Genomic DNA, 69,638 nt, shown 5'->3' with positions numbered 1-69,638 from the left:
GAGGGGGGCGAGGCCGGAGCCTGAGTCACGGTTTCCCGCTGCTGCCAGGCCAGGCGGGAAAGGGGAGGTGGGACGGGCGGAAGTGGGGAGCCTGGGCGTCCGGGAGGACAGAGCCCGGAGTTGTGGACAGTGTCGGGCGGAATGGACAGAAAGCTGCCTGTCCGAGGAGAAGGTCCCTGCAGTGTCAGGGGTCCCTACCCGCTCTGAGTTAGGGCGGCAGACTCAGTCTCTGCAATTTCTTTCTGGTTTATTTTGGTTTTGGTTTGGTTTGGTTTTGAGACAGGGTCTCACTGTGTGGCAATGCTGCTGTCACAGCCTCCCGAGGGCTGCGATTACCAGCATGAGTCACCGTCCCCTGTGCAGGAGGGCTTCCTGGGGGAGGCGGCCCTCCGGGCCCTGGCCCCAACCAGCGCTGGGGTGAGGCCTGGGAGGTGACCGTGGCAAGGGATGCACTGTGGCCAGCTGACGGTAAGACTAACCAGCCGAAGCCACCTGCCAGGGGAGAACAGCCTGGCCAGCGTCCCCAGCACACGCGCAGCCTTCGTGGTCAGCCCTGGCGGCCACGTCCCTGCCCCCGCCATGATGGGCCGTGGGATCCTGGTGGAGCCTGGCGGTGACTCAGCAGGAATCGCGGCAGACGGGAGCCAGCTGGGTGTCCAGACCAGAAACCAGCCCTTGACTGCTCGCTGGAGCCCTGGCCGGCCAGCTGGGCTGGGCTGTGCGGGTCGCCGCGGTGAATCAGCCTTTCCATTGCCTGGTTTCCGTTCCGTAGTGTGTGCTGGCCTATTCTAACACTGTCCCTTCTTTCTGCCCTAATGTGTCTCTGTACGCACTCATCAGTGTTTACTGAGCACCTACTGTGTGGCGGGCGGCATTCTGGGTACAGGTCACAATTTTGGATAAAACACCAAAAGCTAGTGAAAGGCCAGGGCAGCAGTTGCAAACAGCTGGCATGCAGAGCTGAACAGGAAGGTGGAGGAGGCTGGGAAGGACCTCTCTCAGAAGGTGACATCCCCAGCAGAGGGCTAAGGGCCTGTGGGAGGAGGCCTACAGTGCCAGAGTCTTGGAAAGGGTGGTCCTGGAGTCATAGCAAGAGGTACAGCAAGTGCAAAGGCCCTGAGGCTGAAATTACCTGGAAGGGTCAGAGAATGGCCATATAGTAGGATGGGAAGACACATTCCCTGTGTATTTTGGGCAGTTTAAGGGTTTCTAGGAATATTTTTGTCTTTCCAGCTAAGTTAACTCATGAAGCTGTGTCTGTGGCCTGGCCCTTTGAGGCTGCGTCTTGTCCATGGGACTTCAGGCTCCTCTGCTGAGCTGGGCCGCAGTCCACCACCCGGGCTGCTTCAGACGTTCCTTTCATCTGGGCATCCATCTGCCTCGTCCACACTCACACAGCTGGACTGTGGGGACTGAGCGGGCACTGTCCCTGCCTGAGTGGAACATGGGGGCCATTGGGGAGTCTGGAGGACGGCCTGGGCCAGCATCTAGAGGGCCGCTGCTCTGCGTCACAGGGGACGGGGGCCCGGCAGGGTCAATCCCGTTTGTGCCTGTGATGGGCTGGAGGGGGCCCAGGCGATGAGTGAAGCACATTCCTGGGCGAGGCGTGGTGGCCTGACCTGGACACTGTGTCTGGTCTGTGGTTGCTGTGCCTTGCTGTTGGGTTGTTCCCCTGCCATCTGCTCCCCAGATGCTTTGGGGCAAGCAGCTGTCCTCGACCAGGCTCTTCCTCCATGATGTCCCTGCCTGGAGCCCGCTGGCATGACAGAGACCTCTGTAACCATGGGCCAAGTGCACCTTTTCCCCTGGAAGCCGTGGATGCCAGGTCCTTGGTCGGAGCCACAGGTAGCCGGTCCGAACCATCCCTCTTCTGAAACTTTCCAGGAATGTTTGTTCACTTTCACGGTGCCCATTTCACAGATGGGGACACTGAGGCACAGGGACGTAAACAGCAGCTGGCAGAGCCAGCCTTGCTCCTGAGTGATTGGCTCTGGCTCTCCCTTCTCTGCACGGCCCCTGGGCTGCCTGTCAAGTGTGAAGAGGGGTTTGTTGCTCAGTTTTTCCTAGTGTTGGTATAAAAAATTGTCACAATGAACCACTGCAGACACGGTGTGTCACTGATTTGGGCCTCCGAGTTGGTGGTGTCTGTGTGTACAGTGCACATGTTTTGTGCGGGGCTGGCTGTGGCGTGTTTCTGTGGGCCCAGCGTGTCGTGGGGCTGGCCTTTGTGTCAGGCCCCAGATGTGTGCGCGTGTTGAGCCCTGAGTCTGCTGTGTGTCGGGGGTCCAGAGGGGAGCGGCGTAGGTGTCTGCTCCTGTGATTGGAACGAGAGAACGATTGGGACGGTTCCTGCAGTGGATGGCGCGGCTGGAGCCACCTGCAGACGCCCCAGGCCAGCAGCGGCCCTCTCCGTGCACCTGCTCCCCCTTCTGACGCCAGGTCCCGGGTGAGGCTGAGCGTGGGCCACGGTCCCCTCCCCGTCCATCACGCATTGGCCGGGGCAGCAGGAGGCGGGGGCCGTGGAGGGCGGGGCCCGGCTCATGCCTTCTGGCCTCTGCATGTGCACAGGGAACATGTGGGTGGGAAGATGTGTGTGTCAGGGCGGATACACGGGGCACAGAAGGACTCGGGCATGTGGGGACAGACAGACAGGTGCAGACTCATGTGCGTGGGCCGCGGGCAGACGGTGTGCATGTGGGTGGCAGGTGTGACGCCCTCTGTGCTCCCAGCTCTGCTCTCACACGCATGCACACATTCACACCGCTGCACACGAGGGTGTCAGCGATCACACGGGGCGGGGGCCGGGGCAGGGCTTGTCCGCTGGTGCAGGGCTCTGGGTTTGATCCCAGCACCCCCCAAAGCGATGCCAGGGCTAACACTAATCCGGTGTGTGCAGTCAGGGCGGGGCCCCAGGAGCCTGGTCCTCCGTGCCTCAGTTTCCTCTTCCTTCTGGGCATGTCGGGAGCAGCACACAAGCGCCAGGCTTTGTGTCCCGTGGGGAGGTGACTCTGGCTGTGTGCCCAGCCCCAGGCCTGCTTTATGGGTGAGACAACTGGGCCCCGGGAAGGGAAGGCCTCGGCCCGGGACTGTGCGGCCAGGAAACGGCAAGTACAGGATTCGAGTCTGGCACCCAGACACACATGGGCGCAAAGTACGGGGCTCAGCCTTAGGTCCACCCAGGAGGGGCTCGGATGGGGGTGCGCTCAAGGCAGGACCGGGGGGTCCGGGACCAGGGCCGGCCCGCAGAGCCCCGAGAGCCTGGGGGGTGCTGCTTCCAGCAGGGGTGCACCCGGCTCTGGGAGCTGCTTTGGGGGCCCAGACCCGCTCCCCTCTGACCCTTCTCGGAAGCCCCCATTCCTGTGCCTTGCTTCCTCCCCGCAGCCTGTGCGAGGAGCCAGGAGCGAGGGGTGAGCCCTCCACACGGAGCTCGGCTCTGCTGGTCCATCAGTCGGTTGACTGTCTTGCTAAGTTGCCCAGGCTGCCCTTGAACTCCGGTCTCCTGCCTCAGCCTCCCAAGTAGCGGGGATCCCAGGAGCACCGCCCCGCCCAGCCCTTCGTTGTCCTTTCCTTTAAGTGAGGACCGGAGACTCAATGCCCGACAGGCACTGGACAGGCCGGAGCTGGCAGGAGAGCGGGCTGTCGCCGTGGGGGGCGGCAAGTCCGAGCTTTGCTGCAGAGCCCGTGGCGAGGATGCTTCACCCCTGTGCGGCCCAGCGAGGCTCCTCTGTCCCTCCGCGGGCTCTGCCTGTGGGCCCAGGTCCGAGGCTGGGTGTTTGCTGTGTGCCCTAGAGAAGTCCCCGCCTCGCTGCACCCAGGAGGCCTCGCATGACGCAGAGCTGGGGCTGCCCGGGGGACAGAAGGGGACAGAAGGGAGGGAGCGTCCTGCCGTCTCGCCCTGCCTGCTCCATCTCACCCATCCTGAGACGGTGGCAGCTCCAGGCTGGCAGCTCCGGGCACCGTGGCGGAGCTGTACAGTGCCAGGGTCCACCTGCGTCCCAGAGTGAGGCCGGCACCGGGGCTGGGGTCACTGTGCAGGCTTCCTGGAGGAGGAGGCGGCACTGAGGCGGCTCTGGGCCGTCGTCCTGAAGGTCAGGGCCCTGGGCTCCATCATCTCGGTCACTTCCGGTCCCGGCTCCCAGAGCAGAGCCTGGTGCAGTCAGCGCTCAGTCTAGACTTATGAGGAAACAGGAGGCGGCTGAGAGAGCGCGTTCCAGAAATCAGTAAATAAATAAAATAGAATAAAAATAAATAAGAAGAGCTCGGAATGGGGCACCCTGGTGGCACCCAGGTGCTATGACTGTCTCCCCGTCTTACATCTGAGCGGATGCAGACACAGAGAGGTTGAGCGGTTTGCTCAAGGCCGCACAGCCAGCAGACGCAGGCCTGCCCGCCACGCTGGGCACGTTGGCCTCTGGAGCGGTTCACCGTGGTGTCTCCCAGAGGAGGCTGTCGGGGCGGGTTTTGGCCCCTGCTCATCTGTTCTGGCCTGGCACATGCTGGGTGCTGAGTAATAATTTCTTAAATGAATTACAAAAGCCCTGATGAGTTACTTGTCTGGGAGCCCATTTCCTCATCAGCACAATGGGCTTACTGGAAGCTCTGGGCTCCCCGGGCTTTCCAACGGTGACACCAAACTTGGGCAGAAAGAGCTGGATGGAGTTCACCAGGACTTGTCCCACCTGCCTTTCCAGCTGTGTGACCACAGGCAGGTGTCTTGCCCTCTCTGAACCCGTTTCCTCATCTGTGTGATGTGGCAGTTGGGATGCTGGGAATCTGAGTTCTCCCAGGCCCTGGGTGGGCGGTGGTCACCTGGAGGGTGCAGGTGTCTCTGGACCTCTCGCCCGGCAGGATCCCTGATGCAGGCTCAGCATCTTCTCACTGGGGCTGCACAGGTCTCTGCTTGCAGCCTTGGGCTGTGGCCTGGACAGTGCCCTGGGGAGACCAGAACCGTGAACCCTGAGTGCCAGCTGGAGAGGTGGGGAGCAGGGCTGAGCCCATTACAGCAGAAGCTGAGGCAACCTCGACTCCCCAGAGAAAGTCAGAGGAGCAAGAGAAACGCACAGTCGGGGGTTTGAATTCTGCTTGCTGTGTGACCTTGAGCAAGTGGCCTGCCCTCTCTGTTTCCGCACCTCTGTTGCTTCAGGTAGAATAAAGGATGCCCACAGCGGCTGCCTCCATGGCCACCCCAGAGGTGCTTGTTTGTGCGCCTCGAGCTGCCGTCTCCCACCTGCTGCCTCCTGGCCTGGGGAAGTAGGTGCCCCAGGCACTACTGGAGGACAAAGCTGTCTCTCGTGGTCCTGCAGGTCTTAGGGGATCTCGCATCTCTGTGGTGGAACGCAGGACTGGCATGGGGCAGGGGTCCACTCACCCCTGGGGAGACCCAGGGCCCACGACCAGCCTGACTGGAGCCAGCCCAGTGTGAGCCAGGGCGCAGCAGGGGCCGAGCAGGCACAAGGGAACCCGGGTAGGATCCCTGTCCCGCTCCTCGGGCTAGGCCGGGCGGTCACCTTTGTGGCCGTGTCCTTTTCTGGAGAGTGGGCCTGAACACCCAGAGTGCATCTCTCTCAGAGCGCCTGGGCCCGCTCAGGATGGACCAAGCTCCTGTGCTCTGGCAGAGTATGGCGTGTCCACCAGAGAAAGCGAGCTGGGTTCCAGACGGCGGTGAGGTAGCCCTAGAGTTGGGGTTGTCCTGGAGCGTGGATGGTGCCAATGGCCTATACAGCCTGCTTCAGCAAGAGAGCCACATGTTGGCCACCACTGCCCTGGAGGTGACAGCTCTGGTGTGCACGGAGGAGCCTGAGGGTCACAGGAAGGGCAGGGAGTGGGGCCAGGCTTCCCCACAGCAAGCGCAAAGGCCCTGGGGTGGGACCAAGCTTTGTTTGCATTTGGAGGCCTGGCTGGGCCTCCACCCCGTGCGGCAGGGTCTGCTGAGGGTGGCCTTGCTTTCTCCCCTCTCTGTGGCCAGGCAGAGCCTGGGGCATCCTGGAGGGCCAGAACTGGGACAGGACCTGGGGCAGACCCTCTGGGGACCACTAATATCCTGAGTGCCAGTGACGAGACCCAGTCCTGGGTGGCAGGGGTGGGGGCTGAGCTCTCCATAAACAGCCGTGGCTCATAAAGCCATCAAAGCGGAAGGCCTGGCCCAGCCCTGGCCACTTCCTGCGGAGCTGGGGTGGGGGTGGGGAGGCTTCTCAGCACAGGCTGCTTTCAGGTCTTGGTGCCATAGGGGCAGGTCCTTGAGCCTGCCAGGCCTCAGTTTCCCCATCTGTCTTGCCAGGGGAAACCTTGGATGCCTGCTTCGTGCCACATCTGTAAGAGCTCAGCCTGGATTGTAGGTCTGGGGGCTCCGGTCCAGGTCCACCTCTGTGTGACCCTGGGGAGAGGCTCGCCCTCCTCCACCTCCAAGTCTCAGCCCGATGTTGGTGGAGCCGCGGGAGCAGCCTCGGGCCGTGAGGTTTATCCCTGACGGACGGTCACTGTTTATTAATGGTCTAATGACAGTACAGCGCCCCACGGTCCCGACGGGCAGGCTGCAGGTGGAGACCGGCCGGGCTTGAGGGGCTCAGGGCTGGGGGTGGTGGGGAGCAGGCCTGGCCCAGGAGAGGCCCAGCGGTGTGAGATCTGCAGGTGGTAAGCCAAGGCCAGGCCAGGCCACTCTTCCAGGAACTCTGGGGCCCTGGGGGTCTCCCCAGCTCTCCCCAAGCCTCTGTTCCCTTAACCACTGCCTGGGGAAGATTTGGGGGACCAGGATTCACCCTGCTTCCCCTCTCCTTGTCCACCTGGCCTAGGGCTCTCCTCCCCCATGATGCACCCCAGATCTGCTCCCAGTCCCCCATGGCTCCTCCTTATCTGGAAAACCCAAGCCCCCGGAATCCCCCAGGCCTTCGGGGCCAACACCCCTCCCCGCACTGTCTCACGGCAAACACCGCACACAGGGCCTGGGCTTCGTTTCCAGCCAAACCCGAAGTTCCTGAGACAGTGGGTGCTTAGCACGCACTTGTAGAGGGTGCTCAGGATCTCCGTGGTGCCGATGAGGAAACTGAGGCCAGGGAATTAGGTCCTGAGCATTAGCAGCTTGGCGAAGGCTCCAGTGAACTGGATGCTCGATGCTGGCTTCACACTGTGCATTCCCGCAGCGCTGACAGAGACGGCTCCCTGGTCTGCCCAGAGAGTACCCAGCACCAGGGCCTGGCCTGGCCCAGACACACGAGTCTATCGCACATTTACCGCCTCCAAACAACCTGCCCCTGCCCCAGCGTGGACCTGACAGGGGCTTCCTTTCCATTCACACCTGCTACGCCCCTGCCCCAGTGCTGGCCACTCTGCTGTGTGACCTTAGCAAGTTGCCGTGCCTCTCTGATCTTCCAGGCTGCACCACCTGCAAGGGGTTGTGGCTCCAGGTGGGCGGGCATAAGACTCACACATCGCAGGCCTGGCAGAGGGAGTGGCCCTACTTCAATGTCCCACCCTGGCCCCCATGAGAACATTCCGCAAGCTCCAAAGAGGTGGGGTCCGGCCCCACCGCCCACCCTGACTGGCCCTGTGCTTTCTCCCAGGACTGAGGGTCACACACTCCAGGCCCCGTGCCTGTGCCACACCTCTGGCTACCCCGTCCCTGTCAACCGATCCCTGCAGGCAGGCATCCTGGTGCAGCCAGGCGGGGCCCCTCCTCTTGCACAGAGAGGGAGACTGAGGCACAGGAGGTGGCCAAGGCCCTGGCCCAGGGGTGTTTCCAGAGCTGGGCCTCTGGCTGTCCCTCCTGGGGTACCCACGGCATGGCCATGGCCCTGTTTCCCATTTTACAGAGAGAAATCTGCGCTTCCGAGGGGCACAGCCCCAGGAGGGCAGCTCGGCCCGTTGCCCACGACGAGGGACTGGCGGTGGGGAGGCCCCGGGAGGGGAAGGCCCTGCCCAAGGCCAGCAGTGCTGGGAGCCCCGCGGCCCCTGGCCCCTGTGACCTTGTGATGGGGACCGCCTGGCATTTCCTGTTTGTTTGGGACCCAGGCAGACTTGAGGGGTGTGAGACTTCCTGGGCTCCGCCCTCGAGCTGGCCGCGGCCCTGCGAGGTGCTCTGGGCGGCCAGGGAGTCCAGTCCCACTGTCCCCTGTCTGGGAGCCCCCCTTGCTCCCATCCCCACCCCAGCGAACTGTGTGAGGGCTCCCCACCCAGTATCCTGGCACGGGAGTCTCCATTCAATGAACGGACGGCGCTCGGACCCTCCGGAGGGCCACGGCCGTGATCCGGGCCACCGATTCCCTTCGCCATTCCTCAGTTTCCCCCTCTGTCAAGTGGGCTCATTAGGAGGACAATGAGAAGTCGCCTGCTTAGTACTGTGGAGCCACTGACCCGAGGGAGGGTCACCAGGCCTGACCCAACGTCACCTGTTATTTCCTGGACAGAGACCCAAAGCCCGGCAGGGCAGGGACTGTGAGAACCAGCTCTGCAGTGCTACGGCTGAGCCTGGAGCCCTGCATGTGCCGGGCAAGCCAGGGCTACCTTCCACCTTTTCTTTTCTTTCTTTCTTTGTTCCCCCCCCCCCCTTTTTTTTTGAGACAGAGTCTTGCTTTGAAGTTCAGACTGACCTTGAGCTCACTTTGTAGCCCAGGGTGGTCTCATATTTGCAAAGATCCTCCTGCCTCAGCCTCCTGCGTGCTGCTGTGTCCCGGCATGTCTCCTTCTTCTTGCTGACACCGGGCCCTAGTTTCCTGCTGTTGTGAACGAGGCCCACTGTCATTTCCTCCCAAGCTCCTCAAAGCCGGGAGCTGGGGTGTCTGTGTCACCCACCCTGTCAGAGAGGCTGATTTGGGGCTCAGGGTGGGGCAGGAGCAGAAGGCATTTCTGGGTCCCCAGGTGGGTCAGCACCGTCCCCACCTCACAGATGAGGAAGGAGGCTGGCGGCTCCCGGACACCATGGGTGCCACCCTCCAGGGCTACCTGCCGTGTGGACCAGAGAACCCCCGCGTCGCTTCCCATGGAAGAAGCCAAGGCCAGGGGGCGCCTGGCCGTGTCACCAGCTCCCGAGGGGCGGTGACAGCCTTCCTGCCCGTGCCCCGGCCGTGCCCTTGCCAGGAACACTCTTCCTCCCTGACCCGGAGGCCGGGACCCGCTCCAGGTGGGCTCGGCCAGCGTCACTTCCCCAGGAGCCCTCCTGGCTGCGCGGCCCTGGGTTTCCTCTCCATAACGCGTGTCCTGCTCCCCAGCGGGTCCCTGTGCTCTGGACTCGGCGTCAGGAGCTCTGCGGTGCTGCAGGGGGAGCCCCCACTGCCCTGGGCGAGGGCACCTGGCCTGCCCCGAACCTCCCAGCCGCGTCCACACCTGCTCTGCAGCCGCTTCCTCTGCAGCGCTGCCCGCTCAGCTCCCGGCCGGCCGGCAGGGTTTGGTCTCTGTTCACCGCCGAGCCCGCCACTTAGCACGGTGCCTGGAGCCTGGGGCGCAGGGCTGTTTGTGGAAAGGAAGGAGGAATGAACAATTTCAGCAAGGTGGGGGTGGGGCGCATGCCCGCAATCCCAGCACTCTGGGAGGCTGAGGCAAGAAAGTCACATGTTCAAGCCCAGCCTGGGCAGTTTAGAAACTTAGCAAAACTCTAGTCTCAGAATAAAACATAACATAGTTGCCGTTCATTTGTTCTGTTCCTCCAGGTCTCCATTGGCTGATTCTGCACACCCTGTACTCCCCACCCCCACACCCAACCTGGCACCCCCGGCCACTGTGCCTGCAGCCTGGCGCTGCCTTGAGTTCAAACCCAAGGCCCCTGGGTGTCCAGTAGGTGGGCAGGGTGTGGGGGTGCCCTGGCCAGGCCATGGGGGAGGGGGGGCGGTCCGGGTGGCAGAGGCTGGACAGCCCTGCCCGGCTGGCAGATTCGCAGGACTGTTGTAACTGTGGGAAGCCCAGGTTGCCAAATGCTACCACAGCTGCGTCACAGGGAGCTGGGGGGCCCAACGCTGGGGGGCTGCCCCTCCACAGCCAGCCTGGCTTCGGCCACGGAGCCGGCCAAAGTCCCACGGCACACTGTTAGTCACTGGGTGATGTGGTGACCTGGCCCCTCACAGTCAGACTATTTTAGCTCACACAAGGGCCCGAAACGGTGCTTGATTCCTTCGTCCCTGCCACCAAGGGAGGTCCTTGGGGACGCCCAAGCCTCCTCCTGGACCCCCGTGTGGTCCCCTCCCTCACAGGTTGGCTTCACCTTCCATCTGGACCCCGTGGCCGTGTGTGATCTCCTGGTGTCCCTTCCTGGATCTAGGCTGGCGTATGGCTGGGCAGGTCACACGCCAACTCTGAGCCTCAGTTTCCTCATCCATGAAATGGGGAAGCAGGGCAAGCAGCCCGTCTCCTTGGAGGTTGTGCTGAGGCTCGAACGCATGCACCTGTGGAAAGCACACACACCAGGGCCTGGCATAGAAAGTGCCACCTTTTAGCCACCATCATTGTCCTCGCTGGACACCCTGAGTGGGCAGAAAGACCTCAGGCGTCAACAATGAAGCTTTTGGACCAGGGATTTAGCTCAGTGGCACAAGTGCCTGTCTGGCAAGCACCAGGTTGTGAGTTCAGTCCCTGTACCAAAAAAGAAAAGAAAAAGAAAAAGTAAGCAATAAAAAACAATAACCACACATTGTCTAGACTAGCTTCAAGCTTGCAATCTTCCTGCCTCAGCCTCCTAGTGGATGGATGGGACTCCAAGCATGTGGCACCAACACAGCTTGCATTTAGGAGTTACAGAGTTTGCCCTGGCTATAGCTGGAGTGTGGACAGGAAGGCGGACAGTGGAAGTGAGAGACTGAAGGGACAGTGGCCTGTCCACCTAGTGGAGACCTGGCGGGTGCAGGGCTGAGGGACCCGCACACCCCCGTCTGCTGGGCCACCCGGGTTTCTTGGAAAAGGGCCCAGGATATGATAGTGGGCAGGGACCTGGGGCAGTGGCTCCTCCGCACACAGGACAGTTGGGCCGCTGGCCGCTCACCACTGTGACTGACCAGGCCCCTTCTGAGAAGGTTGCTTCCCTGTCTCTGGGTGACATCCCGCCCGGCCACTCCCAGCATGCTTCCCGCCAGCCCCAGATGGAAGCGAGCCAGCAGTGGTCAGGAGGCCTCTCCCATGGCCTCCTGCATGCTTCAGAATGTTCTGGAGCCCGGGGACAGGCAGGAGGGCCGCATGGCTGGGCCCCAAGTCTCAGCTCTGCCGTGGCTGCAGGAGGAGGGCAGGAGCCTCACCCCTGCACCTCGTCTCCTGCTCTGCTAACCGGGTGGTGACCAGGGTGACAGGGCCTCCGATGGGGTCACCTCACCTGTGTGGACTCCGTGCAGAGCCCTCAGGAGGTGTGGTGTTCCTGTACCGTCCCTCTCGGAGCAGACTAATCCACAGGACAAAGGCAGGGGCAGGACGGGTGTGTGGGGGGCACCCGGAGGCAAAGGCCAGACCCAGAGGGTGTGCGGTCCGCTGCGTGGGGGGACCCTCGACCCTGGCCAGGGGCCTCCAGCTCCCACTGGACCTGTGAGGCTCCCTGTGCAGCTGTTACGCGTCTCTCTCCAACCCACGCCATGCAAGAAATCCTGCAAGAGGTTCCCTTCCCCGGGGAAAGCCCGCCACCGTCCCTGCCCCACCCTGCGTCCCGGCCTGTGTGTGGCCCAGTCTTGTCACCGCCACAGTGCCGCTGCTGTTCCCAGCTCCCAGCCTTGGAGCAGGTCCGAGCTGCAGCCCCGCAGGAGGGCTCTGCAGAGCCCCCTCCACCCAGCCGCCGCGGCTCCAGGCAGTGTGGGGTGTGGGGTTAGCGGGGTGGGGTGGGGGGGTCCCGGCCGACTGATGAGAACTCCGAATGCTCCACAGCCCGGCCGTTAATCGCTTCCAGATTGGCCGGGTCAGGGCCAGGGCTGCCGTCGCCTGGCTCCATAAACAGCCCGTCGCTCCAGATGGCGGCTGGCTCCAGCCTGGCGAGCAGGTTCACGAGGGGCTGGGGGTGGCAGCAGGTGGAGGACCCCCTGGCCGCCAGCCGGCCTCCACTGCTTCGCATGCACTCTGCCTGAGTCAGGGGCCCAGCAGAAGGAGCTGCGGAGGCCGAGCCCCTTTCTCAGAGGAGGGAAACTGAGGCCCAGAAGGGCTGGGGGACAGAGCCAGGTCAAGAGGGCTCCTAGTGGGTGGTGCTGGGTTTGCTTGTGCTCTGGGGATCCCACACAGTGGGCAGTGTCACTTGGAGGAAGGAGAAAAGGCAGGGCAGGGAGGCATCACCAGTGCTGCATTAGGTTCTGGCTTGAGCTCTGAGTACAATCTTTCCACTCTCTGGGCCTCAGTTTGCACCTCTGTAAAATGGGGGTGTCAAGTGTACAGACCGGGAAGGATGGCAGGAAGGCCACGCTGTGGCCTGAGAAGTGTGAGCGCTGCTCCAGCCCGGCTTCCCCTCCTGACTGTGCGTCAGGGAGCTAACCTAGTGCTGGCGCTGTGACCTCCCTGTGCCCGTTCTTATGGAGTGTCCCTGATACCCAACAGGACTGGTACCTGATGATTTTGTTGAGACAGGGTCTCCCCATGGAGCGCAGGGTGGCCTCGAACTCACCATGACTCTCCTACATCTGCCTCCCGAGCGCTGGGATTGCAGGTGCACGGCCTGGCCTGGCTGCCTGACGCCGCTGTCCCCTGTGCAGATGAAGAGGTAAGCAGTGCCCCACCCTGACGGCTGGGGACTTAGATGGCCAGGGTGCAGCTGGGTGAGTCACTGTGTTCCTGGAACCTCTAACTATGCTGCCCTATCTTAGGGAGGTGAGGACCAGGGCTCAGGGCTCAGAGAGGTTGGGTGACTTACCTGAGGTCACACAGCTGAGGCCAGAGTTTGAACCAGGCCTCCGGCTCCAGAGTCCACACCTTACCTGCATGTCCCCTCCTGGTGGGTCTGAGTCACACTGGTGCCTGGCACATAATTGGTGATTTTTCGAGCCCCCCCCCCTCTACCAGTGCCTGGATTCGGATTTCGGTCCAGCCTTGAGGTCAGCGGCCTGTTCTGCCCTGTGCCCAGGAGGAATGTCCACAGCGGCCTCGGCCCGGGTCCGAGAAGAAAGGCAGCCTTGTGGGCGAAAGGTGAGCCGCTGGGTGGGCGCGGGCATGTTTACCCAGGGCCGGGCGTGTGGCTCGGGGTGGCGCCGCTGTCAGCCGCGCCGGCTGCCCCAGGCCTGTGCTGGGCTCCAGATGTGCGCTGGCTCCAGCCGGCCGGGCCCCCGCCCCGCGCACAGAGGGGCTTTATCAAAAGCGGCTGCGGGAGGCCCCGGAGGCCGCCTGGCTCCAGCCTGCTGCTGGCTCGGAGCCCCGGCCCGGCCTGCAGAAGCCAGGCGAGCGCGGCCCGAGAGGCCCGTTCCTCCTCCGCCTGCTCCGGGCTCTGCCAGGAAAAGCCAAGGCCCGGCGGCCAGGGGAGGACCGTCCTTGGGCTCTACCCTCAGGAGAGGGTGCAGAGCTGGGGTGCTGTGTGAGCCACCAGAGGGGGCCATCAGGGAAGAGCAGCCCAGGGGCAGCACGCTGGCTCCCCTGAGTGGGGGGTCTCACCAGGGTCCGTGAGGCCCACAGTAGCCAAAATGTTATTTTCTCCTTACGTTTTTGGTGCTGGGGATTAAATCCAGGATCTTGCACATGCTAGGCCAGCATTCCACCACTGAGCTGCACCCACAGCAGATTTTCTTATTTTATTTTGAGACAGGGTCTCATTAAGTCTCCGCCTTGAACTTGTGATCCTCCTGCCTCAGCCTCCCGAGTGGTGGGATTACAGGCATGCACCACCACGCCTGGTTTGCAATTTTGGTTTTTTGGTGCTGGAGATCCAACCCGGGGCCCGGAGCAAACTCAGCAGGTGTGAGGGAGCCACACCTTCAGCTCTTTTAAGGCCTGACTTTTTCTTTCTTTCTTTCTTTTTTTTTTTTTCCTAGCAGTATTAGGGATTGAACCAGAGTTTTCCATTGAGCTACGTCACCAGATCTGGGTGTTTGTTTCAAGTTTTGAGGGTCTTGCTAAGTTGCCCAAGCTGGGCTTGAGCTTGCTTCCTCGGGCCTCCGCCCCCCGAGTGCTGGGTCACAGGTGTGGGGTGGTGAAGGTTCCCTCGTCCTCCGGAGCCCATGACTTCCCACCCCGCATCCCTGCCTGCCATTCCGCCCCCGGGCTCGGGACAGATGCTGGCGAGGAACCAGCTCTGGAGTCCCCTCTACCGCCAGCCAGCAGGGACCTGTCTGGCTTCCACTTCCTTCTGATTGCAAAAAGAAACATATTCAGGGATAAACTTTATAAAGCAAAGGAAATTTCCAAGTCAGAAGGCAGCGCTTCCTCCCAAGCGCCACACAGCCATCCAGGCCACCCCAGGGGCCCGCCAGAGACCAGCGTCCGGGTCCCAGGGCAGCCGGCCCAGCGTCCTCTGCACCTGCCGCCTGTGCAGCTGAATCAGACTTCCTGATGCAGCGTGGCCCACAGCCGGGGACTCCTACACCTCCCATCCACACCAACACCCCGAGTGTGCCACACAGCCACCCGCAGGGCCCTTTCCGGGGCTCAGGCCTCCTCTGTCTCTTCCTCTCACCTCTGAGCACCTCCGTCAGCTCTGCAGGGAGCTCGAGCCCGATCCCTAGGCTTCCCCCCTGCCTACAGGTCATCCTGTCCTCCCTGATGGACAGGAGGCTGTCCCCGATGGTCCCCGGCCTCCTTCCAGTTCAGCCCCAGAGGTCGCTGGCCAGAGGGGTCCTGTTAGGCTAAGCAGATTGGACCCCAGGGAGCTGTGGCAGCTCTAGAGACCCGTCCCTTGGAGTGGGGTGCTGAGGACCGAGGCTGGGGTGCTAGCCAACACCTTCGGGAACCACCTAGCATCAGCCGGGCTGAGGCCAAGTTGGCAGACCATGTCTGGTGCCATCCAGAAAATAGTGCAGGCAGCCCCTCGGCCTCACCTCCACAGCCTCCGCGTTTCCCGGCCAGGGCTCCTCCCATCCTTGGGACTGATTCAGGGCGAATGCACCTGGCGACCTCCTCCAGCACCTGCCAGCCGTGCCTCTGCACACTCACCAGCTCCTCCAGGAAGCCCCCTGCTGTGCGCCCTCTGAGCACCCACGCTCTGCACCCTCCTCTGTTGTCCCTCTCTGCAGGGACCTCCCCCATGTCCCACCGACCGGAATCTGACAGGGTCACCAGCATTACCCGGATCCTGAGGGCAGGACGGGCCGTGGAACACAGTGGCCACCTAATAAATGCCAGTGGGTTGACAAGGGCCCTGCTGTCTGTGACAGAGACCACAGGCCTCCCAGTCCACCTGCCCAGGGCCCAGCCCCAACTGCACTTGGGTGATGGTGGAGAGGTCCTGGGGTCTCCCCAACCCCCTAGCATGCGGGGAGCCCCAACCGTACCCTCCCAGACTGGGAAGCATGGAAATGTGCCCCTGGGAGCTCTCGGCACCCGCTGTGTGCAGTGACCTGGGCAGCCCAGTAAGATAAAACCACACACTGCTGCCCTGGGAGTCCCAAGGGGGCACCGACACAGCCTGTGGGTCCGGGAGGCTTCCGGGAGGAGGTGAGCTCTGACCAAGGCCCAGACGCATGAGAGGAGACCACCAGACAGACCTGGCAAAGCAGGTGTCCTCACAGAGCTGAAGGCCTGGCCGGGGTCCCTGGGCCCGGGGTTTCCTGGCAAAGCCTACGCAGCGCAGCGTAGTTAAAGCCTCCTTTCTGTAACAGTCTGCTCGGCCTCCCCAGCCCTGGGAACGCTGTGAGGCGCGAGCCCTCTCTCTGCTTTGATCACTACTCTGTCCCAGGACCTGGAGCGCACAGTTGGTGCTTGTTTGGGCTTGAACTGTGTCCCTTCCAAAATTCCCATCCACCTGGAACTCAGGGTGTGACCGTATTTGGAAACGGTCCTGCAGAGTCATGAGTTAGAGATCCAGAGAGGGACCGAGGTGGGGTTTTAGGAGGCAGCGGGAGGGTTGGGCGCTCAGATGGAAGGCTGTGTATTCCCCGATCCAGAAGAGGTAGGGAGGGCGAGAGCCTTGGGGTGCACATCCCTGCCTGGGGCTCCTCTGTGGCAGACTTCTGGTCCCCAGAGCTCAGCAAGATGCATGTCTTTTTTTTTTTTTTTTTTTTTTTCGTGACAGGGTCTCACTGCATAGTTCAGACTGGCCTTGAACTCACTATGTAGTCGAGGCTGGCCTTGAACTCATGGGGATCCTTCTGTCTCAGCCTCCTGAGTGCTGGGATCACAGGCGTGTGCCACCATACCAGGCTCTCAGCAGAATGCCTTTCTTTGTATGTGTGCCTGTGTGTGTGTGTGTGTGTGTGTGTGTGTGTGTTTCTTTCTTTTTTTTTTTTTGGTACCAGGGATCAAACTCACGATCGTCAGCTTGCCAGGCAGGTGCTTATGCCGCTGAGCTAAATCCCCGGCCCTCTTTTTTCTTTTCTGTACCAGAAATTGAACTCAGGACCTTGTGCTTGCCAGGCAGGTGCAGTGTCACTGAGCTGTATTCCAGCTCTGTTTTAGGTATTCTGAGACAGAATCTCAATTCTAATTCAGCCTGGCCTTGAACTCACTGTACCCTAGGGTGGCCTGGAGCTCGCAGTGACCCTCCTGCCTCAGCCTCCCTGGGACTACAGTTAGGGTTAGGGCTCTCCCTAATGTTGGGGTGTGTTTGGGGCTCCCATGCAGCCACTGCGGGAGCTAGACACAGGGTAGCAGGGCTGCGGGCGGATGTGAGGTGCTGGGCAGGGGCTGGTTCTGCAGACCCCAGCCGGGCCCTGCAGCCCAGTCAGCACCCGGTTTCTCTCCCTCCTGAACCCTTGCACAGCAGCTGTGGCCCGGGTCACACTCCTGCTCATGGAGTCACCTGCTGACTCCTAGCCGCCTCAGGAGCAGCCCCGAGCCCCGGGGTGGGGTGGGGGAGCTCTGCAGCTGCCCTCAGTCTCTCTGGCTGCGCTGGAGACGGTGAAGCAGCAGGACTCGAAAGGAAGAGATCCCGACTCTGCCAAGCACTGTTTCTTGCCAAGCCTCGGTTTCCCCATCTGCGATTGGCAGGAAGGTCCCCTCTGACCTTGCAGCAGCTGTTGAGGAGCTGGCAGAGAACCCGGGGCACAGAAGCCTAAGCGAGCTAAGAGCTGGGTGTGTGGCGGCCCATGTCTGTAGTCTGAGCACGTAGGAGGCTGAGGCAGGAGGATCTCGAGTCTGAGGCCAGCCTGGGCTATGCCGTGAGACCCTGTCTCTCTCATTCTTAAAAGAGAGAGAGACAGAGACAGAGAGCACTATGAATCCCCTGGACTAGCCTGAATCAGAGCTTTTCTATGCCCCAACCCTTGCCCTGTCCAGGATACCTCACAGTGCCACCTCACCCACCAAACTCAACACCCTTGGAGGGACTCAGCTTAGATTTCATGCTCATAAAATGACGAATCAAAGCACAGCTCAGACGGCACGGTTTTGAAGTTGACTCAAGGCAGGAGGGGGCGTGAAATTCCAGCCAACTCTGCTCCTCTTGGGGAACCCACCATAAACCGGAGCCCCTGGCACAGTAGGATGGCGGTGCAGACGTCACCTGTCACCTTAGCAAGAATCTGCATCCCAACAGTGGCTTCTAATTTCCCAAGTTTTGGAGAAGACAAGAGACCCAAGAGCCTTTCCCTGGTGAGGGTGGGGCGGAGGGTAGGGTCCCAGAAGCCAGGTCCCTTCCTGCTCTGCCACTCGACTTGCTGTGTGACATCTCTGTGCCCTCATCCGTCACAGGGCTGTGGCAAGGGTGACCGAGTGACTTCAGGTGACGCGCTGGCCCAGCCTCTGAACTTTGCTGGCGCCACCTCTGTTCCCGTTACTTTTCCCTGCATCACAGCCATGACTTTCTCTCTCATGGGCACCACTCCCTGCCCCCATCACTGAAGTGGACCTTGCACCCAGGCTGCAGTCACAGGAGTCAACAGAAAGGGACGGGCGGGCATGCTTGGGTAAGAGGCAGGGGAGAGGAGCTGGGCAGTAGACAGCCCAGGCCCGGCTGTGCCCTGTCTGCCCGATGTTGTGGCCAACCCCGAGGAGGACCAGCAGCGATCTTGGCCAGAAGCCAAGGGTGTGACAACCACCACGAGGTCCCCCAGTGTCCCAGCACAGGGCTGGGCTGGAGGGAAGGACCCAGACACCGTCCTGTCTCCTCTGGGGTTTCTGCAAGAGGATGGATGTGTATCCTGAGTGTCCTGTGTGTCCAGCATGGCATCACCACGTGATCAGGCCCCTGGGGTCAGGAAGACAGACCAATGGATGCGGGTGGCACTGGGGTGGTGTGCGGTGGCACTGGCGCCATCCCTGCCGCCTGGTTCCTCCCTGTGCTGTTCCTCCCCTTTGGGGTTCGACCTCTGCTGTGCATGGAGGGAACCCCGTGGCGGCACAGGCCAAGCCCCTGCTAGTGGCCGTTGTTCCCATGTCACAGATGGGGACAGGTGGTGATTCGGGGGCCTGGATTTGAACCCTCAGGCCCATGTTCTACCCACACATGCAGTCACAGCTGGTCCCCCAGACGCGAGGAGCCTGTGCTGTCACCCGGCCCTCCGAGGGCAGGTGCAGCAGCTGCCCCGCTGACAGCAGATAATCCCACAGACTCCGTCACCTGCCAGCCGTGGCGTCCCTCTCTGGGCCTCACGCCCCGGCAGCAGACTCCAGGCTGTGCAAGGGACCATGAGCTCAGGCTCGGAAGGCCTGGCTGCCCGGGGCTGGCTCGGGACGCACCTGAGAAGGCTGCGGGGACAGAGGTCACCATGCACACTGGTCCTGCAGCCCCACTGGCCTGTGCTTGGTGCCCCCTGGGATCCCTGCTCTGCCAAGCGTAGAGTCACATGTTGATGGTGCCTCAGGAAGAGCTGTCCTTGGTACAATGTCACAAGCATCAGCCTCAGGGCTGGCCTGGCTGGGGCAGGTGGCTCATCCCTGAGGGGCAGGGGACAGGCTCTCTGGGCCAGGCTGAGGCGACACAGGCCAGCACCTTGCTCGAGGTCCCTCAGTGTCACTGGGATCCTCCCAGTCCCCCAAGGGTCCCTGAAGAATGGACGGGGGCCGGCTGGCTTCCTCCTCTGTGAAGTGGGTGTGACCAAGCCCCTGCCCCCCAGCTGGGGTGGCTCTGGGGGTCCCTGGAGAAGGAAGGACAGGGGAGCCCTGACCACCGTCCTCCGTCCCTGTTTCACCCACATCTGGCCCAGGCCCCAGGCCCAGCCTGAAGGACAGCTGTAGACCAGACAGTGCTGGGTGCTGGGTGCTGGGTGCTGGGTGCTGGGCCAACGACCTTGCTTGGGATCCCAGCTCTGCTGGGCCACCCTGAGCCCATTCTTCACCTCTCTGAGCCCCAGTGTTCTTATCTGAAAAATGGGGGCCAGGCCCAAGGCCAGCTCGGGAGGCCTTGAGAGGCTGGTGGTGTGTGCTGGGTTTGGGGTGTAACTGGCCTCGGCAGGGCGTACCCTGCTGGCCACACCCCTGGGGAGTGGGCAGTGGAGGCCCCTGGCTCCGGGTTACACAGATCAGAGCTGAATTCTGCTTTACAGCCCAGAGCCTTGTGGGCCTGAGCAAGTCTCAGCCTCTCCGGGCCTCAATTTCATCCTGTATGGTGGGATTTGCCCTTTGTGGCCTGGAGTCCCAGTGGGAGGTGCAGGAGGGGACTCGATTGATGGGAACAAAAGTGCCCTTCCTCCTTCTGGCCACACTGCCCCAGGGAGCTCAGTGTGGGCCTCGGCTCCGTGTCCATGAAGGCCTCTCAGTCTCTCTGGACTGGCCACTCCGTGGTCCCTCCCTCTGGGCGTCCATGGGATCCACTTAGCACCCTGCGTTACCTCCGTGGCTGCGGAGGGACCTGGGTTGCAGCTGCCCCACAGCTGGGGTGGCTCTGGGAGTCACTGGAGAAGGAAGGACAGGGGAGCCCTGACCACCATCCTCGGTCCCTGTTTCACCCACCTGCCCCAGGCCCCAGGCCCAGCCTGAAGGACAGCTGGTGACCAGACAGTGCTGGGTGCTGCAGCTTGGGGACCTGGGTCCTCTGCTCCCCACCAGCGGGTGCTACAGGCCTCCCTCAGGGGCTCCAGGTTCCACAGACTCCAAGAGGGGAGAAGCAAGAGGTATTCTGTGGAAAACATTCACCTCAGAATTAGCTTCTGGCCTTCTCACCTCCTTTCCAGAGAACACAGGGCCGGCAGGTCCCTTCTGCCCCTGCTCTACTGCAGCCTCCTCCCTGTCCCCAGGCTCCTCCCACCCTTCACACTGGCCTCCTGGCAGTGTCTTGAAGCCCAGCACATGCCTGCCTCAGGACCTTTGCATGGGCTGTTTCCACCGCCTCAACATCAGCGTGACCGAGCCGCCTTCTCTGCTTCAGATCCTTTCTCAGAAGTCACCTTCCATGGCCCCTGCTTCAATTTTCAACAGCACCCAGCCTCTCCCTGTGTTATTTCCTTTTAGGATACTATCACCACCAGATCTTCCATTTTTTGTTTTGTTTTAGACAAGGTCTCCCTGTGTAGTTCAAACCGGCCCTGAGTTTGTGGCAATCCTCCTTCCTGCCTCAGCCTCTCGGGTGCTGAGGTTACAGGTGTGTCTCACCACGCCCAGGTCTCCATTCATTTGTGGTTTATTGTCTCTCCCTACCCCGATCTCTCCAGGGCCTGTCAGCGCCCCTGGAATGGCACCTTCCCGAGCACAGGGTTCCTGCCCGCTGTCCCCGGCTGTCCCCTGCCATGCGCCCTGCTCAGCAGACATCTGTGGAATGAACAGGTCTGGAGCGTGGTGGAGCCCGGCGCAGGTGGGAGTCTCGGGCCGGGCGCTGGGCCGACCTGAGGCCTCCAACTGCAGCGTGAGGGTCAGAGGACGGTGAGGGCAGCGCGGCCGGCCCAGCCTGCTGGCCTGCAATATCTGGGAAGAGAAAGAATCGCATTCCAGGAACCCATGGCTGGGCGCCAGGGCTCGAGGGAGGGCGGCGGGGTGCCTGGGTCACTAGGTCAGCGAGGCCAGGAGCTGGGATTTGGGATCAGGCCTGAGATGACCCCAGGGCCCCGGCACCTGCTGTGGGAGAGGAGAAGTCACTACCCGGGCTGAGCCGCTGGTCCTGCCAGCCAGGGACGCTTCCCCCAGGGGCCTGGGCCAGCGCTGGGGCTGCCGAGGCCACCGCCTCCCTGCCGTGTGCATTTACCCGTCTGTTCCCCGAGCGCGCCACCCGCACATGATCGTGGGACACGTGTCCCCTCTCCGGGGGCTTTTTCTTGCTGTCACCTCACCTGGAACTGTCCCCACCAGGCTGTCCCTGGCGCTCAGGTCACACGGGGCCACCACCTCTGGGAGGCCTGCCCGGCGCTGCCCTCCTCCTCCTCCCTGTTCCTTCCTGGTCCCGCCTGGTGCCTGGGAAGTGGCCCGGGTGTCACTTCTGTGGCTACCGTCCTGAACCCTGCAGAGGATGGGTGTTAGCCTTTTGTGCCTGTCTGGGTCTCCAGCGAGGGGCTGCCATACAGTAAGCACTGCATTAATGCTGGCAGGTTGCCTGGTGAAAGCTCTCGTGGGGTCCCACCAGGCTCAGCACCAGGTGGAGGGGTGGGAGGAGGGGCTGGCAGGGCCAGGAGGAACCCCTTCTCCAAAGGGGGGAAGGTGCTCAGGGTCAGTAGCTGGACTTCAGAAATAAAAAAGCACTTGGGAGGCTGAGGCAGGAGGATTGCTGGGAGTTCAAAGCCAGCCTGAACTACAAAGTGAGACCCTGTCTCCAAAAACAGTAACACCACCAACACCCACAAATCAGATCAAAACAAAACAAAACAAACCCCTCCCAAAGTCCAGCGGGGTGCTGTGGCACACACCTGGGAGGCTGAGGCAGGAAGATTACAATTTTCAGTGCAGTTTGAGCAATTTATCAACCTAGAGAGACCCTTATCAAAGTGAAAAATAAAAGGGGCCAAAAAAAGGGGGGGTCAAGGATGTAGCTCTGTGCAAAGGTACGGCAATAGATAAACAATTGAAAAATAAAACGCTTCCATCCCGGCACCAGGAATGGAGGGCTGTCACTGGGTCCTGGTGCAGTCCCCAGCCAGGGTCCCCGGGCAGTGCACGCCCGGCTGGTGAGCAGGCGGCCTCGCGCAGGTACGGGGCAGTTTGCGCGCACGTCTCCCTCTCCCTTCCCCTCCCCTGCCCGGCCCGCAGCCGCCTACGTGCCCATCTGTCCCCTAGTCCTGCCCAGCTGCGGGCCGGCTGGACGCTGACCGGAGCCGGCGTCGGTTCTCAGCGCGCGGGCGCCCTCTGCTGGGAGCCGGGGCCTCGATCCGCTCTTCCCGGGGGCGGGGATGGAACAGAGTAGCCAAACTGGAATCTGGGGACTGCAGTGGGAGGGCTGGGCACAGAAGAACACAGAGAGGGTGTGGGACCTGCCCGGGGCCACACAGCTGGTGGGAAGAGAACCCTGGTCGCCAGACCGTGACCAGGAGGGGATAAGAAACTTGCTCCTCACTGGAGAGTTCAGGACCTTCTTCCCCTTGTGCACATACGAGTATTTATTGAGCACCTGCTGTATGCCAGACAGTGCGAGGTCACAGGGGGGACACGGCGGAGCACAATAGGGCCTGGCCCTGCCTTCCTGCAGTGACGCTCTAATGGGGTGGGGACAGTGCAGACAATGTCTGTAAACACCATTATCAGACCTGCAGGTCAGATAAGCCCTGCGGCCCCTGACGTGGTCACCCACCCACAGCAACGTGATTTTTGGCCACATCCAAGCCTTGTGTGGCATTTGCTTCTAGGCAGCTGGCTGTGGCTCGGCCACTTCCGGAAGGCTTCCCGTCACCTCTCCTGCCCCAGTGTCTGTGGTCAGTGTCCCATCCCGAGGGTGTGGGGGGGTCATCATTCTTGCTTTGTTACTGCCCTTGCTGTGGCATCTCTCGGGCACTGGTGCCCTGTAGTGGCCCTTGAATCTCCCCTGGGAGCCCCAAGATGAAGCCCCAGCTGGGCAGGGACACAGGTGGGAAAGCCGGAAGCCTGGCTCAGCCTGTCTGTAGCACATTTCCAGATCCCGAGGGAGACGCTGGGGAATTCTGAGGTGCAGGACTTGGTCTTGGCTCCCAGGACAGCACTGGACCCTCAACACTCAGCTGTCGATGGCCGGCAGCAGGCAGGAGGGGTCCTGGCCAGGCCGAGGGTGGCACTCCCTGGGCACTCTCGGTCCCCCACTGTACTTCCGTCTAGCAAACACTCAGCGGGGCACAGGCTGGGGGCCACGGAGGCCCAGGACCATGGGGCTGGAAAGGGAGGCCAGGCTCGGAGCTGGTGCTGGGCGCCACTCCTGGCACCAGGTTCTCCACAGAGAATAAGCCAGACAAGCTGCCCACCGCAGTGAGGGAAAGGCAATCACCTGCCAGCACTGCAGGCTTGTGCAGACCTGTGCACAGGTGACAAGGACAGAGCGTGACTGCAGACAGCCTCTGCCAGAAGGAGACTCCACAACCCGAGGGCAGGCAGGGCAGCGGGGAGCCAGCCCAGTGGGGCAGCTGTGACGTAGGGGAGGACAGCGGTGGGTTGAGAACATCATCTTTGTCCACTGTTGGGCTTCTGCCGTGCTCTGCTGAGGTGCTCTGTCTACCCCCCCCCCCCCCTTTCTTGAGGTTGGTTGGTTTGTTTCTGAGTCAAGGTCTCACTGTGTAGCCCAGGCTGGCCTTGAACTCACGGCAATCCTTCTGCCTCAGCCTTCCAGAGTGCTAGGATACAGGTGTGCGCCACCAGCCCGGCGCTCCTTGAGTTTTGAGACAAGGACTTGCTAAATTGCCTAGGCTGACCTTGAACTTTCCAGCTTCCTGCTTCAGCCTCCGCAGTGGCTGGGCCTGCGGGTGCACCTGGCTGACAACGGGGCTTCTGCTGCTTCCCCCTCCGGCACTGCCCAGGGACTCTGGTGAGAAGGGACGCGTGCACCCGAGCACCTGGCAGTGGGGTGGCAAGAGCCCGCTGTGCCAGCCACATCTGTGCTTCAAGCCTCTGTACCCACGGAACTCAGCTGACAGCGGGCATTGGCAGCCCACTCTTTTCCTTTCTTTTTGTAGCACGAGGGATTGAACGTGTGCTTTTGCACCAAGCTACACCCCCAGCTCCCCAGCTCCTTTTTATTTTCAATTTTGAGACAGGATCTTGCTAAATCGTTTTTGTTCAGATTGGGCTGGAACCTGCAATCCTGCCTCAGCTTCTTAGAGTGTGGGGGTGGGGGTGGGTTGGGGTTCCCAGGCTTGCACTGCCGGATCCAGCCCCTTTCAGGCCTAAGGGTGGGACTGAAAATGTCCCCTGAGCTGCACACATACCACCCTGGCAGTACCGCAGGGCCACCAGGGCTAGGGGAGGCTGCCACCCGTCACCAGCCCTGCCACTCCTACCCACAGCGTGTCCTGGGAGACGGGCAGGGGCGCCCAGCCTGATCTCTCTTGAAAGTGAAACTTTAAAAATTTTTATTTTATTTTCATTTTTGCTGCACTCGAGACGGAGCCCAGGGCCTCCTCACACCAGCAACGCTCTGCTTCGGAGCTGCACCTGGGCCTTGAATTTGTCAACATGTAAATAAACGCCCGCGTTCTGGGTGGAGCGCCCCCTGCCGGGCAGCCCCCGTAGCCCCAGGTGCGCACGCACGCGCACGCGGGGACATTGAGGCCGTCAGGAGAGGTCCGGCCTCGGGGGAGGCAGGCAGGGCCCCAAACCACAGGGTAGAACACTGAAGGAAAGTCCAGGAGGAGCAGCGGGCAGGCCACGTCCCACTCCCGTGGGAAAGCAGCGGTGGCGGAAGGAGGGGCCGGCGCGCACGCGCACTGCGGGCCTTCCCAGTCCCGGGATCGTGCCGGGGCTCTCGCCCTGAGCTGCATCCCCTGGCCCCGCTTTTTTGGTGTTTTTGATATGGGCCTCCCATTGCAGTTCATGCTGGCCTTGAACTGGTGGCAACCCTCCTGTGATTAGTGTGCACCCAGCACTTTTGTTTTTACTTTGATACGAAGTCTTGCTAAGTCCCTAAGTGGCCCAGGTTGGGCTGGAATTTGTAATCTTTCTGCTTCGGCTTCCTAGAGCGCTGGGATTCATGTACGCCAGGGTACACAGTATCTAAACTAAAGTAGAACCAAAGCAGGGTTTCTAGCTCACTCTGGACCCTCCTAGTGTACAGGGGAGAGAGGATTTACTACCAGGGGCTTGGCTGTTGTTATGTCGTTCTCTGGCTGCGTGGCTGTGACTCCCTGCTGCAAATGACAAACCTCCTGTGTTCCGAACCTTTAACACAATGGGAACTGGGCAGTTTGCTACCCTGAATCACGCCTTGTGACTGAGTTTTTCCATGCTGGCCGCACCTGGTGGAGATCTGCTGAGCCACAGAGCCTGTGGCCCTCGGGGCTCTTGGAGGCCAGAGGACACGGCAGCTGTCTCAGGGGACAGGCCAGCTGCTGTGCAGAGGCCACAGTGGCTGTGAGCTGGCTGTGGCCCATTGGTGTGTTCACCTTGTCCTACACAAGGTCTGGGCCCTGACCTCCTGCCTGCACGGTGGGTACTGCAGAGCTGAGTCGCTAGGCCTGGGGGCTGGCTCACACCCACCTTGACAGGGTGCCTGCTCAGTGGAAGGGTGACAGGAGCAAGGAGTTGGCTCTGCCGAGGCCTTTCTCCCAGACCACTCCCCAGGGGACAGCGATGGGGTACAGCTGGGTGCGCTCCCACAGCCCAGCCAGCATTGCTTCTCACACAGGAGGAGCCAAGCTGCGAGCAGCTCCTCTGATTTCCTCCTGAGGAAGGGCAGGTCCCTGAGGTTGAGCACCAAACTTCCTCCGCGGATCAGGGACACTGGCCAGGAGAAGCAACACGACTGTCCCCTGCTTCAGGAGGGAGAAGAGGCCACACAGGGATCTGCTGGCAGGTCTCTACCTGACCATGTCCGCCACATATCCTCAGAGCAGGACTACAGCAGCGGTGTCTCCATCCAAAGGGACCTGGGCTGTCTCAAGATCAGGACGCCGTCAGAGGCCAGGACAGGCAGTGGACCTGCTTCCCAGCCCAAGGGGGTACTTTCTGTACCCACGGCTCTGCTCTCAGGTCACTATTGAGCCTCCTTCTGCCCTAAATTTCTACACAGTAGAAACACAGTACAGGAGCTGACCTGGTGATAGGGGGCGTTACTGATACCTAGTTAAGCAAAATGTTTCTGTGAAAAACCCGTCTAGCTGGGCACAGCAGCATATGCCTGTCACCCCAGAACTCTGGGAGACGGGGGCAGGGCCCATGGCCCAGCCAGTCCGACCAACTTCTGGAAACTTTTGTCTCAAAATAAAAAAAGGCTGGGGATGTAGCAGTCCTGGGTCCAATCCCCAACCCTACATGGCCAGGGGGCCGGGGCGCTGTGTTCTGAATTTACCCACATGAATGCTGGTGTCCCTCATAGAAGCACTTCTTTATTTTTGTCTTTTTCCTTTTCATCGGTACCAGGGATCGAACTCACAAGTGCCTGCTTGCAAGGCGCCGCTGAACTAAATCCCCAGCCCCAATATAGAAGCACTTCTATAAAAGCCTTTTTTGCCTGCTGGCCTAAAAATCCTAAATATTCTTCCACAAAGACGGACCCTGCACCTGAAACATTACATTCTGTCCCTACTGAACAAGCCGAGGAAGAAGGGCCCAGCCTACGAAATATGAACGCACACTTGTGTTTTATTAAAATCAGGCGATGGTCTGACAATAAAAAGGCTGCGTAGGGAACACTGTTAAGTGCAACTAGAGGGCGTGAAATCCGTGAACTAAGGTTTTCCCTAGAAAAGGATGGATGGAAACTGCTTTGCTTTGCAGACTTGATAGTTACTGCTTTAAAAGGTGGTTTTACACAAATACTAAAAACCCCCTTCGGAACACCACGAATCGCTTTATTTCGGTTTGCATCCACATTTCAGCATTTAGTGGTCCTGAACAGCGGGAAAAGGCAGCAGGCAGCAGGTGCCAGGCCGCCAGGCCGCTCCTTGGTCCCTGCCGAGCAGAGAAGCAGCAGCACCAGAGCCAAAGTCCACACCTCGGGTTCTTCTGTGCAGCCGTCAGATTTCCCTCCAGACCCAGATGGAGCCCAGGGCGGCCAACGAGGCCCTCGAAACCTTCTCCAACGCTTCAACGCGGCGTGGGCAGGGGAGGGAGCCATCCAGAGGGACTGCTCGTGCTGACCAGCATCCTTGTGTGGCGGTGCTCCAGGTCTGCTGGCAGGGACGTGAGCGCTGGCAGGTCTGCTCTGTTCACTCATCAGACCTGAGCTAAGACATCGGCTGACGGTGACAGCGGGTGGCAGAGCCCGGGACCTGGCGCCCTTTCCCAGGCTGGCAGAGGATGAGTGACTGGGTCCAAAGCTAACGAGGGAGGTCAGAGGCTCTTTCCAACCTTATCTGATGGCTTCTGGCCAAGGAAGGAAGGGTCGTGGGAAGTGTTGGGGTGACAGTGTGACAAGGGAGAGGAGGAGGGAAAAAGCAGCACCCCTCGATCAAGGTAGGGGACAGATGGGGGAAAGCCCTGAATTCCTCACCAAAGGCCAATTTCAGAGGGAGACAGAGGGTTACAATCTATGCTTCGGCCAAGGGTGGGAGCGGAAGGGTGGGACAGGTCAATGGCTTGAAGGGGGCGTCACTTAAGACTTAAAAAAAAGAAACCAGGGTGCAGGCAAGCACCCCCCACACCCAGCAGTAGTCCCACAGGCAGCAACCTGAAACCTTCACACCCACTCAGCCGCCACCCGGCCGGGGCGGGGCGGGGCGGGGCAGGCGGCCGGGCTGAGCCGGCCCTGTCGTCAGCAGCAAGGTGGTTGTGTGATGCGTCTCTTCACAGTTAGGTCAGATGTGCACCACCAGTCCCGATGGGAATCAATTTAACACACTTCCTTGATCCCAGAAGTTCAGCTATGCGGACAGTGGTTACACTTGACAGATGATTGGTTATAGCACAACTTATATATTTCAAATGGACAAAAAATTAGTATCATTTACAGTATCTTAAGATAAACTGCCTTTGAATGGGAGCTTCCTTTCCAGTACTTTGAGGTCTACAAGACGCAACTATAAAATTTACTACTGTGGAAAATGAAGACTGCTTGAACCGAATTGGGGTGGGGGTGGAGGGGGCCCGGGGGCTTTGATTAATTGCTGTAACACTGTCCTTCAGGCGGCTGAGGAAGTTTCATGTTTTCCTTAGACATCATTAAGCGCCGAAGCTCTTGGAGAACAACTTTGATGCTATAGGAATTCTGCCATTTTGCTAGCACTGATATGGCTCTGGGATCCACCTATGAAAAAGGCAAACAAAACCAAGTCACTCCCAGCTCTCGCACACGACAGCCGCATGCCAGGACGAAGCTCCGTAGTCGGGCGTGATGCCCCTGCCAAGCTGAGCGTGATCACAAGACTACAGGTGGCGTGCGGAGCTCCGCTGCAGGGTTCCCTCCCTGCTTGGCCTGTTTTTCTCTTTCTTTCTTTCTTTCTTTCTTTCTTTCTTTCTTTTTTTGGTACCAGGGATGGAACTCACAATCTTGCGCTTGCCAGATGGGCTGTACTGCTGAGCTACATTCTCAGCCTGGTTTTTCTTTTTGTGTCCAAAGATGGGAGAAGAAAAGGGTGGCACAGGCCCTTGGTGAGATTCACCACCATGGCTCACAGAGAATAAATGCCCTGGGCTGGAGGCTGCCACGCCCAGGACAGTAAGGTCCAGGCTCTGGTGACATCTCTCAGCTCAGTGCAGCATTTTCAAAGCAGAGCGGGACACGGGCTTTACAGGGACTCAGATGCAGCAATGCACAGAGACAAAAGGGACAGGGCCCTTCTCTCCGAGGTTTCCTGTGCAGCCTTCTGAGCATCCCAAGGATGCAGGCTGGGCACAATGTTCATAGGTCCAGCACCCTGCTGACCTTTCTCTGGACAAGATGGCAGGCCTCAAGGTTCAAAGCTTTACAGGCTGTCTATGCAGCAGGGGGATATGCTGGGGGGGAGTGTGATGGCAGGACACTTGCCTGCCACATGCAAGGCCTGGGGTTTGATCACCAGTATCACCAAAACTGAAACAAATATGTCTGAAAAAAATTGATTTTGGTTTTTTTTTTTTTTTGTCAAGATAGGTTCTTGCTAGGCAGCCTAGGATGGCCTCAAACTCACAGCGATCCTCCTGCCTGAGCCTCTCAAGTGCTGGGATTACAGGCGTGCACCACCATGTCCAGCAAAATCTGAAATTTTTGGTCATGTTACTGTTTAAAATTTTTAGATTTTGGGGGCTGGGGATTTAGCTCAGCGGCATAAGCGCCTGCCTTGCAAGCAGGCAGTCAGGAGTTCGATCCCCGGTACCGATAAAAAGGTAAAAAAAAAAAAAGATAAAAAGTTAAAAAAAAAAATTTTAGATTTTGGACTTTTTTTTTTTTGGTACCAGGGATCAAACTCATGACCTTGTGCTTGCCAGGCAGGTACTTAATCCACTGAGCAAAATCCCCAGCCCCTGGATTTCAGATTTTGAGATGAGAGAAAAGTTAAGGCCCAGGAAGTAACGGTACAGGCAAGATCTTTTACTTCTGTGCCCCAGTTTCCTCCAGTCTACCTCGTGGGGCCGTCTCGGAGACTGAGCTCCGGAAGTGGCTGGCGTACAGCAGGGCAGTGAGTGCAGTGTGACAGCTGAGCCCACATGTGTAGACACGCGTGCTGGGACCCATCGCCAGGACATTCGGGGGGAGGGAGGAGGGCCCAGCCCAAAGGCCCATGCTGTTAAACTCAAATCTCAACCCAGAGGAATGAGGGAGCAGAAAGAACCACTTACCACTCCATTAGAACTATTGACTCCATTCATATTAATTTTTGTTACAAATCTTACGAAGGGGGGTGCTTCTGGGTATTTAGGTCCACATTCTATTTTAAGGCTGTATATTCGGTTTTCATAAATTGTCTGGAAAAGAAAGGGGGAACAGATGTCAGGGAATTATAAACAAAGAACTCGGAGTGCAGGAGCTCCTGACACCCGCTTACTCCTGACCCCAGGGAGTCACATGCCAGTCACTGGCCCACTCCTACCCCGGCTCGCAGTTCTGGGCACTGGGGAATAAAACGCTGTGCATCACTGAAGCACCACGATGTCTTAAGCTGGTGTCACTAAGTCCAACCAGAGGGACAAGGGTGTTTCTCTGCCCTGCTGACCTGTCCTGCTCCGGGGCAGGGGGGTGGTGGTGGTACAGGAAGCCACCCCGAGTGTCCACTCACAGGCCGGCAGCTGCGCAGGAAACACCACTGTGCACAAGGCAGGCGCAGGCCCCCCAAGGCGCCGCCCCGGCTCCCCACTTCCCTCAGTGGGCTGGCTGCTGCCAAAGGGGCCCTACTGGAATGTGCACCCCTGTGGCCTCTCTCCTTGCTAGTTATGATGACCCCAAAGTCTGCTGGCATTTAGTGGGGCTCGTGTAAGAAAAGGCAGCTCTTAAACATGCCAGTGGTGCCTTGGTGGAGAAGGAAGTCAACCCCCTCCCCAGAGACTTTCCACTGCTCTTTTTTGTACCAGGAACCGAACCCAGGACCTGGCACTTGCCAGGCGAGCGCTGCACCACTGAGCTAACCCCCTGGCCCAGCCTTTCCATTGCAATGCCCACTTGTGGCCTTGAAGACCCAGTGCAAGCCACAACTTAGATGCCACAACTCAGCCCTACTCTACAGAGTAGCTGATCCACCCCTGACACAAAGCTGGAACATATTTAATAAGGTTCATCAATTGTCAGAATCTTAGTCATTTCCCAAACGAAGGAAATCGAAATTCAAATGTGGGTCTCTACCTCCACCCAGCCTCACGCCGCCCCTCCTCTTCCCTAAAAAGCAGTTTGCTGAGGTCTCCAGAGGCCCAGCAGCCCCCACTCGCTTCCCTCCTCTGCCACCTGCCAGCCGTCAGCAAGAACCTACTGTTTCGACCCCCAGAGACCCCACATCTCTCGCTAACCCACGCCGTCACCTTGCGTGAACGCCCACAGCTGCTTTCTCCTCACTCACCTGCTAGTGCACCCCACCTCCTCTCTCAGCCCCTCCCGCCCCATTCCTGTCCCAACGCACCAAGTTCTCTCCGCCATGAGGCCCCATCACAACAGCTGCGCCCTCAGAGGTCCTGATCCCCGCCCGAGGACCAGAGTGCCCTGAGCACAGGGCCAGGAGCAGGCGCTCAGCAGCCCGTCCGCAGCGTGGGCCAAATGAATGCATGAATGAACGAACGCTGCTCTCCACACTCTCAGAAAATGAACACTACCTCACAATTGAGGTGTTCCCTCCAAGGAAAAACATCCCTCAGAAAACAGAGCAAGTAGGAAGCAAACAAGGACACGGCTGACACATAACTCTCGGAAATCAGAGTAGATGCATCCCCAGCTCTCAGCCCTGGGCCCACCAGAACCATCGGGCCACTGGGTCCAGGGCAGGCAGGACCCCACGCCAGCACTCACGCTCCCTGGCTGGTTGGTTGGTAAGTACACATGTAGGGACGTTGGTATTTACTGGGACAGGGTCTCACTACGTAGTTCACCCTAGTTTTGAATTCACAATGTAGCCGAAGCTGGCCTTGAATTTGTGATGACTCTCCTGCTTCAGCCTCGGGCTGTTTCTTGGGGTTTTTTTTGGTCTTTTTCCTTTTTATCGATACTGGGGATCGAACTCACGACTGTGCTTACAAGGCAGGCGCTTATGCCGCTGAGCTAAATCCCCAGCCCCTGTTTCTTGGTTTTAATCACACAATTTAAAGACAAAATTTCTTACATACGAAGAATTCCCTCTGGGGAGCATGGGCTTGTGGTAATTACCAAAACCAGGGCTTTTACCATTCCTTTTGTCCAGTGCAGAGGATGAGTAAGAGCTCTGTCTGGCAGCTTGGCCACAGCCCTTAAAACCCTGTCCGTGTCCTCTGGAGGCTGCACTAGGGGTCATCGGAGCCGCGTAGGTTTTACTCACATTTTGTCTGCAGTGTCTAACGGCGGAGAGGGTGGGCAGCTTAGTAACAGGGCTCCGAGTACCGCACAGGCCAGACCGTCTCAGCGCTCTGGACACCAGCAGGTCCAAGAGCCATGGAAAGGCCAGGAGGACCTTCTTAGGAGGAAACATGGCTCCTGATTTCCTGTTTTATTTTATTCACAAGTGCTCCAAGTACCTGCTGAAAGGCTTCAGCCTAGGAAGAAAATGTGTCTGAAGGAGAACGGCAGGCACCTTCTGCTTATGTGAGAAAATGCTAACTACCCTGATCTGATCATCATACATGCTAATTATTGCTATAAATATGTACAACTATTACATATCAATAAAAAAAACAGGGCAGAGTTCAGTGGTAGAGCTCTTGCCTGGCATGTGTGAAGCCCTGGGTTCCACTCCTGGTACTGGGGCTGGGGGCGTAAGTCCTGTAAGTATTGAAAAAACCTTAAAAATACTCTCATTATTTGATCACAGACGAACACATCCCACTCCGATGAAATGTCTTAAGTGTCGGGGTTAATTCAGCAGTGCCCTTCAAAACGTGCACAGGTACGCTCAGACCAAAGCCTTTTCTAGTCACTACTACCTACTCACGTACAAAAGTGTAAGGTGCTGTCTGCAATGCTACAGTAACTATCCACACCCTAACTACCCGCAGAGGACTCATGCACACACGCGGCACACATGACGGCCGCGGAGACAGCAGGACGCCCAAAGCCCATCACAGCAGACGGCAACTGCCTCGGCGCGGGCGCACCTGTGCACACAGCTGTTTCTCTATTCACAGCTACAGGCCCTGGGTCTGGGGATCACAGTTTTCCTGGGCTTAAAATATATATTATGGGATAACCCAGCCTAATCACACCCCCCCCCAAAAGGGCAAATTCCAACAGAGACAAAATCCCTGCCCAGTACTCCTCCAAACTGTTAGGGGAGGGGCATCAATACAAGAAAACCCTGAGAAAGTTTCACAGCCACAAGGAGCTTGCAATACTATGGCTAAGTGTAATGTGGGATCTGGCATAGGGTTCTAGAACAAAAAACCAGACACGAGGTTAAAATGAAGAACATTTAAATACAGTATGGTCTTCAGCTAATAAACCGGTTCACTAGGGGCAGAGACACCGCTCCGTGGCACAGCACTGCCTCAAGTGTGAGGTCACGAGTTCAATTCCCAGTACAAAAAAGAAACAAAAAGGACATGACATTGGCTCGGTAGTTGTGACAAACACTGCACTAAAGATAAGACGCTAACAACAGGAAATGGGGGCTGGGGAATGGTACACAAAGAACTTTCTATACTCTTCAGTAAATTTTCTGCAAGTAAGACAGCATCTGCTACAAACATATACAAAGAAAAACACACAAAGACAATGTAGGTCAACCAGCTAGCTGCCACTCAGCTCTTAGCAAGTCAGTTTTTTCTCCTTTGGGTTTTAGAGACAGCGCTCACTAAGTGGCCCAGGCCGGCCTAGAACTCACCACTCACAACCCTCCGGCCTCAGCCTGAGAGTGCTAGGATTACAAGTGGGTGCCTCTGTGCACCACAACAAATCAAGCTCACCAAATTCAAATCCAATGTAGTAATGCATAAATTATTTGTATGCATGCGAGCACAAACCCAGGCTTTGCATGTTAAGCATGTACTCCACCACTGAGCCACATCTCCTGCCCTATAAACTATATTTACTGCGTGCATGCCATGCCAGAACAGAGTATGGACCTTCTAAAAAGTGACTGCAGAATCTAAGACAACCTGAATGGCTCCGGATGCAGATAAACCCACAGCAGCTGTGACAGGAGACAAGCCACCTTGCCATCCATCGGTTTTGCTGGGGAAGGATGGGGTTGGAGGGGTGGGCGGGGCAAAGGTTAGAGAGGGGTAAAATACCACAACAGGGATCTAAAACAGAATTTAGCATTGGGAACTGCTTAAACAGGTTTTGAGGAATGAAAATGGGAAAAAAAAAAAGGTACCTGCTTCCCGAAGGGAGGAGCCGCAGGGGGAGGTGGGTCTGAGGCGGATCAGACTGGGCCTGGGGAAGGGCTCCAGGACTGAGCTGGGACCTCTGTGGCCCTTGGGGGCACAGGATGGAGGAGCTGGGATGAGACTGGTCTGAGACACAAAATCAGCTCAAGGCTAAACCCCAGGTGCAGGTGCCAGGGTAAGGGCTGTTACCAGAGCAGCAGAGACAGCGACGGGCAGAGGTGCGGCAGAGGCCCTCCCGTCCCCTTCCAGAGGCCTCCCAGAGCCCCTGGCTTAGAGAAAGCAGCTCAGCGGAAGGCGGTCAGGGAGGGAAAACCCGCTTCCCAGGTCCCGGCCTAGGCAGAGAAAGGTGGGCTGGGAGCTGCCTGGCCGACCAGCCGTCCCTGCTCAGTGACAAGGTGTAGTCATCCTGAGAGCCCCACCTCTTGGGGGGGCCCTTCTGAGTACCCCAGGGCCCCAGGCAACAGCACTCATCTCTCTGAGTCAGTCTGAAGCTAAACACATCAAATTCATCATATGATCTTCATATAAAACCTGGAGAACACAGGCCCTGGTTTTTTTCTGTTTGCGTGCTGCTCCTGTTGGGAGCCCCTCACCCCAGCAGCCAGAGCCAGCTCCTACAGGCAGCTGGGCACACACCCACAGCACCTGGCCTCTGGCTTCCCAGCGCCGGGCGGTTACTGTCTCCCACAGTACTAGTGTGTTTCCACATTGCCTGTTTTTGTTTTTCAGCCCAACATCCATTTGATTGCCTTCTAGATTATGTATCTTGGTTGAGACACCTAGTATGGGGTACAAATCCAAAAAAAAATGAGTTCACTATTTTTTTTTTTTTTTTAATCTAGATCTCACAATATGACTCAGGATGGCCTTGAACTCCTGAGGATCCTCCTGCCTCAACCTCTCAAGTGCTGGATGATGGGTGTGCACCACCACACCCAGTGAAATCAGTGCCTGCAAGAGAGCTGTACTAGTACTGTTCACAAAAGCCAAAATATAGAAACAACTTAATGTCACAAATGGACAAATGGACACACACACAAACACACACACACACACTCTCTCTCAGAAACGTTCAGTTATAAACAAGAAATCTTGCTATTCACAGTAACACAGATGGAGGACATTATACCAGTGAAACCAGCCAGACCCAGACAGCTGCTGTGTGATGTTGCTTCTCCATCATTCTAATCGTTCTAAAAGTTGCACTCAGAGGCAGAGAGCAGCTTGCTGACTGCTTGGAGCTGAAGTATGGGGGAAGTGGATCAGAGGGCACGCACACACTCTGAGGTGTAAGATGAATCAGTTCTGGGGATCTAATACGCTGTTCGGTCCCTGTGCCTAATAATACTGCATTCTTCACTAGCAATGTGCTGAGAGCACATTTTAGATGTCTTCACAACAGAGGGACACACAGTAAGATATAATGAGTATGTTGATTAATCTGATTTTGATATTTATTAAACAATACATATGTGTATCAAACCATTACTATATATATGTTGAGTATATACAGTTTTTATTAAGTCAGTTATAACTCAAACCTGGAACAGAAAAAAATACCTGATATGCTTTCTATTCTCCTAACACAAAGAATTACATACAACTAAACTAGCCCCTTACTCTATATACTCAGCACTGCAGAGTTTTTTGTTTGCTTGTTTGTTTTTAAACACATGTATCATGGGATTTAGCTCAGTAGTATAAGCTCCTTCCTGGCAAGCACCAGGTTGTAAATTTAATCCCTGGTACCTCCCAAAAATACACATGTATTTTATCAGTCATATAATCGCTAGAGATTTAGCTCAGTGGCGTAAGCACCTGCCTGGCAAGTGTGAGGTCATGAGTTCAATCCCTGGTACCAAAAAAAAAAAAAAAAAAAAAAAAAGTCACACCATCAAAGAGTGTTCGCTTCCATCCTCTTTTCCTCTTTTTGACTTGGGGTTTCATGACATAGCTCAGGCTGGCCTCAGACTTGCAGTGATCCTATTGCCTCAGCCTCCTGAGTGCGGCGATGGAAGCTCCATGCCTGGGTTCCTCCCCTCCCCCCTCCTCCCCTCCGCCTTTCTGCAGCTTGAGGGACTGAACCCATCTAGGTAAGTGCTCTACTACCGAGCTGTATCTCCAGCCCCCATTTCAATTTTGCTTTGGGTTTTGAGACGGGGACTCGCTGTGTGGTTCATACTGGCCTTCAGCTCACTATGTAGCCCCAGCTGGCCCTGCACACCCAGGCTTCATCAGCCTCAAGTGTTCGGGTTAGAGGCAGGCACCGCTATGCCTGGTATTAAACTTTACTTTGAGAAAGGATCTCAAGTCGTCCAGACTGGCCTCAAACTTGAAGAATCTCATTCCTGAGCCTCTCAAATCACTGGGATTACAGGTGAGCAAGCCTGTGCCTTTCTGAGGAACAGAGTAGGCATGGATAAAAAGATACTCACTACTGCATCAGAAAGTGAAGATAACCAAGTTGCAAAACACACACTGCAAAATAAAAGCATTAGGCATGTATGTCTGTGTACCCTGAGCAAAAGTAGACAGAAACTTAGGGCATTAGGACTTGGTGGTTGCCCTTCTGTAAGAAGCCTCCTGACCTGGGTCTCGGGGCACCTTCCCTTCTATCTACACACTGGGACCTGCTGCTGGTCCTTGAAAGCACGCGGAGAAGCACCCAGGGGCCCTAGAGGCAGAGCAGTGCTTTGCAACTGTCTGGGAGGGGACAATTCAGGTTTTCCGCAGATACTATGGCTGTTACAATTGGGACTGGGGTGCCATTGCCATCCAGCAAGTAGAGGCCAGAACACTGCAAAATTCTGATCCCGTAATGCACAGGAAGGTCCAACACAAGGATACAGATGAGGGCTTGGGGGTGTAGCTTGTGGTAGAGGCTTGCCTATCATGTGCAGGGCTGTGGGTTCAATTCTTGGCATCAGAAAAACAAAAATCAAAACCAGAAATAGGGCTAGGGACACAGCTCAGTAGCTAAGTGCCTGCCCGGCAAGTGTGAGGTTATGAGTTTGATCCCCGGTACACACACACACACACACACACACACACACACACGCACGCACGCACGCACAGACCCAGTGGAAAAGAAAAAGGAGAAAACTGTACTACAACCTAACTACATTAGCACTTCTGTGAGTGGAGAACTACTCCTCACCTAAGTGCTGTGTGCAGCCAGACGTTCGCCAGGACTTGGCAAGGAGACTGGGAAGCTTCGCTCTAAGGCTCAGAGACTTGCTTTTCTATAAGAGAAAAAAAGGGGCAGTGGTGGCACCCAGAAGGACACACATGTGCATTATTTTGCTATGACTGACCATGCTGCAAGAAATAAATCTGTACAATGTCCTTGGGCAATGCGTTCAAGAAAAACTGGAGAGTAAATTCCTAGCTCTGTGGCTAGATTATAGTCTAAATTTTTATGTAAGATTTCCTCCTGAGAAAAACAATGTAAAACAAGGTCAGTTAGTTCGGTTCTCTGTTTAGATGCTTTAATGATTACGTTGATAATCCAGCTCCAGAGAATGTACTTTGTATGCCGAAATCAAATAGTTTGGCCACAGGAAGCACCTAGAAGCAGGGAGTTTGTTTTATAACTATTTTAACCTTGGAGAACCAAGCTAACCAAAACTCAAGGGGCATCGGGTGTGGCGCCGCACACCTCTAATCCCAGCATTGTGGAGGCTGAGACAACAGGATCACTGACAGTTCAAGGCCAAATCAAAGTGAGTTCAAGGACAGCCTGAACTATGTATGAAACTCTGTTTAAAACAAAAACAAAATCAATCCCCCCAAAAAACTCTCAAACCTATAGGGGCAAAAAAAATAAGATAAACAGCACTGGTGTGGATGTGAGAAATGAGACTCCTAATGCAGTACTAGTGGAAACGTAAGACAGTACAACCGCTTGGAAGCCAGCCTGGCAGTTCCTCAGGATGTTAACCAGTTAACAAAGGACCCAGCAGTGACACTGGACGTACATCCAGGAGCTCAAAAATACATGTACAGAAAAGCCTAAAAAAGGTTTCTAGCAGCATTATTCAAAGTAGCCAAAAGGCAGAAGTAATAAAAATGTTTACCAACTAGCCAGGTGTGTCCTGCACTCAGAAGGCCAAGGCAGGGGGACACCATGACTAGGTCGCTGGTCCGTGCTACACAGTGAGCTCAAGGCCAGCCTGAACTACACAGTGAATCCCTGATTCAACAAATAAATGAACAAATGAAGAAGCAAAGCTCACCAGTGAATAAACAAACAAAATATGGTACATTCACACAGTGGAATATTAATTAGAAAAAGAACAATGTGTTGAGAGCCATTATAATGGGACTGAATCTTGAAGAAATTCTGATAAAGCCCGAAACAACAGATAAAATACTGTCTGATTCCATTTATACACAATGTCCAGAAGAGGCAAATTCACGGAGCCTGAAAGCAGACTCGTGGCTCTCACTGCGTGGCGGGAGGGACAGCGAGACACCAGGGGACAGGGGTTGCTTTTGGGAGGGTGAAAGGCTCTGAAAATAGCCACGATTGTACAGCTTCATACGATAAAAGCCACCAAGTTATACACTTAAACAGGATGCATCCTGAAAGTAAAAAAAAGATGCATCCTGTAATACAGGGATAACATCTCAATAATGCTCTTATTAAAACAGATGTACAGAAAGAACCTGGCACACTGTAGGCATTCATTAAACTTATGCTCCTCTGTACTGGGTGCAGCAGGGCACTCTCACCCAGCATTCTGGAGGCTGAGGCAGGAGGGTCATGAACTCAGGGCCAGCCTAGGCCGCACAGTGAGTTCAAAGTTGGCCTGGTACACAGTGACTGTATCAAAACAAAACAAACAAACACCCAACAACAGGGGGCTGGGGATTTAGCTCAGCGGCATAAGCACCTGCCTTGCAAGCAGGCGGTTGTGAGTTCGATCCCCGGTACCGATAAAAATGAAAAAGACAAAAAACAAAACAAAAAAAACCCAACAACACACTGAACCAAACAGAAACCAAAACCAAACCAAAAAAGCAAAACAAGGGCCAGGGATTTAGCTCAGCAGCTTAGTGCCTGCCTGACAAGTGGGAGGTTGAGAGTTTGATCCCTGGTACAAAAAAAAAGAGGCAAAACAAAAACAACAAAATAGTATCCCCTGAATATATCTCCCTTTGGAAAGATAAAGTGAAATTCAGAATAACCTCCGCTGCTGCTGTAGGTGTAAGAGAATATTCCAAACAGAACTTGATGGTTCTTTGAGGTTTTTAAAGAAAAGTATGTAATCCGGTGGTATTTACTATATTCAAAATATTGCACATCGGCCAGCTCTGAGGGCACACACTTGTAATCCAGCCTTCAGGAGGCCGAGGCAGGAGGCTGGCCACAAGTTCAAAGCCTGACTGAGCTACAGAATGAGTGAAGGTTAATCTGAACTACAAGGGCTGGGGGTGTAGCCCACAGCACCTGCCTGGCAAGGGCAAGGTCATGAATTTGATTTGACACCTCGCCCACCTAACTCTGAACTGCAGAGTGAGACCTTGTCTTAAAAAAAAAAAAAAAGACTTGCACATTACTTTATTCTTAACTTGTACAATCTGTAAATTAGTAAGTTAACACATTTCTCCCAGGCACTCTGGAGAGCAGGGAGGAGGAAGAACAGTTCTCACCCTCCATAATCCTAAATCTCTCTGACATAACAGACTTTCCTAGACAGCTAGCAGATCTTCTCCATGGGGAAATAGTATTACTAGATCACTTTGCCCCAGTATGTAACAGATACAGAAGTAGTTAGGTTTTCATAGGATAAAGAAATGAGGAAAAACAGATTAAATGTACATAAAAGCTCTTACAAAATTACAGGGTCACAACAGGCACAGTAAAATTCCTTGAATCTCAGCACTCAGTAAGCTGAGGCAGGAGGATCATATGGACTCAGAGCCAGCCTGAACTATGAACAAGATGGTACCTCAAAACAACAAGCAAGCAACATCAAATGGCAAAGCCAGTCACACGCTATGCATGCCAGTAACTCAGACAAGCCTCAGGGTGTCCTAACAATGAGCACACGGTGGCTCATGCCTGATCCAGACAGGGCTGCAATGAGAGGACACAGGCCTGTCTGGCACAAAGGGATGCATGCCATGCACAGGCAGGTCCTGCCACACTGAGGCAGAACCACTGCTGCTGTAAGACACCTGTCACCTGTGGGAGTCTATTCTGAACACCACAACTCCTTACAGTAGCACTGAACACCCTGGTAATTAATGAAAGGTCATGGTGCAAGCAGGGAGACAGTGTGGCCCAGCACCAGGCAGGAGCCCAGCCCGAGGCAGGCAGAGCTGGCTGGGGAGGTGTCAGCTATGTGACTTTGGGCATGTGACTTCACTTTTTTGAGTCTGTTTCTGCATCTGTAAAATGCAACCCAACTACACAGAGCGGGTGCAACAGGAATTTGCGAGAAAGAAATCGGATTGCTTGAGGTTTACTATGTACGCTCAAGAAAGGTTGGTTGGCATTATGAAGACCTGGAACTCGCAAATCACAAGGCTCTACAGAGGTGACTTCCCCATCCCTGTGTCTCCATCTCCCTTGCAAAGGCCTCTGGGGCCATCAGTGGCCAGAACAGACCAGAGCTGACAGGCAGGCAAAAACCTTCACCAACTGTGCAGTGAGTTAGGGCACAGGACACAGCAGCAGCCACAACCCAGCAGGCTTCCCAAGTCCGTCTGCGGACTGGCCTCAGGCAGGCTGGCCACCTCCGGAGGCTGGTCACCTGAGAAGCTCAGCAGTTTGTGGGAAACTACACCTGCAAGTATGCTGACCTCAACCTCCCTGTCTACACTGCCCTGTGCACTTACACTGAGTCTAAACAGGTTTTTGCTTACCTTATAGAGATTAAACAGCATTAGAAGAGGCTCAACTAAACAAACTGAAACTGGTCAAAAAAGAAAGCCACATTTCAGAAAATACACCACTGGCGAGCTCTTTTCTGTGATAAGGCTAGCAGGTTTGAAAAGGAGGCGCAGTGAATTAAGACATTGACATTTATAGCCGTAGCTCGACGCTTACTCTTGGAGGCCCAATTACCATCCCTGTCCATCTTGTAAGTGTCATGTCTTCGTCATCTTCTAGACCCCAGCTAACTGTGCCATCTCCTACTCCTTTCTGGCCTTCTTCGAGTTCTTCCAACAGTCGGAAATTGCGAGGGACTTTTACTCCTAAAATAAATGGAAAGAAATTCAAGATACTAGCAACTCCAGGGGGACTTGCAAAGCTAGAGCTAGCTGCTCAGTATTGCTACCTGGGAACACAGATGCCAACATGCAGACGATTCCTGACAGCTGTCATACCTCAAACGTGCCACCTACAATCTCCTAGTGTCCACTGGCAGAGGAGAAGGCAGTAGCAGGTAATAAGCCCTGAAGTGACCAGGGCTAGGTCACCAACCTGAGCACCCCACCGGCCCTCGGACTGACTCTGGGACGGTTTACATGTTCCAGTGATCACTTTGGGTCCACTTACGTGAGATGAAACCACCAAAACCAAGTGCCAACCAAAGCGTCCTGGAAGCGGACGGCTGTTTCTTTTGTTTTGTCCCTATTACCCACTTCTGAGGCTAAGGCTATGCTCCTTCGCTGGGATGACTCTCAACCTCGGAGAGAGGAAAAGCCTAGGAATCCGGGCCTCCGGGCCACGGTGTGGGAGGGCGGGACGGGGACCTTCTCCCAACCCACACTCTCCGCTTCCTCCCTGCTCACCCTGGCACCTGTGCTCCTCTCTGGAGGAAAGCCGGGACCCACACAAGCTACACGCTGTCTGCCTCGATGCGGAGGCATTACCTGGCCAGACCCTCAGGGAGGCAGGGCGTGAAGACAGGTCCCGCAGAGGGACCCAGGCCCGGGGGAGGTTTCCCCAGGGCATCCGTGTTTCCCAGAGCACAGGATACATGTCGGGATCAACACAACTGGAGCAAATACGGCCCCGTACTCTATGTCAGGCACTTTTCTAAGCACTGAGAACCAAGCAGCGAACACAAGTGCCTGCCCTTGTGGGGCTATGCTCTAGTGGCACTCACGAAACACCTGAACCACCTGTTTGACAGCTCACGGTGTCAGGCACAGCTATGAGGGAGGGGCCACGATGTCACACAGTGACCAAGGCAAGTCGAGCTCCAGTGGACAGGTGTGAGGACAAAAGACCCAAGAAGGACAGGACTTGGCTCAGAGCAAGCGACCCGACGCAGTGAAGGCCGTGAGATTGATGAGAGCAGGAGGACATCGCAGGCTCCAACAGTTCCTGAGTGCGCAGGAGTTACAGAGCCTGGCAGAGGAAGTCAGTTAATGGAGCCTCTCTGCTGGCTTGGTGCAGAATGTGAGGTCAAGGGAGCAAAGGCGGCTGGGAGGGGCACAGAAGGGGCAGGAAGGGGGATTTTAGAGGCGGAGCCGACAGGATTGGCCCTCAGGTGGCCTCTGAATTTGAGAAAAAGAACTCTACTAGAACATCCAGTGTTTCAATCTAAACAAGGACAGAGGCATCCATGGTTCACGATATGCCCTTTTTCCTTTTTTTTTTTGACAGGGTCTGATTACGTAACTTAAATTGGCCTTGAACTCACCATGCAGTCCAGGCTGGCTACCATGGCCAGCATAATGACTGTAGATGGCATGCTTCATTTTACATGTGACACATTTTAAGAATAGGTTTTGTAGGTAAGGAACGGGGTGCATGTCTGTAATCCCAGAGCTTTAGAAAACTGAGGCAGGGGCCCACAAGCTTGAGCCCAGCCCAAGCAATTTAGCAGAGCCTGTCTCAGAAAAAGAAAACGGGCTGGGGAAGCAGCACAGCGTGAGGGCCCAGTGCGGGTCCAATCTCCAGTGCGGCAAACAAACAAAAAACAAAAAGATGGTGACACAGCACTGCTACCCCAACACTAGGAAGGCTGAGACTGAGGAGGACTATAAATTTGAGGACAGCCAGGGCTACATAGTAAGTTCCTGGCCAGCTTAAACTATACAGCATGACCCTGCTTCAAAACAAACAAAATATACCAACGCAGAGTTTAGGGTTTTAGCTCTGTGGTAAGGTACTTGTCTAGAATGCATGAGGCCTTGGCTTTGAACTCTAGGACCACCAAGAACAAATAAACGAATTCATACACACACACCCTTTTTTTTTTTTTCCAAGTGATACTCAACTTCCCATTTATAATGGTAAACAAATGAAAGCACTTATTTCCTCTTAAAATAATTTTCTAGCTGGACATGGTGGAGCACACCTGTAATCCCAGCACTTGGAAGGCTGAAGCAGGAGAATGACTGCAAGTTCGAGACCAGCCTGGGCTACACAAAGTGAGCTCAAGGCCAGCCTGAACTGCACAGTGAGACCCTGTCTCAAAAAAAAAAAAAAGAGAGAGAAAGATCAGCTATGCTGAATTAATCCCTTCGAGCAAAAAGAAAACTGAAATTTAAATATTTAATAGTCCTAATTTGGCTAGGAAAAAAATCCTTGTGTATTATGACTGCTGTTACTATTGGTTACTATTAAGTTTGCACCAAAAAAAATGAACACGAACAGCCACCCCAGTAGGAAGGCTGGAGAACAGCTGAGCTTCTCGCTTATGCCCACTGGAAAGCAGGGCCGTCCAGGGTACAGCTCAGCGGTGGAGCTTTGCCCTTGAGTGCTCAAGACTCTGGGTTGCATCCGAGCACCAAAACACACAAGGACAGCGTTAGGTCATGTGTTAGGATTCACCGGTCAAAGTTCTCTCAGTACCACAGATGGGCTGTAAAGAGAAGCTCAAATTAAAATGAAGGTCTGTTTTGGTGGGGCTAAGTAAGGTTTCCAATCAGATCTGACTAGTACCCTTAAGGAAAAGAAAGAAGATACACACAAAAAGCGCCAGCACCACGATGGGGTGGTGCACATCCCACCTACTTGGGAGGCTGAGGCAGGAGGATTATCAAGTCTGAGTTCAGCCTTGGTAACTTAGTGAGTCTCCGCCTCAAAAAAAGGGCTGGAGACATAGCTTGGTGGTAAAGTATTCCTGGGTTCATCCCCAGCACAAAACAAAACAAAACAAAACAAAGCACACACACACAAAAATAAAGGAAGTTAGGCTGGGGAATTTAGCTCAGCGGCATAAGCACCTGCCTAGCAAGCATGAGCTCATGAGTTCCATTCCCAGTACCAAAAAAACAAAAGACAACAAAACAAAACAAAAAATAAAGGAAGTCACTTCAGTGTATTGTAGGTTAGAAACACAAAGGGCACGGCCAGCCTTTGTGGTGCCTACCAGACTGGCCTTAGAGGACATTTTCTCTTTTTCTTTTTTGCGACGCTAGGTATCAAACCCAGAACCTCATGCAAGCTAAGCAAGTGCTCTACCTCTGAGCTCCAGCTCCAGCTCCAGCCCGGACACTTCACTTTTTCAAAAATTAAAACAAAGATCTCCGGGTAGGGATTTAGCTCAGCGGCATAAGCACCTGCCTGGCAAGTGCAAGGTCATGAGTTCGATCCCCAGTACCAAAAAAAAAAAGAATCCAGCTAAAATGTTTATTCTTTTTAAACAACAAAACAGTACACATTAACATAATGCATCTTATAAAACAGCTGTGTTTCCTGAAGAACAAAGGAGACTCCGTGAGGAGAATGGGACACTCTGGCATGGTACTTTACTGACTCCAAACCGCAGGGAGCACAAAGAACCAGGGTGCGGGCCATCTCAGGGGCACAGTCCCTCCCTCCGGACCAAGGCCTGGGCCAGAGGCTCCTGGACCACTGCTCCGCACCTCCAGGGCCACCCAACTGGGCCCGCACCTTCAGGGCTAGGGATGTAGCTCCTGGCAGACCACTTGTTCAGGAGGCCTGAGGCCGGGCTTTGAGCCCTCGCACCAGGAAAAAGAAATTCTTTCAACTCACAGACCCCACACACAGTTCAGACTACTTTTTGTGGTACTGGGACTGACCCCAGGGCTTTCACGATAAGCTACACACCAAGGCTTTTATTAGCTTTTGAGGCAGAGTCTTACTAAAATACCAAAGTCTGAGGCTGGGCTTGAACTTTCAATGTTCCTGCCTCGGCCTCTCACAGAGCTGGGATTACAAGTGTGGCCATGTAACCCTCAGACCACATTTTAAATCCTTCAGTTTGTAAGAAAGGTACGTAAACATTTGGTTTTTCTTTTCTTTTCTTCTTTGGAACGGGGAATCAAACTCAGAGCCTTGCCGTCTACCAGGCAGGCGCTGCCCTGCTGAGCTATACCCTCCCGAGCAATTGAATTCTCCGGTAACCTTTACTTAGGTAACTCTTGAAGAATTTAGGGTTACACTCCTAAGGTACATTTAATTGTAACATCATTTTTTTCTAAGCCACAAACTTTAATTATCAGTCAAAAACTGATTAAAAGCAAAATTTGAAGAAAAGCAGGAGGTCACAGGAATCGAAAGTCAGTAAGTTTACAAATTATGGAGCAGCTCATTTTGCGGCCCTATGGACTTCCTGGAAGTGGCCGGTCCCCAGCGGTCAGCAGCTCACCAGCATCCTGCGCTAAGAACAGCACGTTCTCGGGAAGAGGTCCCGGGGGTTCCGGGCTCCGCGGACAGCACACTGGACCCCACTCTGGTCTGCAGGCTCTTCGCCTGCTTGGCACGGTTTCCCTCTACAAAGCCCCTGCACACGCACACATGCTGCTTTTGGCGGGATCGTCATCCCACACTCGCCCAGCTCCGTGCTGGGCCATACAGGGCCTATGACAGGACAAACACAGGGACTTCCAGTCAGAATATCAAGTCTCCATGTAGAAACGAGACACACATATCCACCGTTAAAGTTCAGAAGACACGAGACAGAAATACCACAGAGCAGCGCTCAGTAACTTCCGAGGGGCACATAAAGTGAGGGTTCCTGCAGAGGCGGGGCCATGCCGAGCTGACTATGGGACTTTGTGGATGATCAGCAGGGGACTGCATGTGGCCTTGGGCAAGACCAGAGCAAACCGGAAACAGGGCGGTCTGGAAGGAGAGGGGCCAGCTTCAGGACGGCCACTGCTACAGTGCAGGACAAAAGCATTTGCTTGCGGCAAATCATCCGTCATCAGCATTCTCACAAGGCTGACGGGCAGGAAGGGCTGTTGAGAATTTATGACAGCCCTCCCTCTGCCTTCTACTGGGGATTAAGCCCAAGGTCTCCTGCATGCTAGGCGGGGTGTCCTACCGCTCAACTACGTTCCCCAGACCCTTGAAAGTTTTGTTTTCAAATACCTTGCCAAACTCTCCAGGCCAGGCTTGAACTTGTGATCCTTGAGCCTTACCCTCCTGCATCCCTGGGGTTACAGGTGTGTGCCGCCCTGCTCAGCCAACAGCTTGTGCGAATGTGCATGACTGAGATGGGCTGATTTTACAATATGGCGGGGACAACCCCACACACAGAGTCAAAAACCAAAACCCCCAACACTCAAATTGGCCTCAAGTAAGTATTTGCTAGAGAAAAAGAGGCAAAAAAAAAAAAAAAAAAAGGCGTGGTGGCACACGCCGTAATCCCAGCATGTGGGAGGCTGAAGTAGGAGGAGTGCTGAGTTGGAGACCAGCCTGGGCTAAAAAGTGAGTTCACGGCCAGTCTGAACTGCACAGTGAGACCCTGTCTCCAAAAGACAAAATCAATAAAATAAAATATGAGGACAGAATGTTGGCTATTCTATTTGTCACAAAAAGGAAAAAGAGCTCTCTGGGTCTGGGCCTAAGTTGAGTCGACATGGCCAAACGCACCAGGAAGGTCAGCACTGTCGGTAAATATGGACCTGCTATGGTGCCTCCCTCAGGAAAATGGTGAAGAAAATTGAAATCAGCCAGCACGCCAAGTACACCTGCGCCTTCTGTGGCAAGACCAAGATGAAGAGCCGGGCTGTAGGGATCTGGCCCTGTGGTTCCTGCATAAAGACAGTGGCTGGTGGTGCCTGGACCTACAACACCACTTCTGCAGTCACATCAAGTCAGCCATTAGAAGACTGAAGGAATTGAAAGACCAGTAGAAGCTCTACTGTTTGAAACATCCCTAGCCTACAATAAATGGGTTAAACTATGTATAAAAAAAAAAAAAAAAAAAAAAAAAGCTGGGCGTGGTGGAGTGTGCCAGCAATCCTAGGTTAGATGGAAGATCTTGAGTTTGAGGCCAACTGGGCTACACAGACCTCTGTCTTAAAAAAAAAAAAAAAATAAGCCGGGCATGGTGGCTCACACCTGTAATCCCAGCACTCGGGAGGCTGAGGCAGGAGGATCGTTGCCAGTTCAAGCCCAGCCTGGGCAACAAAGTGAGCTCAAGGATGGCCTGAAGTGCATAGCGAGACCCTGTCTCAAAAAGAAAAATAAATAAATAAAATTAAAATAAACCAGTACACTTTGGGGAAATTCCTTTTTCTGTAGAAAATTAGGCACAGAGATCTGGGATCAAGTATTTTTTTATTTGGGGGGTGGGTTCAAACAGGGTCCCACTATGTAGTCTGAGAGGGCCTCGAACTCCCTCCGGCCTCAGCATCTAGAGTGGTAGGAGAGCCGGCCTCAGGCTTGTCAGGCAAGCACCCTGCCACTGAGCCACCTGCTGCCTCTCTACAACTGTCTAGCAATCTAGCTGTGCGCCCCACCAAAGTAGGGATTGCAAAGCTACCTCCCTAGGTGCCAAGGGAGAAGACCAAATGCGAGGTTAACACCTGGCCATTGTTAAGCTTGCTGAATTTCTCATGTTCATTACAACTGCATTATTCACTGTAAGAAACCAAACCCCAAACCTCATGTAAACCTATGTCCCCTTCAGTTACCACTCAATTTCTGTTTCTTGTCAACTATCAACAAAAATCTTCTAAAAGGATTTCTTCAGCGGCTTTTAGCTCAGGGGACTTAGCTCAGCGGCACAGCACCTGCCTGGCAAGCATGAGGTCCTGAGTTCAATTCCCAGTACGGAAAAAAAAAAAAAAAAAAGATGTCCAGTGGGTCACATCTGGTCAGTATCTTCCCCTTGGGCACCTTTCCCAATCAGCCTCTCCCACCCTGTCACTCACAGCATGGCACCAAGCACCTGTAAACTGCTAGCAGTCACATCTTAGTTCTCACCCCAAGTCTGGTGCTAGGTGACAGGGCTGACTTCCTCTTCACCCCAGCCCCTCAGCCCAGGTCCTTCCGGGCTGGGCCGCTCAGCCTCAAGGCATGGTCCCCCCACCTCTGGGGCTCCATCCTCCAAGTGATTTTACAGGCAGAGGCTTCAAAGAAGCAGATGTGTCTCCACTGTAGGATTCCAATCCGCTGCCTCTTAGGCATCACAATGTGTTTGTATTTACTTCCTGTCATACTGGGGATTGAACCCAGGCTCTTCCCCCTAAAATACATCCCAGCAGGGTTTCGTGAAGTGCCCAGGTCTAGCTTGAATTTAGAATCCGCCCACTTCAACCCTCGGAGGGCCGCACTCCAGGCCACCGCCCCGCCCCCACTTGACACCACACTTCTACCTTTTGCCTAAAACACTTCCAAAACAGAACCCTTCGCTGCCCTCCTCCAAAACCAACTACCCACTCCTCGATCTCACCATGTGGCACAAATATTTCTCCTGGCTCCAAATCTTGAAGTCATGATAAAAAAATCTTTTCCTTACACCCTACACTCAACCTGCTGCCAACTCCAGTCACCGCGGTCCACACCGCTGCAGCTGGCTAACTGGCTTCTTGGTCTACCAGCTCCACCTTGTCTGCTCTCCACAATAATCCTTTTATTATTATTATTATTATTATTATTATTATATTTTTGGTACCAGGGATTGAACTCACGACTTCCAGTTTGCCAAGCAGGCACTTACGCCGCTGAGCTAAACCCCTGGCCCTGTTTTTGGTTTTCTGAGAAACGGTCTCACTGGGTACCTCGGTAGGCCTTAATTCACTATTTGCCCCAATGGCTGCAAAATCACATCCATCTTCCTGCCGTGGCTTCCCAAGTTCTGTGATCACTACACGCAAGCACGAACACGACAGTCCTTTTAAAGGTACAACAGGTGCCATCACTTCCTCCTCTAGGCCACTGCACGTAGGGTAAGCCACACTCGGAGCCCCACCAGCTTTGGGAACCTCATTTCCTGCTCCCCCTTCCCCATCAGCCACACCAACTTCCCTTCTGCCTTTGTGCCTGCCGCTTCTGTCCCAGAGGCGCCCGTGGCGGATTGGTTCCCCTGTCCCCCACGTAAGACCTCACTTCCCAGTTTCTCCCGTTTCACTTCTCTCCGCGTGCTCTCGGCCATCTGACATTTTAAACAGCCCATCTCCGTCTTGTTGGTCCACACAAACTCCACTGGAGTAGAGCCCTGCTTTGTTCCCTCCGAGCCTCCAACTCCACAAACAGTGCTGTCCTCTTGGGAACAAGCTTTCAGTCCTGCTGGATGAATGAATGAATGAATGAACAAATACCTGGATGTTAGGGACAGGATTTTAGAGTGAATAATCCTTAATGACACAAAGCTCTAAGTAGTTTATTTCTAAAGACACACCTGGGAAACGGCCACAGCACTATTAAAAGGGAGTGTAATAATATATAAAGATTATCAAAGGAGCTTAGTACGGATTCTAAGGCCCAAGAAAAATAATCTGAATATAATGATCTTAAAAACTGTAACTCTTACCTTCCTAAAGCCTCTGCCTCCGTGGACCTACTCCACAGCGGCTGTATCCTTTACTTACTCTCTTTTCTCTCCTGTTTGCTTTTTGTCATCTGTCTCCCTCGCTCACGGAGCTCAAGGCAGAGCTGTGACTCACTCAGCACTGCCTTCCTAGAACTCGTATGTGGTCCGCCACACAATGACACTGAGTAAAAGTTTCCAGCTGTCACTTCTAACAGTCTACTGGGACCAAGACACTGGACTCTGGGGCCACATAACTGCCATACCTAAGTTTTTTACTGTGAGATAAGTAAAATGATAACTACATTTGCTTTTGAAAGACTGAAAATTTCAGGAAACATTCTATTTTTACTTCAAATGAAGAAAAAATGATTTCTTATCCAAGTGAAAGGATTCTTCACTATAAAATGAATTTTTTTCATAAACTATATGTGAAAACATGTTACATCCCATGCCATTTAAAAACTTCACACAGAGCGAACACATCAATATTTTCTACAAGGCAGAAGAGCACTTCAATCCAAATGGCTTAACCACAGCCCAGGTCTGGCACTCCAGGGGCTACTTCTGGGATATAAATCCGAGTGTCAGTGTTCAAAAGACCCTGCAGGCTGAAGGGGTTACTAGCCACTGAACACCTCATTCTATCCCAAAGATTCCAGGTAGTTGTCAAGACCAGCTAGAAAAATGGCAGCAAGTGATACTGAGACAATAAAAACAGCTTTATGAAGGGCTGGGCTCAGCGGCATAAGCGCCTGCCTTGCAAGCGTGCAGTCGGGAGTTGGATCCCTGGTACCAATAAAAAAAAAGTGGCTTTATGGTAGCTCATCTTGCAAAACCAAGAAAATTACAGGCTGTACAGCAGTCTGGAGTATACTAGGAAAATCCTTATCTAAAGAGAACTATAATTAAATAGACTGCAACTGTTAAAACTGCACTATTGGGCTGGGGATTTAGCTCAGCAGCATAAGCGCCTGCCTTGCAAGCAGGCAGTCGTGAGTTTGATCCCCAGTACCGATAAAAACGAAAAAGACAAAAACAAAACAAAACAAACTTCACTATGTGAACTTGAAAATATTACAATGACTTCAACCAAGTTGCTAAAGTACCACAGAAATCTAAAACCTTAAAAAGAAAATATTTGTGGGGTTTTTTTTGTTTGTTTGTCTGAGGGGTTTTTTTGGTCTTTTTGAGACTGAGTCCTACTATGCAGTTCAGGCTGGCCTTGAGCTCACTTTGTAGCCCAGGCTGGTCTCGAACTCACAACAATCCTCCTGCCTTCAGCCTCCCGAGTGCTGCTATTACAGGCGTGAGCCGCCACCACCACATCTCGCTAAAAGAAAATATTTGGTTCTATTACTTTAGAATTCTTTCCAGGGGTTTTCCTGGATCTGTGTCAGTATCAAAAACCATCAGTTATTACCTTGGCTAAATATAAACTTAGAAGTCAGAAGCTGCAGGATTTTACAAAGAAAATACAACAGCTAGGTTGGAAAAGCATGAATATTTAATACAGTCAGACACCATATCATAGTAAAATACTGAATGCAGTAATCTGAGGCACAGCAACATATTTAAGATATTAGTGGTACAAAAAGGATTGTGAAGTCCTTTAAAATACCTTTTGGAGTCAGGGATTTAGCTCAGTGGCATAAGCGCTTGCCTGGCAAGCGTGAGGCTGTGAGTTCAATCCCCAGTACAAAAAAAAAAAAATCTTTTGGGACATTGTGGTCACAAAGCAGCAGCTATTGGCAGCACGGAAATCTGGGAAAGCCCTGGCCTGGCAGAGTCCTGACTTGCAATGGAGGGCCTCCGGGTGCTCAGGAAAGCAAGCTGCTGGTTCAGAGGGTGTAGGTCCTCATCCAGGGCTGTCAGTGAGCTGAGCTAGGCCTGCTGCTCCCACTGTAGAAAAGAAGGCCTCGAAAAAAGGGTGCACTGGGGTTCAATGCACCTGAAAGTGAGAAATCAAGTTGAGGACCTGTAACTTTTATGCCTGAAAAACCAGCTAGTTTGCCTGCCTCCCTGGCGCCTGACAGACAAGACTCCTCACCGCGAGGGCGCCGGTTCACCTGCAGTCTGGGCCTCATCCAGGAATTCACTCACCCAGACCTCTGGAATCAGAGACTCCAGGGGGAGTGAGCAACGTGACAAGCCCTCCAGCTGGTTCTCATGCGCCTCCACTTAAGGCTCACTGCTCTACAAGAACACCCGGGGGCAACCTGTCGTCCTTGCAGTCCAACATGACTCAGAATGAATGGTGACACTATACATGACCCTGAACTCCTCTGCTGTTAGTGTCAGTGAGTGACCGAGGCCAAGGGTCAGATTTTTCTCTGCCGGATAGAGACAAAGGGGAAGCTGAGGGAAGTGAGTCTGGCCGCTGGGAAGCAGAAGACAGCACATTCTGTGATAATGCGCCTAATTACCAGGGGCCTGGGTAAGAGCGTGCTCTGCCAAGGCCAGAGCCACTCTGCTGCTGTTTCCTACACATGGAATTTATATCTGGCTGCCCTGGATTAATTCTCTGCAGCAGTCAACAAGCACTCTCTGAGCACCTACCATTAAGTCAGGACTGTGCTAAGGACATCAGAAAGAGACAGAATCCTGCCTAACAAAAAGGCATAGACAGGATGTGAAAAACCACAGGCAGGTTGTACTTTAGAAGAGAACAAAGAGAAGCTGGGCATGGTGGCTCATGCCTGTAATCCTAGCACTCAGGAGGCTGAGGCAGGAGGATCACTGGGAGTTCGAGACCAGCCTGGGCTCAAGGCCAGCCTCAACTCCATAGTGAGACCCTGTCTCAAAAGGACCAAAAAAAAAAAAAAAAAAAAAGAGAGAGAGAGAACAAAGAGGAAGCTGGACAGTGATTAAGACTGCATGGAGTGTGGTGGGCAGGGATGGCCTTGGTGGGGAGCAACAACCTGAAGAGAGAGAAGGAGGCAGGTACATGGAGGTCTGTAACAGAGCGGGCCAGCAGGGAAGAGCACAAGAGGGGTCCGGAAGCCACCAGGGCTCACCTCGGAGGCCATGGGAAACCCTGACTTTATTCTAAGTGCAGCGGGAAGGGCTTTCTGCAGGGAAACAGCAGTTCTGACATTCTGCCTCCTGCACAGAAAATGTACCGGGAAGGGCAAGGCTTTCTCCTGGCTTCCAACAAGACAAAAACGGTCTTGGGTAGATGAGGACAACAGAGAGGGTGAGGATGCGGCATGTATGCTGGGGTTACACCTGCTGGACTGGTGACAGGGTGGATGTGAAGGCGAGCACAGAGTCCTCCTGGTGGGTCATTACTGTAACGTCCACCTGGAGGGAACTACTCAGCTGAAGTTGAGAGGGCAACAGACAGGCAGTGGGCAGGAGTGGCCACCATGGGTCTGGAGCATGGTAAGATGGCCCAGCAGGCGCCCTGGAGAAACCCTGTCCCAGTTCTGGACCCTGACCCCGCAAGTCACCAGCTCTGTGCCTCAAGCCAGTCCCGTCTCCTCCTAGGCCTCCGTTTCTTCACCTGCCCAGGTATTTGCCTCAAAGGCTCTGTGACAAGTGAGACAATATATTTGATGTGGCATGTAGCACACAACACACCGAGCTCCAAAAATGCAAACTGAAAAAGAAGTCAAGGGGCTGCAGACCCACAGGGCCCCTGTGCCATCTGGGGCCACAGTCCTGCAGGAGTTACTTGCAGAAGCGACGCAACAGAGCTTCCTTGAGAAAACAGCCTCGCCCTTGTCAGCAGAACACCCCCCAGAAGGGATAAACTGTGGCCAGCGGGGCAATGGAAAAGGGTTCCTGAAGCACAGGGCAGGCACTCTGGCCAAGACTAAACATGCAGAGACTCAGGGAGAGCACACACTGAAATCCGTGCCTCTTTCTACTTCCCTGCTAGGGAGCAGGAGCAACACTGGGGTCAAAATGTCTGGGCTCGCCAGGCATGGTGGCCCTAACGGGAAGAGTGAAAATCACCATCAACATTAAAATTAGGGGTGGGGGATTTAGCTCAGTGGCATGAGCGCCTGCCTGGCAAGCACGAGGTCACGAGTTCGATCCCCAGTACAAAAAACAAATTAATATTAACCTTGGGGACCCCTCACCAGGACAGTGACTTGTGCCATCTGACACAGTTCTCCTGAATGTAAGGCCCTTGCTGCACAGAAGGCACTTAATTATAATCCACAAAGGTGGTTCAGAGTGAGACACTGGGGAACCGAGCCTGACTGAGGTTGGTGGGTTCTCACCTCCCACCTTCAGCTTTCCTGGTAACACCCCGAGATGGAAGGGAAGACTATTTCACCTTACAGCCCGCTTTCCTCACGGAGGCCGCCTGCCTCCCCAGGGTGTCCTTGCATCTTGCCTTCTCCTCTTTACTCAGAGCTGGCTCTGCAGAGCTAGTTTCCTCCTCACTCTTCACTTACACTTTTTCAAATAAACTTTGCCACTACTTTTTGCTTGTTTCGTTCATTTCTTTGCTCAAGATGAGAATAAAATTAAAAAAAAGAATTTCCGCAAACTGACTGTGCATCTCAGGCCACTGGGATATATGCAAATGTCAAAGCACACCCAGCCAGGGGTTACCCTCTGGCACCCAGTTTCTGATGAGTTGTCAGGGAAGTGGGCTGCTGGGTACCAGGAAGGGCTTGGCAGCCAGGGGCCACTGAATCCTGCAATCCTGGACTGCACAGGAAGGAGTCACAGAATGGTGGTCCTGTGGGACCTTGGTGGGCTTTTCACAGGTCCACTCTCCAGGAGATTTTTGTAGAAATCTTACCTGGCATAACCTAGGGAAATAGGAAGGTGTAGCAGTTAAGTGCGGACAGCAATGACCATAAAAAACTAAGTTCAGCCCTTCCAGGAACTAGACAGCCTCGCCACTGTTCCCCAGGACCAGGGCACAGATTACTCAAAAAGCACACTCGAGTACCAGCACCTGAACACACCTCAGAGCCTTTTAGGGTTAGAGAGCAGAGGCCTCACACTCGGTTCAGGTTTAACCATTAAGTGTTTTTCTTTCTCTCTTTAATACTCTGCACTCCTTCCACTGCCTGGTCAGATCCTGTCATTCTTCCCTTTTTAAGGCATGCATTCATTCATTCATTCATTTGACAAGTATTTACTGTACGCCTATTTTACATCAGACACTTGTTTAACAGCTCCCCCTTGTACTGGCTAAAATCCAAAACTGCATCTCTCCAACTCACCACAACAAGCCTCTTTTAAACACTAAGGCCTTTTTATCCTGTTTTTCCAACAGGCCAAATTCAGCTCCACCAGAAGCTGCAATTGACAACCCTCTCCCACTTTGGGCCCATGACACACACTGCAGGGTTGGCTCTTGCCGTCATTTGTCTCAATTCAAATGCCACCTTCTCAGAGAAGCCCGCCCTGACTGCCTCTCCAGACACTTGACGCATCAGCTCCTCATGGCGCGCACTGCTGTCTGAGATCATCCTACTTATTTACTCCCTTAACCGCTCTCTCCCTGATTTGAATGCAAACTCTTGCTAATTACAACAGACCTTCAGGAGATATCGGTTGAATACACAGAAAAGTGTTTGGGAAGCCCATTTACAGCACCTCCATTGGTCCTGTGTTATCTAAACCATGCCAAGCACTCTTGTGTGCCACTAGATAGCAGCTGCTAATGTTTCATCTGCCCGCCATGGCATTTCTGAAGTGCTCTTCAAAAGGCAGGGCCTCAGAAGTCAGAATGAAGTAGCTGTTAAGCCAGACGGCAGGTAGCTAATCTCAAGGGGCTGCAAACAGGGCAGATGTGAACTACCCTGCAATCCTGGCTGCCACAGGTGCCATGTACCCCCAGTTCACAGTGACCTGGCAGGGATATTACTGTGGTGAGAAGTCTCCCCCAGCAGTCTGCCCGACTCAGCCTGTCTTCTGGGAGTGCCTGTGGAACGCCTTGGTAAAGGAACTGACTCAGCACTCTACCAGCTGAAACCAAAACCTAGTTAAAGGATGCAAGGGCCTCTGACGCTCCAGGGGGACCCTACTCTTCGAATGGAAAAGGCACCTACCTCAGTCAAGACACCCTGCATCCAACTCTTTATTTTCACCCTGCCAGACAAAGACAGCTCCTTGGGTACCAGAAGACAGACATCCTGGAAAGGGGGATTCCCCTAGCTGTGTCCCCTTAGACTACCACCCTCTCCTAGCAGTGCTGCAGCTGTAGCCTAAAATACTCCAGGGACTTAGTTTAGTACCCAGGCTGCTGGCCCTGCAAGCCTACCGTGGAGAAACGCTGTGGTCTTGTCTGCCTACCCACCCTCACCCCACTGGGGAGCACTTCTTTGGCCCACTTCACTGCCAGGGACCTGTGGGTGCATACTCATCAAAATGGGGACCCTGGGGGCTGGGGATTTAGCTCAGCGGCATAAGCACCTGCCTTGCAAGCAGGCGGTGGTGAGTTCGATCCCCGGTACCAATAAAAAGTTTAAAAAAAAAAATGAGGACCCTGCACTTCTGGAATCTGACGCTTGCCCAATCAGACCCTCTGAGGGATCTGCCCCACCAATGCCTACTCCACTCCTCAAGACCATTCCCTGGTACCCCGTGTGCCAGCTAATCCTGAAACACAGCCTGCAGGTTTCATTCTTCACCTGCTGGCTTCCCTTGATCTACCAGTGTCTGAAAGATCCCTCCCCCAGAAGAACTCTTCATTTCCCTTTTGCCTTTCCTTCCCCAAACTGTCACCCAGGTTCTCATTTCATCTGTTCCTCTCCCACCCAGCGGGGAAAGTGTATCGGAGCCCATGTATTTGTCTCAGGTCTCTGAAGGGTGGCTGACCTCACCAGACAGACACTTCTGGGGTCTGCTTCCTTAGCCAATACAGGAAGAAGACAGTTTTCTCCTTAGAAACAAAAAAAACCTCCCTGGAACTAGACCCTTTTGTGCTCTTCCCCATTGCTAAGGCCTTCTCTCGGTGGCACCCGCGATCCCACCCCGGTCTCCCAATCCACCTGTTCTTCCCCACCTAATATTCTGCTCCATTCCCAGCCTGTCTCCTGAAACCTAATTTTGAAGATTCCACCTGTCTTCTCAAACAGGGTCGTTTCACTATAGGTCGTTCCATAGGCAGAACCCTCTGGTATCTATTTCTGTTGCCGCCTGTCGCTGATCCTGTGCAGATGCCCTTAATTCCCCTAGAAGCAGTCACCCTGCGACTTGCCCTGTAATCAACACACAGACTTGCTGAGCTAGCCATCCCTAAACTAAGGCTGGAGCCGGTCCCACAGCCCAAGGGGGATCCTCACAGCCACTCTTCGGGATCTTGTCTCCTGGCATCCGGCCTGAGGCTTCCCCGAGGCCTCCTCCGACAGACATCCAAGGCTTCCCCTCACCCAGCAAGGGACTTCCGTCCGCTCTGGGGCGCCTGGATCTAGGGGACCTCTCGATCACTGGACACCTCCCTAGAGCCCTAGGCTTGCCCTTCGCCCACTCCGGCCCCCAGCAGCGCCGTGGGCTGGGCCCTTCCTCTCCACCCGGCCTCTCGCCGCCTGGGGAGCCTCTGGCCTGGCCGCGCCGCCCACAGTCCCCCCGGGCCCCCGCCTGTGCTTCCGGCCGCCGCCTGCTCCTCCTCCCCCGTCGGGCCGCGCCGGTCGCCGCCACGGACAGAAAGGAGGCAAAGACGCGCGCCCCACTGCAAGGGCCCTCGTGGGTCCTCACGTTCCGGCCCAAGCCCGCGCCCCCCTGGCCGGCTGGGCCCGGCGCCCCCGCTCACCCGAGCCCGTGGTGGCTGCCATCTTGCGTCGCTGTAGCTCGAAGGCCGGCCCCTTCTTCACCCCCCGCCCGGGCCGGGTCGTGACGCGCAGGCGCACGCGCAGGCGCAGACGGGCCCCGCGCGCCCCGGCCAGGAAGGGAATCCGCAGACCTGCGAGAGCGGAGGCTTCCGGTGCGCGAGGGCCCGGCAACCTGCGAGCGTCCCCAGCAGGGAGGTGTGGGCTGCTGGGGGAGAGGGGCAGGGGTTAGGGTTTGGGAGGGCGGCGACCGTGCGAGTAACAGAGGAAGGGAGGTGCAGAACAGCGCCCGTTTCGCCCCGGGCGCTTTCAGTCTAGTTGTCTACTCATAGCCTTTCAGGATTAGCGTGAAAAGTGAAGCGGAGGGAGATTAAGCGTTTTCTCTGAACTCAGCTGTTAAGTAGCTGAGTCAGAATTTGAACCCAAGCCAGACTGTCTTGTTTCCAGGGCCATTTCTGCCTGGCCAGAGGAGACTTGGAGCGGGGCGCAACTGAGGGGTTTGGGAACCTGAAGACCACAGGAAAAGCATCCCAGCCACCCTTCATTCATTCCTTTACTCATCCGTTCAATCGCTTATCGGAACCAATATTTATGAAGTACCTGCTGTGTGCCAGGCACAGTGCTAGGTGCTAGACATGGAAATACATCCTCGAGGATGCAAATCCCTCCTCTCTGGGGCTTATATTCTGATCCGAAGCAAACTGAGAGCATGGAAACCGATAAATAGGACACTGTAACTGTGATAGGATTGTGAATGAACCATTCATGGAGCAGCAGGGAATGGCCAGGAAGGACCCTCTGAACTGGTCACAATTCAACAGAGATCTGAATGACGCTTAGGAGGTAGTGGGAACTGCATGTACAAAGGCCCTGGGCACACTACAAATAAATGATAAATCCCCCTTTATCATAAGTAATCTGAGAAGCTCTTATATGGATGTGGGAAGAGTCTGAGAAAGGTAAAGGCCCTGGTGCAAGGTCACATGGGTAACCCCCAGCACAGAAAGGGTCATTGTTCATGGGACAGCTGCCTTCCCAAACCACTGCACTGCTTTGGCTGGTGGGCGGCTGTCCTGTTCCATGTAGGTGACCTTGGCAGCTCCATTCACCCTATGGAGGTCAATCTAGGCAAAGCCCCCTCCTAATAAAGCCTTTAAATGCTCCCCATTTCTTCTGTATAAAGTAGTACCAGTTGAGGAAACACAGAATTATTCAATGGAGGCTGAGGCAGGAGGATCGTAAGTTTGAGACCAGCTTGGTTCACAAAGTGAGCTCAAGATCAGCCTGAACTGTGTAGCGAGACCCTGTTTTAAGAGATTTTTTAAAAATTCAATGAAATCAGGTAGGCAGTTTAATAACTTTAGATTCTGTCTCAACAAATAAAAAGGTCTGGAGATGTAGCTCAGTAGAAAGCCCCTGAGTTCCACCCACAGTAATGGCCGAGGGGGGGGGGAAGATTACCCAATGGAGGGCCAGGGATTTAGGTCAGCGGTGTAAATGCCTGCCTGGCAAGCGCGAGGTCATGAGTTCAATCCCTGGCGCGCGCGCGCGCGCGCGCGCGCGCACACACACACACACAAAAACCAGTAGAGACACGCATGAGACCACAGAGCCTTTTACAATCTCTCCAGGCCAACAGGTAGAAACCAGGTTTCTCCAGGACCTCTGTACTCACAGGCCCTGCACGGAAGCTAGGACTAGGATGGGGGCAGGTGAAGTCCAGTGGGTTCAGCCGGGTCCCACTCTGAGTTTGCAGGACCCTGTGAGAGCCTCCCTTGGCCATGGCGCTGCCAGCACCAGGACATGCTGCTCCTATAGTACATGCTGGCACTTTGCAAGGCCTCTGGAGCAGTCCATGCCCGCTCCCTCTCTGCCCCACCCTGCTCCCACCCACCCTTCCCAGACCCACACTACCCTCTCAGGGAAGCCCTCTGGTTTCTCCAGCCAGCTCAATCTCAGCTCTCCTTGGCTCTCAGCGTGCCAGGTGTTCCTCCCGTCCCGCCACGGGGATGCGGCTTGGTGTTCTTTTGTGTATCACATGATACCAAATTTGCCTTGGGGAGCGCAAAAAGTCCCTGCTAGACACTGGCTCACTGTAAAGCATCAGCATGAGTGGGAATGTGTGTACTCCAGAGGTGGACTCGCTTCTGAAGTGGAAAATGTCCAGGCTCAGGAGTCTCTTCGCCACTCAATTTGCTGTGTGACTTCAAGTAGATGAAACATTCTGGGCATTAGTTTCCCTTCTGAAAAGGGAAAAGATAGCCCAGACCTGAGACTTGCTATAGAGACAAAACATTTCGGTAAAATCCCTTGGCTTATGGAGGGAGGACACTACAAAAGCTGACATTTGCCAAGCGGTTGTATCTAGCTCTCTCCGAGGACTATACTATCTTACTTTCTTTTTTTTTTTTTTTTAAATGAGGTCTCACTATATCCGCCAGGTAGGCCCTGAACTAGCAATCTTCCTGCCTCAGCCTCCAAAGTGCTACAATTACAGGTGTGCACCACTGCAGCAAGCTGGAATATCCCTCTCTTAAAGATAAGAACACAGGACAACCCCCTTCCAGTTTCCCTCCCGTCTCTCAGGAGCGATCTCAATAAATTAACTCTTCACCGCCATTCTTCAATCCCAGGGAACTCAAACCTGGTGTATGTGACACCTAGCAGGTTGGCAGTTAGATTTTCCCCTTTGTCTTTTCGAAGCCCCAGCAACATGAGGAGATTAGAAACTCAGTGTTGACTTCTCTTACTCCTTTGGAATGTGTTCTTAAGCACTGGAATTTGTTCGACCCTCATATATTGAGAAAGAGTTGTTTAATATTTTTCAGCACCCGCCCAGGGCCTGCCTGCCCCCTAGAGACGCAGTGGAATGCACGGAGAAGCACTGCCTGTCCTATTTCACAACTAGAGTTGTGCCGGGAGAGAAAATGTGGTCAGAATTCCCAGGTTCAGACTTTCTCCGCATTAACCCTTATTTGTGTTCCAAGTGTCAGGTTAGCCACAGGGAAACCAGACACCTCTGGCCCTTAAGGCACAGTCTGATGCAGGTACAATTCCCGAGCCGAGGTTCCCCTCCTTGCCCTCTGGATCATAAGGACAAGGTTTCCAAGCCAACTGTCACTGAAGCCTCTCCTAGGCTGTCACCGTCTCTAATGAATTTTCTTTGAGCTCTTCAAGGACAGTAACCCTTATAGGAGGCAGGTGGAGGATCTGGCCCTACCTGTGTCCATCTGTCCTTTTCTCTCAGGGACTTCAAACAAGATCTGGGAACATTTTTCAGATGACCCTGATAAGCACATGGAGGTCTTCAGTGGACTTACTCAGACCTATGCAACCATTTTATTTTATTTTATTTTATTTTTTGGATCCAGGAGTCAAACTCAGGACCTCGCGCTTGCCAGGCAGGGCCTGCGCCCTTGAGCTATAACCCTGGCCTGAGACCTATGAATTAGGTTGGAAAGAGGTTATGTGACTGCGAAATCAAACACTGACTTCTAATGACAGACAGAGCTGCATCACAAGCTGCCATTACATTTGGGGGTGAACATCGTATTGTTAACTTCAGAAGGCCAGAAGCTAAAGTGCTGGTTCCTACTGGCCCACCAGCCAGACGGGAGATGAGGATAGAAATATCTCCCGACGTGTATTACTGAAGGTCTAAGAGGGATGAGAACCGGGCCCTTCAATATAAATTGTCAACCATTCATGGGGAGAAAGAGGAGAACCACTCTACCTACTAAGAGCCTTTACAAGACATTGAAAAGACATATGCCCCGGGCTCCTGTCCAGTAGGAGGGCAAGTTCTTCTTTTCAACCCTGGTCTTCCTTCCAGGCATCATACCTGCGTAAAATGTCACTGGGGAAGAGGTATCCCACTGTTTCTCACAATCATTAGGCTGTAACTGGGATGGCTGGCTTTCTCTTATTCTTTTTTTTTTTTTTTTTTTGGTGCTAGAACTCGAACTCAGGACCTTGCACTTGCCAGTCAGGCACTGTGCCACTGAGCTATATTCTCAGCCCCTCTCCCACTCCTTTTGGATTATGCCTGAAAGTCCAGTTCCCCTCCTGGGGCAAGGCCTCCTAGTTTGTTTAAATACTGTCATACACATGCATCCAGGGCAGGTATGTTGCCTCCCTCTGGTGGAGAGAGAAATAAGCCCTAAAACACGGGCAGCTAAAGGTAAAGCAGGAAGAGCAATGAGAGCTGCTCCAGGACAAACACATCTTAGACCTACCAGGTCTCCTGGGCAGAGACACACCCTCTAAGATCTGACGTTAAAAAGGAACTAGTACCTAAAACTGACCGCTTAAGGCACCAGGTCTACTTGGACCCTGTAACAGCCCAGTACTCCCGTAACAGCAATACTGCGATCTTGGCAGTCCAAAAACCCAATGGAGAGTGGTTGGTGCAGGGTCTTAGGTTGGTAGACGGGCCCAGGGCCGGTTCACCCAGCGGTACACGTGTTTCTCAGCTCCTGCAAGATGTCAGTTGGTTTTCAGTGTTGGATTTAAAAGACACCTGTGTTTGTGTTCCTTTACGTACAGATGACCAGTTTCTTTTTGCTTCTGCAAATCCTCATGACCAGGTTCAGAGAGAGTCCTCATCTTTTTGGACAAGGGCTTTCCCACGACTTGGCCTGTTTTGAGTTTTCCCAAGTCGTGGTCTGACAATATGTAGACGACATACTGTTACATGTGCCCTCAGAAGAGATCTCCAGCCATGGCACTCGTGCCCTGCTGAATTTTCTAGAAGACAGAGCTTTTAAGGTCTCTAGGTCTAAGGCACACTTTGCAGCCTTGAGGCAAAATACTTGGGCTTTGTGATATCTAAGGAAACCCTATGATTGAGGGAAGAGAGAACCAAACCAAGACTCTCCTTCCTGTACCCTAAAACCCTAAAACAGCTAAGAGGATTCCTAGGAATTATGGGCTTTTGTTGCCTTTGGATAGCAGGGTATGGTGAAATCGCAGGACCCCTCTATCAGCTTATAAAGAAAGCCCAGAAAGCAGATATCCCATATTTTGAAATGGGAAGCTGATTTCCAAAATGCATTCCAAAAGCTTACAGGAGTGCTTCTAAATGCCGCAGCACTGAGCCTAGAGCAGGACCCTGTTCCAGTCCACATGTGCTGAAGGTGCGGCCTGGCCTTGGGAGTGCTTACACAGGACGAAGGACCTGCTCAACAGCCTGGAGGGCATCTGAGTCATGAGTCAGGCATTGTAACAAAGGGAAGGCCTGCGTGCCTTAGCGCTGGGGCTGCCGTAGCCCTCCCAGTGCCAGAGGCATCCCAGCTGACCTTAGACAAAGATCTTACCGCACACACACCTCACAGTGTGGGGGGACTTCTTCCAAAGGGAACCTATGGATGTCAGACAACCCACTTCTTAGACAAGAGGCTCTTCTAGAAGGCCCGCCGTTCAGTGAAAACATGTTCCTCCCTAAGTCTGCCACCTTTTTGCCAGAAAAGGAGAAAATTTAAGCTGAAAGTCAACAACTGCAAACAGAGAAACACAGATGCCTTTCTAAAAGTTGTTACATCATTGGCTAAATTCCAACAGACTCTGCAGTATCCATAGAAGCTCAACTAAAGAAAAAAGAGGTCCCATATTCCACCGCAGAGGTCTGGCATGGTAAAATCTCTTCCTTTGTAGGGTCAAACGACCCTGTCAGCTCCATCAGCTGTCAAAGCAGCAGGCTGGACTCCTGGACTCAAACCCTAGGAACCAGAGATTGTCCCTGTGTGTGAGTGACCATCTTGAATACTCCTGGGAACCCTTAAAAGACTTAAAGTTCCTTTTCAAAAAGAAAACAAAATCTTCAGATAAGTAATCCACGATGTCGCTTTTAGCCTTTTTACTAAATACTTTCATACCATCTACAGGAGAGTGCAATTCCTTCCTAGTGTGGACGCAGGAATAGGCTGAGTTGTTACAACAAACATCTTGCTGGATGCGCGACCTCTGCCCCTTGTTGAGTATATCAGAACCTCCTCAGTGGGTGTCTCCACCTCAAGGAGATGATTGGGATAAGCTACAAGACTCCACTGATGAGGCATGTTCATAGTTTAGCCCACCATTACAAGATAACTGAATGGTCTATAAAGTCCACCTTCAACGATCCTGGACATGATTGGATTTTTTTTTCTAAGAATGCACTGAAGCTTCTCTACAAACTCTAGTAGGACCCCTAGTAAATAAGAGTAAGGGTCCTATCATGAGAGCCAACAATCATAGATATCAAGCTGGCTACTGTCAGATACATGGTGATTATATGTGGTTAACCCCCACTGTAGGACACCTTAGTAGAAAGACCTCCTTATGTTGGGTACAGAGAAATCATCCCTGGTCTCATTGGCCTAACTCTGCTAAATACTTGGGATGCGTCCCCTGGACAATGCATGCACATCATAACTTTACAGACTGAAGACTGGTTTGCAACAGATGGGTATAATTGCCCTGGAATTAGATGGGAACCCAGTGGAACCATTTGTGGCCCTGGTACCCACTAGATGAACAGGCAGATGCACACTGGGATTTGCATGGTTACAAGGCAGGAGTATCAAAAGTATCAATCAGCTTGCAAACTGCCTCCATCTGGAGCATCAGAGTCTAGGGGTGTGTTTCACTGGTATAAACATTTGGTTTCCCCTTCCTTAGGACTAGAGAATGTCACGCAACATGTCAAAGCCTTGGCTGGCTGTACTCAACAGGCCTTAAATGACACATTGACCAGAATCTCTTTCCTAAATGTATAAATTGAGGCAAGCCATCCTCCAAAATCAGATGACACTAAACATTCTTTTTTTTTTTTTTTTTTGGTACCAGGGATCGAACTCACAAGCTCACGCTGGCCAGGCAGGTGCTTAAGCCACTGAGCTAAATCCCCACCCTGGCATTAGACATTCCAACAGCAGCACAAGGAGATTACTTGTGCAGTTGTAAAATCTGAATGTTGTGTGTACATTCCTGATCTTTCTGCTAACATCTTGGTGGCAGTTCAAGATATTAAATGACAGGTTAATGCCTTCTCAGTTCCTGAAGTTCCCAGGACCCTCTCCTGACTCTCTTTGTGGAAGGCTATTACTATTTCTTCCTGGTAGTAAATTTTGCTGGTTATATTAATAGCACTCTTGTTAATCATATTACTTGGTCCATGCACACTTAACTGTTTCTTTGGCCTTGTCTTCTCCAAATTTTTGGAAGGAGCACACCTGGTGTCTATCGAGGGCCTTCAGATACACCCTTTGGAGAGTATCTCTGACTACTGACGGCCACTGTGACCCCCTTTAGCTGGAAGTTTCCAGAGCACTCATTACCCCTTGCCTCATGGCAGTTAGGGTACCTCTTCAGAGGGAGGAATACTATAGACAGTTCAGTTAGATAGATACATTATAGGCCATCAGACAGGGCTAAGCCTTCTACAGGCACATGAGAAGATTAAAGTCCCAGTGGCCAGATTTACATACTTCCCTAAGGAATAAATGGAAGTTTGAGATTATAGGTATCACCCTTGTGAGCCACCCCATATAAATAAACCATTTTCTCATTAGGAGTGGCCCTACTCTCACTCACTAAGACTAAAACAAAAACGAACTAAAGACATGACTAAGACTATAGATTATCAACAAAGGTTAACAATGTCATCCATACGCCTTTGCTGTTATTGAATTAATTTAAGATAAGTGACTACAGTTATAATCTTATTGGCCCACGCTATACCCACACCATGATTTTGCTCCATAAAATTCTGAAAATTGGGCTCTGTGGCAACCCACTTTCAGGTCTCCTCCCATGTCTCAGGAACTTTCTAATAAATTTTTCAAACTATAAAAAAAAAAAAAAAGGAAAGAAAGAAAAAGATCAGGAAACATACTCAGATGCCAGGCGTGGTGGTGCATGCCTGTAATCCCAGCGCCCAGGAGGCTGAGGCAGGAGGATCCTTGCAGCTTGGGCTACATACGAAGTAAGCTCAAGGCCAGCCTGAACTGCAGAGTGACCCTGCCTCAAAAAGGGAAAAAAAGAAAACAAACTCAGAGCCAACAAGTAGAGTAAGAAGTAAAACACAAGCCTCTTATCCAAGATACTCGTAAAAGTGTCTACTCGCGTAGACTGGTTCTCGAGGGAGCATCTTCCAGCCAAAACTGACAGTAACGTGAAATCCCCTGCACAGTGCCGCGCAGAAGGAAAAGGTTAAGCCTGGCCCTTTGGAGGATGCCGGTTGCTGTAGTTCGGTGGTCGCAGAGCATGCTGGGAGTTGTAGTGCTCAGCTTCTGTAGGTTGTCACAGCCGGTGCCCAGTGAGGTTCCTCCTGCGCCTCGTGTTGGCTCTGGGTTGAGCTGATAAATTCAGCTAGTGGAATAAGAGAATCCTGTTTTATTGGATTGTTGGGAAGCTGTGTAAATAAATATTACTTCCTATTATTTAATCCTCAGTGACCTTTGCAAAGTAACTGTTTTCGTATCCATTTGTCAGACGAGGAAATGGAGACTTGGAATAGTTATATATTTATTTATTGATTGATTTTTTTTTAAAGACAAGGTCTCACTGGGGCTGGGGATTTAGCTCAGCGGCATAAGCACCTGCCTTGCAAGCAGGCAGTCGTGAGTTCGATCCCCGGTACCGATAAAAAGGAAAAAGACAAAAAAAAAAAAAAAAAGACAAGTTCTCACTATATATTTCAGGCTGGCATCGAACTCCTGATGATCTGCTTGCCTCAGCCTCCTGAGTGCAGGGATTACAGGTGTGTGCCACCAGGCTGAGTTTTGCAGAAACGTGCTCCAACTCTAACTCTAAACGTGTTAGAGTTAGATGTTATGAACACACAATAAAGGAGTAAAACCAGTTTTGGGATCAACTGTTTTTTTTTTTTTTTTTTTTTTTTTTTTTTTGTGGAATCAAGGATTAAACTCACGACCTTGTGCTTGCCAAGGCACTTATGCCACTGAGCTAGATCCCCAGCCCCTAAATCAACTGCTTTTAACCTTGGGGAACCTGCTGGATTCCTGGAGTGAAAGAGTGGGAGCCCAGGAAATTCTAAACAAAATATCTGCGGTGGATCTGTGTTTTCACAAAGTGTGGGGCGGCAGCTGCCTCAGGGCACTGAACTGCACGACAGCAAGTTGGAGGTGGCAGGGTGCACATTTTAAGGCATGAGGGTATAAGTGTCTCTCACTTAAACTGTTCTCGCAGGTAGGTTTTTGAATAGTTCAAAAACATATGTAAGAGACACAGGAAACTGGCCCAGTGCTCCAGCCCAGAGAATATAAACTTCACTGTCCTATGCAGTCATTCAACAACCATGTTCAGGCCAGGTGTAGTAGCTCTCGCCTCTCATCCTGGCACTCAGGAGGCTGAAATAGTAGGATCACTGCAAATTTGAGGCCATCCTGAACTACACAGCAAGATTCTGTTTCAATGGGGGCTGGGGATTCAGCTCAGAGGCATAAGCGCCTGCCTTACCAAGCAGGCAGTCATGAGTTCGATCCCTAGTACCAATAAAAAGGAAAAAGACAAAAAAAAATTCTATTTCAAAAAACTAAAACAAAACACCAACTAAACATATAAAACCACACTCCAAAAAAACACTCCCAATACTGTTCGAACAAGGTGAGGAAACACCTGAGCTGTTTGAGAGTCTCTGGATATTAAAGACATGAGTCATTTGAGAAACGGATGTTAAAAATGTATGCACATAAGATCATATGATGTTATCCACACTGTTTATATTTCCAGTTGATAATTGAGGAAAATTCCTCACCTCGTGCTAACGCATTTATTTATGATTTATTTGGTTTTTGAGACAGGGTCTTGCTATGTAGCTCAGGCTGGCCTCCTCTTGTAGCAATCCTCCTGCCTCAGCCCCTCAGGTGCTGAGATTATAGGCATTCACCACCTCACCCAGCTCACACTGAGACATTTTAATGTGTGCTTAAAATAAAGTATACAATCAAAAGGGGCAGGAGCCAGCGAGGAAGGACAAGGTACATTTCACTCATTCTTCTACTCATGGACACCTGGGTTGTTTCCTTTTTATTTTTTTGGTCCAAATATTCTAAGCACAGGCTCCAGCCTGGAGCCCCTGCACAGCCTTTGCCCTGTACAACTTATTTCTGCAATGTCTGAATTTGTATCATTGTTTCTTTGTGGTCAGAGGAAAAGGAATGAAGGCCAGGGGTCTGGGCAGGGGTGAGGGGAACGACAGAAAGAGTTAATTTGTAGAGTTCTTGCAGCTCCTTAAGAAACAGACACCTCAGAAGGGAGGCCGGAGGATCACTGAGTTCGGGACCAGCCTGGGCTGCAATTGAGTGAGTTTGAGGTCAGCCTGAACTGTACAGTGAGACCCTGTTTCTTTCTTTCTTCTTTCTTTCTTTCTTTCTTTCTTTCTTTCTTTCTTTCTTTCTTTTTCTTTCTTTCTTTTTTGTCTTTTTGAAACAAGGTCTTGCTGTGCAGTTCAGGCTGGCCTTGAGCTCACTTTGTAGCCCAGGCTGGTCTCGAACTCAGAAGGATCCTCCTGCCTCAGCCTCCTGAGTGCTGGGATTATAGGTGTGAGCCACCACGCCTGGCTAGAGACCCTGTTTCAAAATGACAAAAAAGAAAGAAAGAAGGAAAATAGGGCTGGGGTGTGACTCAGACTCTAACACCATTAAAACAAAAAAGACAAGAAACCTTCCCAAAGATAATAACCACAGCAAACATTTATCAAGTGTTCACTGTGTTCCAGGAACACAGCGCTTTGCATTTGCAAAACTCTTCTGCGAAGGAAACGTAGTACCACTCCCTCTCCTGCTTTACAGAAAAGACACAAGAGACACAGAATAGTTAAATAACAACTTGCCCAAAGTCACAAGCTTGTAGGTGGCAAGGCTGGGGCTAATAAATAAATAAATGCATGCTATAGCAGGAGCTTAGCGGTTTTCTTCTCCTTAATTAGGAACTGGGGCTATGAACATATTAAGGTTATATAATGTTATGTTTTTACATTTTTCTTTCTTTCTTTCTTTCTTTCTTTTTTTTTTTTTTTTTTTGTCTTTTTCCTTTTTATTGGTACTAGGGATCGAACTCACGACTGCCTGCTTGCAAGGCAGGCGCTTATGCTGCTGAGCTAAATCCCCAGCCCCATGTTTTTACATTTTTAATACACTTTTTTCAAATTCCTCATGCTTTTAACATCCAGACCCAAGCTCTTAACCATTACTACCCTCTCTTCCAGGAAAACTGCAAAAGCACAGGAACATACAAAGGGAATGCAATGACCTTCCAACAGACAACCAGATAACCAATCCCACTCAACACTTTCTATCTCCATGATGTTAAGATGCAAATTTTCCATTCTAACGTCCGAAATCAGGAAGCATCTTAGGACATCGTAGAGTCAATGAAATACAGTAAGAGAAATGCAAATGAAAACCATCTATCAGATGGCAGGGGACTCCACGTTTGATAACACGCTGCGTTGGCGAGGGTTTGGGGAAATCAGTGTTCTCAGTGCTGTGAGCCAAGACCGCATTGCAGCTGCGGAAGACGTGGGAGCTTGCACAATTTAAATCACAAGCAGCCTTTGACACTGACTCAGTGTGCAGGAAATGGCTTCACATGCCTGTAATCCAGCACTGAGGAGGCTGAGGCAGGAGGGTCACTGTGAGTTCAAGGCCAGCCTGAACTGCATAGCGGGAAGCTGTCTCAAAAAGACAAAAGCAAGGAACAAAACAGATCCATAGGCCTGAGCAAGGACTAAGTTTTCTGTGTCCTGTAACTGCAGTTTGTAAAACAGACAGAAAACCACCTCAGCTTCCAGTGATGGGGGCTCTAAAACTACAGAGAAAGCCAGGTATGGGGGTGCACACCTATGACCCCAGCTACTCAGGAGCCTTGAAGGTTTGAGACCAGACTGGGCAATTCAAGGAGGCTCCATCTCAAAAATAAAAAGTGGAGTTCAATCCCCACTACAGAAGCACAACAAAAAAAGTTTGGGTCCACAGGGATATAGGAATGTTAGCAGGAGGTCATCTGATTATTGATAATAATACTATCTTCAAGTCGGGTGTAATGGCACTCACTTGTCATCTTAGCACTTGGGAGGCTGAGGCAGAAGGATCACCATGAATACGAGGTCAGCCTGGGCTACACAGTGAGTTTAAGGCCACACTGAACTGCATAGGAGACCCTATCTCAAAAACAAAACAAAACAAAAAGAAAAAGAAAGCCAAATATAACACTCTCTCCAAAATTTGCTAAATTTAAAAAAAAGGGAAATGCATAACTGTATGCATTGTGTCCTGCATTCTGCATGAAAGGGATGCATGTGGACATCTCGATCTTCCAAGGGTCTTGTAAAAATGATGGCTCGAGGGGG

The 69,638-nt window shown here is 53.5% G+C and overlaps 1 protein-coding gene, 1 long non-coding RNA gene and 1 pseudogene across 9 annotated transcripts; 2 read left to right on the top strand and 1 right to left on the bottom strand.

Moving 5' to 3' along the window:
* Window positions 1-26,617: 26,617 nt before the first annotated feature.
* Ube2v1 (ubiquitin conjugating enzyme E2 V1) lies at window positions 26,618-65,199 on the bottom strand. Of its 8 annotated transcripts, none has more exons than XM_063248184.1 (4): window positions 65,160-65,199; window positions 40,985-41,115; window positions 29,752-29,877; window positions 26,618-28,240 (listed from the first exon to the last, which is right to left on the bottom strand). In XM_063248184.1, the coding sequence occupies exons 1-4, from the start codon at window positions 65,182-65,184 to the stop codon at window positions 28,094-28,096; spliced, it is 429 nt and encodes a 142-aa protein (XP_063104254.1). In that variant the 5' UTR covers window positions 65,185-65,199; the 3' UTR covers window positions 26,618-28,093. The 8 variants fall into 8 exon arrangements, with proteins under 8 accessions (XP_063104254.1, XP_013005860.1, XP_063104255.1 ...); XM_013150406.3 differs by lacking the exon at window positions 65,160-65,199 and adding an exon at window positions 57,271-57,375; XM_063248185.1 differs by lacking the exons at window positions 40,985-41,115; window positions 65,160-65,199 and adding exons at window positions 55,568-55,607; window positions 56,524-56,555.
* On the top strand, window positions 46,647-47,003 carry LOC100727576 (large ribosomal subunit protein eL43-like; annotated as a pseudogene).
* Window positions 57,382-58,193, top strand: LOC134475979 (uncharacterized). Its single transcript, XR_010047342.1, has 2 exons — window positions 57,382-57,441; window positions 57,734-58,193. It is a non-coding gene; the product is annotated as an uncharacterized LOC134475979 (long non-coding RNA).
* Window positions 65,200-69,638: the final 4,439 nt, after the last annotated feature.

Source organism: Cavia porcellus, unplaced genomic scaffold (assembly GCF_034190915.1).
Source record: "Cavia porcellus strain 051 isolate PalLab524CR breed Dunkin Hartley unplaced genomic scaffold, mCavPor4.1 scaffold_5, whole genome shotgun sequence".
In the NCBI taxonomy this organism is placed as follows: domain Eukaryota; kingdom Metazoa; phylum Chordata; class Mammalia; order Rodentia; family Caviidae; genus Cavia; species Cavia porcellus.
This window is presented reverse-complemented; position numbering and strand designations above follow the sequence as displayed.

What these genes read in the sequence shown, in the direction of transcription:
- Ube2v1 (XM_063248183.1), bottom strand. Translation starts at nt 65,184, where the DNA reads ATGCACCACCACGCCTGGCATCTGA. An exon ending in TGGTAATTGGGCCTCCAAGA is followed by an intron (nt 29,878 to 40,966) that starts GTAAGCGTCGAG and finishes TTTCTTTTCCAG; the next exon opens with ACAATTTATGAAAACCGAAT. An exon ending in TCAATAGTTCTAATGGAGTG is followed by an intron (nt 28,241 to 29,751) that starts GTAAGTGGTTCT and finishes CCTTTTTCATAG; the next exon opens with GTGGATCCCAGAGCCATATC.